Source organism: Armigeres subalbatus, chromosome 3 (genome assembly GCF_024139115.2).
Source record: "Armigeres subalbatus isolate Guangzhou_Male chromosome 3, GZ_Asu_2, whole genome shotgun sequence".
In the NCBI taxonomy this organism is placed as follows: domain Eukaryota; kingdom Metazoa; phylum Arthropoda; class Insecta; order Diptera; family Culicidae; genus Armigeres; species Armigeres subalbatus.
The window spans coordinates 377,126,851-377,198,939 of NC_085141.1; the positions used below are offsets into that span (position 1 = coordinate 377,126,851).

Here is a 72,089-nt window from a genome sequence, read left to right on the forward strand (position 1 = left end):
GTTTGCTGGTTAGCGATTTGTTTTTGATTTTTGTTATTTAAATTTCATAGCCTGTGATTGATTGATTGATTGCTGTTTTGAAAAGTTCTCCAAAAACTGCATCCTTCGCCGCCATGTGGACGGGTTTTCGGATGTCGTATCCGCCTCATTATGCACCGGCTGAGTCCTTTGAGGAAACACACCAAAATTTCACTCAACCGGATCCATTTGACGCCTGCTCATTGGCGCCAGCAAAGTCAAGTCACCAGACTGATTACTGGTATGGAATCTGTTCTGTTACGTAGAGGCTATAGGATCTCTTGAAAAACGAACAGGTGAGCCATATATAACAGCCTGACGAACTGAAGTGATGTCCTCATTTGTTAATCAGAGTTTTTTTTCTCTCGAGCTTCTAAAATCTAGTAAAATTAACATTATCGTACATCACCGTAAATGCTCAAACAGTTTGAATATATCAGATTCTTAAAACATATGTTCGACAATTGTCCCAACTGATAGATTAGAATAGATCTAAATAAATCACATTCCTTCAATAAAAAAAGCAAAGGAAATGAATGTACATCTTTAAAACTTATATTAAGTTGAACGCAAAAAAGTGGGAAAACTATGCATTCCAAAAATGATTCAATATTCTATTCTAATTTCTTTTAGTTACCGAGAACAAGAAGGTCCCCTTTCGCAGCATCAGACATAAATCTCAACATATGGTGCAAACTACTGCCTGGCAGCAGAAGCAGCGATCGATGACGGTTGGTTGAAATTCTAATTGAAACATAAGAAGGCATTCCGACAATTCGATGTCCCTTCTCGAAAGGGGAGTTTACATGTTAGAATCTAATTATCTGCTCCGTTGACAAAGTCTCAACCCGATGAAGGTAGAGTTGGTACCGGGTTCAACTGTGAGTGATGGTTTAACTAAGTGGATTTAATTTTGACTGTTGGGAATGCACGAACATATTTTAGTCAGAAGCTTGCTGAACAGATGAATCGTACTTGAGAAGTTGATAAACCGTAATTTAAATAGGTTGAGGTTAAGCATGCTTATGTTTCTTGGAATGAAACGTATAGATATTTTTATCTAACGGAAATAATCCAAATTTGAGGCATAACTTGATGGACAAATTCAAATTATATTTTAAAAACTCGTCTGCACATGCGAATATAGAGAAACCGAGAAATATTATACGAATTGAGGGTCTCCAGTTGCCTTGCAAGCAAATCCCAAGATGGCGAGCTAGATTATCAGCCGGTCTAATGCAACGTACACACCAGTCAAGCAGTTTGACGAACATTGACTCCACCCCCAAGAAAACCCTTCGGTTGCTGCTTTGTTTGAACGTGTGTGAAGTTGTTCGAACAACCATTTGACAGTTGGCGGCTCGGTTGGAAAAAATTAAAACGGTTTGATTTTGGTTTGAGTTGTCGGGGGTGGAGTCAAGGTTCGCCGAACATGTTTGAGCATTTGTAGTGAAGTTGCACAAACTCCCATATATTTGTTGATGGTTGGTGCTCAAGTTGGCGCTTCGGTCGTTCGTGTGTGATATTGTTGGTCGAATAAATTGATTGTTCGTGCTGCTGTTGGGAAAACTTCATGGATGTTTGAATAAACGGGAGGTGGAGTCAATGTTGGTCGAACTGCTTGACCGTGTGTACGTTCCATAAGATGTTTTCGGGTTGAAAACACCATTGGCACCATTGTACTTGCCACACAAAATACATACTCATCCATATAAAAGCTTTCAATCAATAAGTGAGGAAATGCCAATGAAATACTGTTGCAGGCCAAGCTCCAGTTGGAATATAGAGCCATTGAAGAAATAAATTATACGAATTGAAATTTAAATTTGAATGAAATGCTAAGCGCTCTTACTGCGTTTTGACAGGACAAGTGAATTTATCAACACTCGCAGCTTAGTGTTCATTAAGGTCACTCCTGACGGAATCCAAGATTAAAAGTGCTCGCGTTTTCGGGGGCACCCCACTCGATTCAGAGGCGGCGCACAACTGTCATTTTTGTTGATTCAGCTTTGCTGCGTCGCAGCATGCGTGAAATAATAAAAATGACAGTTGTGCGTTGCTTCCGTATCGAGTGGTGTGCCCCCGAAAACGTGAGCACTTTGAAATTTGGATTCCGTCAGAAGTGACTTTAAGCACTTCCACAGTTTTTAACTGCAAGGTTTCTAAGCCAAGTTACCATTGTTGCATTCGTATGTCATGACGCTGAAACGATGATACTTTTAATAACAATAAATGAATATTAAAATGAAGATTTTCAAAAACTTCCTTGAATTTGTTAAAAAATGTTTTAATAATTCTCAAAATTTTGGAAATTTTACAGTTGCCCCCACAAATTACTATTTTGGGATAAAAATCCGAAAGAAGAGGTAAGGTACACTGGGGGAAGTGGAAAAAGGGGGTAAGTGTAAAAATCGACTCGAAAAATTGGAATTGTACATACTTTACAGTTTTTACCACATCATAGCATCATGCAATGTTATACTTTGATGCTCACACTAATACTATGTTGAAATTTTTATAACACATACACTAACACGGTTATCGCTTGAGCTGTAATTTTAGGTTTCCCAAAAAATTGATATTTGCATTCATAAAATTAATTCTTATTTGCACCAATTGTTCTTTTTTCAAGTGAATTTATATCACAGGTGACCATTACAATACAATTAAACTAATCCCATTCAATTGGTAGTGGTTTGTACCAAGAAAGCAAATAATTCAAAGATTTTACACTTACCCCAGGTATCAAACACTGCGGGGGAAGTGGATAATGTTCTAATTACGCAATTTTTTCTTCCCTCCAGGGTTTATTTCGATAGCTGTGAATTTTAATATGTTCCTTCTTTGTTATCATTGTGATTCCAGTGGTGATTGGACTCATATAAATGAGAAAATGCTTGAATAATCCACCTATCGGTACTGATGCCTTTCACATGTTTTACATATGAAAAAAAATATATAAGAAAGTAAAAAATAGCACTGATAGGTAAATATATTGTATAATTCACATTAATTTTTATTCCTAACAAGTTTCGCCGTTGAATGCATTTTTTTTTGCGAACAAATCGGTTAAGGACAAGTGCTTAAGAATAGCTGATAATTTTGTACGTGTTTTGCGCACACACATACATACAAATACGCACATACAGACATCATCTCAATTCGTTAAACTAAGTTGATTAGTTTATAACCCTGTAAGTCCCATTTTTCCTTTAAAATATTCATCTTTGGGGCGAACATATAGACTTTACGTACACTTAGTGTCCGAGAAGGCAAAACCAGCCCTCCCCTAGCTATTACGAGAATTCCTTGAGGATCTATTCCGTTAAGGTAATGAAATTATTCCACAAAAGATATTCAGAGCAATTATCGTATTGATTTTAGTTATATGTAACTACTCATCACTATTGAAGGTCAAGGCAACATGGGTTTTCCACTTACCCCATCCCACTAGGGTAAGTGGAAAAACAACTCCTAATTTTAAAATCTATTTCCATAAATTTCAAGCGACCAAAATGGTATGAATTACCGCACAGTTGGTGCAAAATTGACTGTTTTTGATAGCCCATTTTGATTGAACGCATTTAAATCATTTAAACTGGTTTTACACTAATTCAAACATGCACTATCGGTTTTTCCTTTTCCACTTCCCCCAGTGTACCTTATAGTTTTTTTTTATTATTTGTGTCGGCTTGCAATAATTTCGTGCCTAATAGTATTCATATTTTGGTTCACCATTGAAAAAAAATAATAAATTCGATACTTATTGATATCACTTTTATTTTTATAGTTCGATTCTTAATTTATTGATCCATCTTCCAACTCCCCTGAGAATGTAATTCAAACCTATTCAAACATAATCAGATTCCCATAAGAATAAAAAAATATTCCTATGTTTCCAATTGGAATTCTGATGCCAAGGTTCGCGTTCGAGCTACAAACACACAAGCCATGACAACAACCTGCAGTGAAAACATTGCGACGCAAACCGTTTGTTCGGATCGTTTTTCGCATCACGAGGTTTTGGTCTCGGCAAATTCGCCTGATGCCTTCAAACGCATCGAAAACGCTTGAGCTTGGTCAGAGCGACGAGCGATGCGATTAAGCAAAACAACAGCTGTGAGAACTGTCAAAAAACTTTGGAGAACGATTTAGCGTGTTTCGTTTTTGTTTACCGTCATTTAAGTTTGTGTTCAGCAGTAATAATTCATAACATGTACAGATTTGTCTTGCTGCAAATTACTTATTTCTAACTTAATATTTTAGAAAATGTCCAGCTTCGTGAAACGCCGCGGAGCGGTATCCATCAAAGGAACGCGTGCCTCGCTGCACAGTGGACAAGCGATTCTATCCTCTGGCAATCCATCGTTGGATCACGTTTTTGGAGGAGGCTTTCCAATTGGGTCGGTGATTGCCATTGGTGAGTACCGGGAATTTTTGTTTGTTTAATCATTGCTTAGGGCAGTTAAAAGTATCAAAAGGATATCAACCTGAGTTATCAAAATTAGGCGATTTCACAACAGCAAAATTAGTTATCGATTTGCTCTCAAGCTTTGCTCGGGTACACTGTTAGGTTTTTATTTTTACGGAGTGGTTCTAAAACTGCAACTAAAAATTAGCTATGCAGTTTTCGAGCACGTTTTGAAACTGAACTACAACGTTTGTTTTAATTAGAACCTGATTGAAATCCCTCGTTTCCATCACAAAAAATAGTATTGGAAAACTGACGGATTTATTTCTTAGTTCTGTGTTTAGCAACCAGATTTATTATTTTTCATTTTCTCAAATGTCACCTGGGGTCTTTCAAAACGCGTGTTTTGCTATAAGAACATCGTTTGTATCTTTTTCCGTTGTCGAGTTATATGTGTGTAGTGTGTATATGTGTCAAGTAGTACTACGAATAATTTGATCATATCTCATGCTCCGTGATGTTATTGTTACGAAGACTAGTACTAAAAAAGGATTCACTCCTGAAGCCAAAAATTTTTCTTCAGGAAGTGTATAGGGTACGGGATGTACTAGTTGTTCATAACAGGTACAGCAAAACTTCACAAGGACGCCCTTATTCGCACTAACTACTCAGGGAATAGAAGGTCGAGAAGAGCCACCGTTGCTAACTAAAGCGTGAACCGAATACCTGGGACTCCCACAATATTCGCGGCAATAGCAGCAAACGATGCCCTGTACGTATTTAGTGTTCCATTTTCAAGTTTTTAAATTTATAAAGCAATTCAAAAGAAAGGAAAGAATTGGAACGTGCTCACCAGTTGAGTTTATCCACTATCAAAACAGATCCAGTCTGGCCGCAATTCCAACTAGGTCGATTTGGAGATTCTCTTGGTGTTCGTAGTTTAGTAAGTACCGGTAGCTGTTAATTTTGAGGCAGTCGCTATCGCAGCCGCAGTTATGTTTGATCCATCCTAGCAAAAAATCCAGTGCGTTCGTCTTCATCTTGATTCTAGCATTTTTTAGTTACTCCTTGGTAAAATTCCACCATACGAAATAACGTTCTCTATAAGTAAATGAAAATTCTAGCTTAACAGTGATTTTAAAATATATACAAATCAATAAATTTTGTGACGTAACGTTAGTTCGCACTATTCAAATGCAGGTACATTATAAACAGCCGAACATTGTGTAATGATTCAGTTTGTAGAAATCAAACAATAATTCCCATTAGAAACAATAATTGTGATATGGAAATGCTAATATCATCTTCCAAACTTGGACGTACATGTTCATGATAGCATTAGAGGCGAAAGTATAGAATTGATAGTTCCGTTAGGATACGGCAGGCATGAAGAATGTTTTTATAGAGAAGTCGATTTGAAAGCGAGCGGAGGGCAATATTTGTGATGGCATATATCGCACGACCTTCCTTCTGCCAAGCTCCCGTATGAAGGGGGAGGGAAGAATATCAGTGTGGAAGCTGATATATCTCCACTGGCAAAAGGAAGGTGGTTTGACTTGCTCATATGCCATCGCGTGCGGAAGGATTTGCTATCGACGAGTACTGTCTCCAAATTTCTAATATGACATCAGCATTTAGTCGAATAGGATTTTTATTGCACAGTTCATACGGGAGCTTGGCAGAAGGAAGGTCGTGCGATATATGCCATCCAGAGCATTAGTGATTAATCATAGATTTAATCATGATTAATGAATAATGGGCTATTTAATCATTATTCATTAATCATAATCATACAAAAAATAGGATTCAATCATTAATCACTAATAGTTAATCATGGAATTTTACATTTAATCATTATTCATAATTGTTTTGAGTTTATTCATTAATCATCATTTTTTACCATCGCATACATCGCTTTTATTCATTAATCTTTAATCAAAATCATATAATATTAATACCTTTCAATAATTCAATTTGGTAAAAATGTTACTTTATAATTGATCAATATGCAAATCATTCAATTCGATTATTCATAATCATTAATCATTAATCATACCGATCTTTAATCATTAATTATACACATATTGTGTCAGCATTTAATCACGATCGGTAATCGTTAATCATACTCCAAACGTTTTATTCATTAATCATAATCGTTAATCATTGGTAAAAATTAATTTATTCGTTAATCATAATCATTAATCATTGTCAAAAATGATTAAATCATTAATCATAATCTTTAATCATAGAGTTGAATGATGTAATCATAACAAATTTAATCATTCATTGGAAGCTTTATTCATTAACGCTCTGATGCCATCACAAATATTGCCCTCCGCTCGCTTTCAAATCGACTTCTCTATAAAAACATTCTTCATGCCTGCCGTATCCTAACGGAACTATCAATTCTATACTTTCGCCTCTAATGCTATCATGAACATGTACGTCCAAGTTTGGAAGATGATATTAGCATTTCCATATCATTGTAAATCGTTTAACTTCACGTAGAAGTAACACACACGAAATCATTAATTTAGTGAACAATAATTGGCTTTTTCTCTGGAGCCAGATTTTTACTTTTGGAGAATCTCAAATAAAACCCCAAAAGTTTTCATTCACTACCGATTTTTCACAAAAAAATTGGAGGATAGAAAAATTATTTGACAATTTTCGGAAATAAATCCAATACTTAACAAATAGCTTAGCAAGCATAAACCCTTGATAAATTCTGAAATAGAATTGTAGAGAGAGAAAATTGTATGGTCATTGTAAATACCGACACAATCTATATAATTAGGCGAACAGTCCTACTGAATTTAAAATTTAGATGGGTTATTATTCAAGACTAGAATGAATATGATAAATACAAAAAAGATTAACATAGACTCCCCAAAATTCTTGCAAGAAAAGGCTTAGCATCGTCAATTCGGATATGATGAGTTTGTTTTGTTTTGCGGACCAGGATGATAATTTTTGACAATAATAATATGAATATCACGAAAAAGGAGCTTGATGATTAGGTAAAATCTCATTATCTTCCCCCCACCCTTAATAAATCACCACTAATACCTTCTTAAATAAGAATAAAAGTATATCCACAGCTTAAGCTGACTCATCCAAACAAAATTGCTAAGATTGTGCACCAACAACTTGCTGTGAAGCGCAACTTGGTTTATTTCAACTACAAAGATTTGCAGATCAACAAAACAACAAAACAGTATTGTAACTGTGTATTGTGCATGGGTTCAATAAAATAGTATTTAAGGATTCTGTGTGTTTGGATCTCATAATCTTAAAAACGTGTACGTGCCAATCGGACCGTGGACTGCGATGAGAGGATAATACGGGTAGTCCATCACGAAACAAGTTAAAATTTCCGTCATCAAAAATAATGTTAAGAATAAAGTAATACTCACCTGTATTTCCAGAACTTCCAGAACTACTATCGTTCTACCAGTTCAAACTCACCTCACTATTTCTGCATGCGTACCTTCGTGAATCTCCAATGACATATAGTCAATAAAGAGACTACCAGGCCGATATAGACTTCTGAAACTTATCAAACAACATCCCTATTTTCTATGTTCAGTATCCTGTTCACTATCGCCACTATCCAGGTACTTCTTGAGGGTTTTTTGAGGTAATTTCCGGATACACTTTTCAGCATCGTTTCCCAGTGTTATATTTAGGAGTGGTACAAAGGAGGCCGACCGAAAGTATATGTCGTTTGTTTTGAGCTTGAGTACTCGATCTCTTGCTTGATCCACGTATCGGCAGACCAACGATTCATATTTTATTGAAGCTTTTTTCATTTGAATTTTGATTAAATAATAAATTAGATTCTTCAAACTTATTTGTCGTGATCATCTTCGAAGGTTCCATGAGGATTAACTGCTGGTTCATTTTTGAAGCGTTTCTTAGACGAAGCATAGTATTGCGAAGCTTTGGCCAGTTTTCCAATATGGTAAGGTTTGATATTTGCTCTCAGAACTTGATCTATTTTTGAAAGTCACTGATATTTGGAAATTTTGCTTGATTTTCAGTTTATTCGCTCATTTTATTTCAGCGTAAAATCAAAAAAAAAATTTTTGGTGGATTTGAATTATTTTTGGAATGCGAAAAAATCGGGCGTCATGAAAACACGTCTCTTTTTCCATTGTCGAATTATATCAATTTATTTGTTAAAATATGACATATAGTAAAATTGGTAAAACTTTTTTTTGTTGTGATGGTTACAATGGCAGCTGTCCCTTGCTATTAAACTACACTGTACCCCGCCCATATTGGCTTCTATGAGCCTCCCGTTTTTCATCATCACACAGACGTCCCGAAGCGATGTTGCTCATGGGGTCATTGTTGTGGGCCGTGTTGATGAAAACAAGGATTTTTATAACAGCTCACCCCCATCATCATAAGCACTTAGTATTGACATACTACCATCACTAACATCTGTGGTGATAGCGATTAGGTTAAAAAAAAATAAAATAAATTAAAGTCGAACAAGTATTTAAATGAACTGAAAAATCTGAAAAAAAGTACAAGGCACTTATTATAAATTGCATATCACAAATTCTTTAAGGCCCAAATTACCGTAATCCAGTCATTGACAAGAAAACCAGCCACGTGCTTATACCACCCCCAGGAAAAAATCCGCCCACCGAGGAGAAAATGCATTCCCCAGTTGAATCGGGGAAGCATTCTTGTTTTAAAACTACATCAACATATAGTGGTGACTTCAATACATCCGTGGGATGCTTCATTTGGATGAATTTCGTAATATTATTTGAAAAAACTGCCTTTTGCAGAAAATATTGCAAAGTTGAAAAAATATTTTTCCAGGAGGGGAAACCGTCGATTTACTCTCACGCTCTCTTATACTTTGCAGATACTCGAAAATCATCGTTCAGTGTTGCGTGTTGATTTGTTCTATATATTATGCTTGTTTTCTCGAAGATTTACGTAAACATCAAGCAATAATCTATGAAAATGTTGCTTTTCATGCTATATATTGACACTAAATATTGGATGTGAGCTAGAACTGTGAAAACTCAAGCATTCATAAGCAACGCAGGTTATTTATTTTTTCATAATTCAAGTGTTGATAATGCAATGCTGCTAAAACGGCATCACTTTTCATGTACACAGAGAGAAGACCGATCATATGGTCATGTAAACAATCCATTGAATCTTGACGAACATTTGAGAAGGTAGTCAACTGCATCATAATTTTACATTCATGTAAAATGCATGTAGAAAATTGTGTAATTAGGAGAAGGATGCACATCAAATCAATCTCAGATGCATTTTTGAGGTTGTTTATGCGTATCACTATAATCTGTGCGCTGTACAGATATTGAAAAGGACGTTTATATTTTGTGGAAATATATAGAGTTTGATACCTTTTGAAATGTTTGTGTACTTTGAACAAAACCAGATCTGAGCGAATGAGTAGGCTCTCCACAAAAAAAAAAGAAGCGAAAAGCAAGAAAAAGAAGTCGATTTGATGTATGACATTTGAACCTTAACATGTGATGTAAGCAAGCTTTGAAAGCTCAGTGCATATTGCTGGCAATTCGCCAAAAAGTAGGCAATTATATTGCACCTAATGAACGTGAAGGCATTCATGGTAAAATATGGCAACAAGGTATGAATGGCACGAATGGAGTGTTAACCCATCACTACCGGACCATGTCTCATATGTCTATAGATATGAGTAAAATGGTAGAGACAATTTGAATTTTTGGCCGATGTGTTTAGGCGCATCAACGGTGAGACCTGCAGCTGGGCGGAGACTACCGTAGCGTAGTGCCCATTCCTGGACCAGGACCTACAGGAGTAGGTCCGAGCAGCGGTGGACCTATAGGAATAGGTCCGTGTTCCCGGTGGCAGTAGTAGGCAGCGAGTAAGCGGGTGGCACCGCCCCCTGCTGGTCGAAATGCCGCCGGAGGAAGCAGTTCCCGATGACAATCAAGTCAGAGAGCGGGTAGAACTGCTCTCTACTTTGATTGTCGTTCGGAGGTAGCGGCAATTGCTCCGATTAGGAGCGGTGGTTGAATCGGTCACGACAACATCAACATCACTCTTTTCTTCTTCTTTACCTTTAAAAAAATATATAAGTTTTTCCTTTTGAGTACCGCAGTAAATAAATGACTGCTGACAGCTGAGATATCGGCAGAAATTCACGAACCGAGCGCTCGGCTGTGCGGATCTCGGCAAAAGAATAAAAAAATGCCGAACGGAACTGAGTGACTGCCAACACCAGTTAACATCGCTTCATCAATTTTTACATCATTTATGTTTTGCACTTCTCAGTCACCACTCAAAACACTTCAGCATAACTTTCCACCCATTTCCTAAATCACATTTTATGCTATTGTTTTTCAAGCAGATCCTAATATTTGAAAAAAACAATTAAATAATTATTACACCGATTGAACACACTCTTAACAGATGATGATATATACACACACTCACAGAAACATAAATACATTCTCTCACACCTGTGCAATAGAGTGATTCAAATTTTGACTTTTTTGCCCCCCGATGCTTAATCGATTGCATTTGCCATTTTAATAATCCTCCTAAATTTTTAGCTGAATTGGATGTAATTTGAGTGAGCACGCGCAGTTTAAAGTTTGTATGAAAATTACTATGAAAACAGTAACTTTTATGCAAAACCGTTTTCCAACGCTTCCCATCAAGCTTTTAAAACATGAGTACATCGGCAACATAGAATCGAAAATAAAAAATCTATGATGGAAAAACTATTTTTAGGGGGTTGTCGGAGTAAAACGTAACAAATCTTCAAAAGTAATGAAATTAACAACTCGGTGTCTTCGACAAAGTTTTTCAGGAGAACTTTTACTACAACTTTTGTGAAGACATTAACCTTGTCCATTGTAAAGCAGAAAAAACAAAATTTTTATCTCACTTTTAGGGGGATTGATCAGTAAGCTAAATACCTTCAAAGAAGCGCATTTACTTACTGATCAAATGTCTCGAAGAGACCGTTACGCTAAATTGCATAATAAAGGTGATATTTATTAAACGCGCTTAAAACACGGTTTTAGCCACTGTGCAGTGCACACCTTTAACTCCGGGAGGAAATCCTATAGAAACACGAAGAGGAACTCCAGAAGAAATTAGTGAAGGAACTTCATATGAATTCGTGGAGTAACTGAAGCAACTTTAGGAAAAATTCCTGGAGAAACTTCAGGAGGAAATCAAAAAGGATATGCTTGTGGAACTTCAGGAAGGATTCCAGGAGTGGGCATTCCTAAACGGTCTCAAATGCTGTCAATCTAAGATCAAAGAATCAAAGAAGGAATCACTGGAGGGATTCCAGGAAGATGTTCTGAAGGAACTTGTTGAATACGCCCCGTCGGAAAGTAGTGTAGCTTTTACGAATTATACACTCCTACCTTTCACTTCGCACTAAATGTGCTGTAGTCTACTCTGACAAAGCGAACGCAAACAAAGGAGATGATAAATACCCATCGCCATCGATACCCTGTTGATAAAAGATGAAATTCCGCCATCGGGGTAACAATGGGTCTGGGGGTTGAGAATGGGTCATCGCTCTCACCGGCAGCCTGGAGGTCGGATAGCAAAATCGTTCAAAAAGGTCTCGTATATTTTAGTCTTCTTGTCCTCAGATATATTCAATCTATCCTACAAGCATTCTAAGTACTTGAAACAGTGACCCATTCTCACCCCCATTTGACCCATTGCCACCCCCGACGACGGTACACGTTGAATTCAATCATTTCTAAGATAGTTAATAAGCAAAGTAGGGTAAATCACTACTTGGGCCTATAGACCCGGTTCCCGGCTCACTGCACAAAAAACTAATGATATATACTGTTTGGAAGCCGTAGGTTTATGATTGATAATTTTTAAAAAGTCTCCCATTTATTTTTCACAATACTCAATATTTTTCAATCACTTGTTTTACTCCTAATTGATCCAATTGTAGAAAATAAAAATGTAGATTTCAAAATTTCGCTCTCCGATGCCACACCACTGAGCCGGAGTGATTCTTTCCACTTTTACAAAACGGTATCATCATATAAACACCTACCTGAAAATCGTCACAGTTCTTGATACAATCATTGCTTGAAGCTGTTAAACACCACACAATGATTCTAAACTAACGCACTTCGATCCTTCTTATTTGTTTGTTTCACCAGGACTTTTATAAACATATTAGAATACATTTAACCCTTATGCGGCCGACACGGGGTACCCGTGTTCCCAAAAATTGATATTTTCATAACTTTAACAATTTTCTACCGATTCAGATAATTTTGACAGTTTTGGAAACAGGAACTCATATACTTTTTGCCCATTGTCAAGGTTTACAGCTTTTGTCCATGGTTATACAAGAAATCTTTGAAGTAAGGCTTAAGAGTCTACACACGTAACCGAAGGACTATCAGCCAGTTTCAAATATATTACATGCTCATTGCGCTTCTTAGAATAGTCGGTGTTCACAGTATATATTCAGGGTCTCCAAAAACCCCTGGAGTAAAGCCCAAGTCATCCAAAAAATCCCTGGAATAAGATCTTATGGTCTGCTAACGTAACCAAAGGTCTATCGTGTAGAATCAAAAACGGTACATGCTCTTTTTGGTGCTTAGCATATAATGCTTTCACAGTCTATGTTCCGGGTCATCCAATGACCTTTTCTTAAAACATGTTAGCATTCCAAGTAGTTCTTGTTGCTGTCATTGATTCCAGGTAGTCTACGAACTTCATACAGTCAAGGTCTTCGAATCAATCTCCGTAATGGAGGCAGTTATTGAAGAATAAACAAGTTGTGTGACCCCTTCTTGGTATATGTTTGTATTCTAAGTAGTTCTTGTTGTTGTTGTGGCTGTCAGGTAGTCTACGAACTCCACAGAGTCAAGGTCTGCAGATCAACCTCCGTAATGGAGGCAGTTAATGAAGGATAAACAAGTTGTGTGACCCCTTCTTGATATATTTCTGTTTTTCTTGTAGTTCTTGTTGTTGTCGTGAGTCCCAGGTAGTCTAAGAACTCCATACAGTCAAGGTAATCGGATCAATGTCCGTGATGGAGGCAGTTATCGGAGAATAAACAAGTTGCATGACCCCTTCTTGGTATATGTTTGTATTCCAAGTAGTTCTGTTGTTGTCGTAAGTTCCAGGTAGTCTACGAACTCCACACAGTCAAGGTCTTCGAATCAATCTCCGTAACGGAGGCAGTTATCGAAGAATAAACAAGTTGTGTGACCCCTTCTTGGTATATGTTTGTATTCCAAGTAGTTCTTGTTGTCGTGGGCTCCCGGTAGTCTACGAACTCCATAGAGTCAAGGTCGGTGGATCAACCTGCGTAACGGATGCAGTTGTTGATGAATAACTGGGATGGACGGAAGGTAGCGGTTTTCCTCCAATACCTTTTCCGATCTTAATCTATCACATGTTGTGTATCTGCATAATCGAGTTTCAGACATAGTAATTAATTTCAACTCCGGGTGGCTCAATACCCGGAACATAGGCAATTAACTTTGAATGTATTGATCTCGAAAGGCGATCTCTCTTCGCTTATGTGGTCGGGTTGGGATCTGACGACCAACTGGCACAGTCTCACACAACCCTACTTCATCGAGCGCAGTTGGTGATGAAGCAAGTGTGTAGGAGCCAGATAATACTAAATACTTATCCTATGTGATTGGCATTGTACAAAAACATATATGAGAGAGTTAGTTCTGAGAATGTTTTGCGAGAGTTCGGCTACACTGTTGCCCGGTGCTGTGAATTTGGTTTCATCAGTACCCGCTAAGCTGCGGAAGACGACGGAGGTCCTTCGTAGCTTAGTAGGGAAAACACCTGTCTAGCGTACTGGTTTCGTGGGATCAAACCCCACCGAAGTTCTGTAGATCAATCTCCGTAATGGAGACAGTTATCGAAGAATAAAACAAGTTTTATGACCCCGTCTTGGTGTATGTTTGTATTCCAAGTAGTTCTTGTTGTTGTCTTGAGCTCCAGGTAGTCTATGAAATAAAGTCAAGGTCGATGGATCAACCTCCTTAATGGAGGCAGTTATTTGAAAATAAACAAGTTGTGAGACCCCTTCTTGGTATATGTTTGTATTTTAAGTAGTTATTTTCATTGTCGTGGGCTTCGTAATGAAGGCAAGGCAAAATACGTGAATGGAATCCGTATTTTTTGTCGAAATTGGGTCGAAAACGTGATAAAATCGGGTTAGGCAAAATCAGGGGTAGACAAAATCTGGGAGTGACAAAATCGGGTCAACCTCATCTGAGTGAATGTACGCATTCCTAGTACAGTAGCCGTTCGATAACTGCAAAATGTTTACTTTTCAGTTATCAAATGCCGTTCGATAACTGCAACGCACTCTAGACGTCAAACAGTTGTCAATCGACGCCAGATGCAATAAAAGTGCATCTAAATGTGTAGCGCAATGTAGCTGTCATTGAGTCTGACATCGGTTTGAAGTTTAGCGGTCCGATAACTGTAAAACTGTTGCAACTATCGAATTGCAGTTAAAAAGAATTGCAGTTAAATGACTTGCAGTTATCGAACGTCTGCTGTAGTTTTTGTTTTTGCCTTGGTACTAGGTAGTCTATGAACTCCATATACGAATGATCTGCAGATCAACCCACGAACGGAAGGCTATTGGTATATGTTTGCATTTCAAGTAGTTCAAGTTGTTGACATTAGCTCTGGGCAGTTATTGAAGAATAAACAAGATGTGAAACCTCATCTTGATATATGAGCATTCCAAGTAGCTATTATTGTCTTGTTGTTGTTGGTTCCAGGTAGTATACAAACTTCATTCATATCATTAATATGAAGTTGTCTATTCTTTGGAAATGCAAAATGTAAATAAATTGGAACGATACAACTTCACGCCGAGAACGTGAGGGAAAAAACGGGCTAATATCGCAAAGATCATGTAACATATAAAAATTAGATTAAGGACACTCCTCACGGAATCCAAGTTTCAAAGTGCTCGCGTTTTCGGGGGCACACCAATCGATACGGAGGCGGCGCACAACTGCCATTTTTGTTGATTTAGCTTTGCTGCGTCGCAGCATGCGTGAAATAATAAAAATGACAGTTGTGCGATTCCGTAAGGAGTGACCTTAAAAACCCTCTAGATATTCCTGTAAGCCTAGAAGTCTTACTCCATAAATTTCTAGGATGACCATTAGCATATGCCATGAACGCATTTTATTCATGGACCCCAAAGGCATGTACCAAATTTAAAACAGGCTGATATATCTCTGATGTAGATCCTAATGCCTTACTTCAGGGTTTTCTTGGATGACCATGAACATTTGAAATGAGTGCATTCTATTCTACGTACCATAAAAGGCATGTACAACTATTCAAATGGGTCGAAAGAATTCTGGTTACGCGTGAAGTTCTTGATGATTGTTCAAGTGTTCTCTTGGATACCCCTGAGCATATGCAATGAAAGCGGTATATTCTATGTGCCGCAAAGGGCATATGCCACTTTTGAAATAATCCGAAAGGTATCTTTTTACGTGTGAAGATCCTGAGGCCTATTCTAGCATTTTCTTGAAAGACCATAAACATATGCAATGGACGTATTCTATTCTATGTACCACAAAGGGCATGTACCAGTTTTGAAACCATCTAAAAGATCTCTGGGTACCAGGGTTGTTAACGTTAATTAACGATTAACGCCGTTTCGTTAATTCGTTGAAGTTAATTTTAACGATTAACGACTTTTCCGTTAATGTTTATAACACGTTGATCAACGGCAACGTTAACGTTTTCCGTTAATTTAACGTTAACGGCTGCGTTATTTTTCACGCTAATGATGGGTTATATAAGTTTTCCAGCCAAAGTTTCTTTATATGTTGCTCAGCTTGGTGGAACTAAGGCTTTGATAGATTTAGTTCTATTATTTTAACATTTGTTTGTTGATCAATCTTTGCAAAATGTGGTCAAATTCGGACTGAATTTTAAATTATACATAATAAAAAAAAACACTGACGAAGCCTCTTATCGGATAAAGGTATGTTTGATACAAACACATTTTATAACAAACAAAGCATTTTATAAGGGCTAGATGCAATGAAATTATACTTATTATATGTTACGCATACACACTTTTTTTTAGAAATTGATTTTTTTGCATTTTATGATAAATATTACATTAAAATTGTATTCCTTGAAAAATCATATGTCCTGTGGACGACCATTTTTACTTCCAATGCTGAATATCTAATGAGTAGAACCAACTGATGTACCTTTTTGTGGAACTCAAGACAACTTTAGTTTCTCTAGGACATCAATTTGATTACCCATAGTTGAGAGGAGATTCCGGTAATTTTAACTTACTAGTTTATAAAACTAGTAAGATTTGAAAATTGGTTTTTTTTTGGTAATTGAGTCATGCTTTATAATTTCAATTTTGTTTCAAATATATAGAATTAAAATGGCTTCTGGAAACACCTCTGCAAAACTATGCGAGTTCTAGAGGTCGCAAAAATGCACGAAAACGCTTGTTGCATGAAGGAATACGAAGCATATAGCCTGCAGAATGGAATAAACCAACGAATGGAATGGTCAGTTGACAAAACGGACGCCGTTTGAACACAAGTGGATGTTTTTAATATTTTCACTTATTTGTGATGATTTTAAAAAATCTAAATTTAACCAGGTCAGATGTCCATTCTATGAAAACAATTATAGTTCTTTTTAAGTTGAAATAAAAAACCAAATTTTCAAATGGTTAGAACGCTAGAACATACGTAGTGTGTGCACAGATGTCAGATTCTCCGGGTCAGATTCTAAATCAAATCCCTAACTAGCCAGTTCTAAAAAAGATCCGGAATTTGGGCAAAATTATCGGAACCTCCTTTTAATCTAGTGTGGAAAAAAAATTCTAGCTTTGAGAGCTGGACTTGTATCGCATTTTACGTAATCTTTTGAGTACATATGTTCCATCTAATAAATATAGATGAGCGCATATTGATCGGTCTCTTGAAGATGGCGGCTTGCAGCTCAAAAACTTGACGAATTGGTTTACCATGTTTTCTTTAAACTTGATCTGAGTTGAATGGAAACTGTCAATGGATTTTTGAAGCGGTGAACTATGATTTCATAAAAAAATTTCAATGTTCCATGGAAACCACAATTTGGCTTGGAAACGTGTTGATTAGTCAGGACGAAGACAAATGAACGGGAAAATTAACGATGTCCGTTGACGTTGATTCAATGCATCGCGTTAACGTTAACGTTATAATCCAAGTAACTTAACGCAACGGCGTTGACGGTAACCCAAGTGAAAATCAACGTCAACGGCGTTAATCGTTAATTAACGTTAACAACCCTGCTGGGTACTCATGAAGATTTAAAGGCCTATTCCAGGGTTTTCTTGGATGACCATGAACATATGCAATAAAGGCGCAATCTATTCTATGTACCACAAAGGGCATGTAACACTTTTTAAAAAATCTGAAAGATCTTTGGTTACGCGTGTAGATCTTAAGGCATTTTCCAGGACTTTCTTGGATGACCTTGAACATATGCAATAAAGGCGTTCTATCAACAATCAATATGAAACTGGCGATTTTTTCGTGGTTCCAGTTTCGTAAGCTATGAACGATCTTCGGTACCCAGAAATAAAAGCGTCGCTTCATTACGTAATCTATTGATGCCCCTTTAGAACAAACCTTAGAACTGCTGCCATAGCAACATTTCGAAAGTTATTTTTCCTGCAAACAACAACAAACGTGAATATTGTTCTTGGATTCCTGGTGGTCGTTCGAATCCAACCTATACTACCTTGTAAATTTTAAATTACCGTTCCACCAGAATGGGTCACATGGCATCTGTTTTTTCCCAGCCACGTTCGATGCTTTTAATTCGTTTATTACATCACAAAGTGGGACAATCGTGACATTCTGAAGATTACCCAGCTATCTTTAATGGTACAATCCGCTCTGGCCTGATAGTTGCAAATAATTTTCTTTCCTAGCCCCGTGCAAATCAGTCAAAGCTGACCGTTTACACGTCCCCAGTACATGGCATACCCCTGCGGCCAACCACCACGCCTATTTCTCCAATGCAGCCTTCCCAGGAATAGCAGCGGTCGCAGCGGATTTGATCTATACATCGGACGGTGTAGTACAAGTCTTGCCCGATCCATATCGTGTCATCTGCATTTCCCTATCAAAATATGATTATAATTGAAATGGATTATTAAAACACATATTTCGTTTACTTACTTACTACAGCCTCTAACATTCTAAACCTTTTACAAAAGAAAATACAATCGATAGAAATAAAAACATAAAAAACAAAAGACTTTAAATAGCTTGAGATAGATTCTATAGTTCACATTTCATAAATGTTCAACACATTTATTTCTTCTATCGTTGCTTTCAAGTCCCCACAACATGCCCCCTCGGGTCGTGTCCTACCTTCATAGTAAAAATCACGAACCAGATAAATCTTTCTAAGTGTCTAAATAGTGTCGCCGTGACCAGTTAATATTCTGTCATCCGCTTCGTCCCTTAAAACATGGGTCCCAAAGAGTCAGGCTCGCAGCAGGTCTTACCAGCAGGACCAGCCGGCAGTGTTGTGGCATTGTGACGCGCTGTAGAAAAGTCTTACACCAACTTGTGTAGTTGATTATCAGTCATTCACGAATGCCAACCCACGTGTAGCAGTTAAACGAAAAAAAAGATTGGGAGAATATCTACGATTTTATTAGAGATTTTCACCGACCGTAACACCAATCTCGCATAAGGTTCCATGGCTTGAACGCACAATAAGTGCACAGATTGGAGGATGCATTTCCGTGGAAAGATGGTGGGACTGAAGTATTACTATAATAGCTGTTGGGTACCATAGAGTGGTCAACGTTTGCGGTTTGCGGGCAAGTTCTCTAGAATGAGAAATTATTATTCTTGGTGAATATATGAGACAGGTTGAACTCCATGACGATACCACATTTTTCAGACCATGGACGTTACGCTTTTGAGATTGGAGATCAAATATAAGACCTTTGTAATTAATATGTTTCTTGGAGGTTCTATAGTTGTTTGATGCTCAGCGGTGATCTGAAAAATAATCTATTATATTATCTATTATTGATAAATGGAGAATTGCCAACGAATTACTGTATTTCATGAACATACTCTAACCACAGAAAAACAATCAATAAACAGCCAAGATGATAACCATGGCTACAGTGAAAAATTAGAACAATTCAAATTTATTTTGTAGCGTTGCTTTGTTTTACTGGGTACCGAAGTCTTAGTACGTTGGAACCATAAAATGAGTACTAATTGGCTCTGACCCCAACATCTTGATAATTATATCTATGGTTCTATTCTATGTACCACAAAGGGCATGTACCAGTTTTGAAACAATCTAAAAGATCTCTGGTTACGCGTGTTGATCTTAAGGCCTTTTCCAGAATTTTCTTGGATGACCATCAATATATGCAATGAAAGAGCTCTTTTCTATGTACCAAAAAGGGCATGTATCACTTTTGAAACAATCTAAAAGATCTCTGGTTACGCATGTAGACCTGAAGGCCTTTTCCAGGGTTTTCTTGGATGACCATGAACATATGCGATGAAGGCGCCAGAGGACTTATCCGAGAGATTTCTTAGATTGCGCAGAGCATATGTAGTGATCACATTTGATTTCAAGATGTTAAAAGAGCATGTACCACTTTTGAGAAAAGTCCATAGACCCATGGTTACGAGTGTAGACCTTAAGGCCTTACTCCAGAGATTTCTTGGATGACTCGGAACATATACTGTGAACGCATTCTATGCTAAGTACCACAAAGAGCATGTACCGTATTTGAATTTGCATAATAGGCCTTTGGTTACGCGAGTAGATCTTTAAGCTTTACTCCAGAGATTTCTTGGATGACTAAGACCTTATTCCAGGGATTTTTGCATTACCCGAAGCATATACTGTGAACACCTTCAATTTTAAGAAACGCGAAGAGCTTGTAGCATATTTGAAACTGGTTGAATGGCCTTTGGTTACGCGTGTAGACTCTTAAGCCTTACTTCAAAGATTTCTTGTATAACCATGGGCATAAGCTGTAAACCTTGACAATGGGCAAAAAGTATATGAGTTTCTGTTTCCAAAACTGTCAAAATTATCCAAATCGGTTGAAAATTGTTGAAGTTATGAGAATATCAATTTATGGGAAAACGGGTACCCTGTCGGCCATCCACGTGTGTTTTTTTTTGTTGGCCGCATAAGGGTTAAAAATGTATCCTCAAACCGAACAAAAATTCACCTCGGCTTAAGAACTTCTAGCCGCACCGTGCTGCCAAAAGGTCAGGATTATGAAAATGATCCTTCATCGTTAATAGGAAAACTGTATAATACGTTGACGCTATCATGTTATTTATAATTCTCTCGATTTCAAAAGGTGAAAAAAATATTGTTTTTAAGTATTTGGAAGAAATTTGGATGAGTAAATACAGAGACGATGGTATTATATAGAGACACGCGGAGAGCATAAAAGCAATTCTGGCTTCACGGCCAGCAGACAAAAAAAAATCTGTGGGATCGGCAACATAAAAAATTGTGGTAACTTGAAGTGACTCTGATTGTGAGCAGTTATTTCGTTTGCTCCAACTACATATTTTCTCTAGTTTAGCACCATTTCAACAGTAAATATGATTAAATACCATATATAAATTTGCTATGAGAACTCTGAAAACATCTTCATTCACTGAACTTTTCAAACTTTTTTATAATTTCTATAATGTTGATTACAATACCTATCTTGCATTTAGTACCGATTGGTAATGTTTGTTTACTTTGCTCGTTTGGTACCGCGTTTGACGGTTCGTTTGGTACTTTCGGCTTCACTGTTTGCGGGTCTCTATCTATAAACAACGTCTCTGAGTAAATATATCTTCTCAACCAAATAAAAATGATTAGGAATAATACCATCTGGCATCTTGTTGTCGTGGAACGTGCATATTTTTGTTTACGTCGCATTTTCTATCGTCCCGAGAGAGAATGAGAGTAAAATGTTGAGAGATTGAGTTCAATTTTGCTTAGGCCGGGAATTGGTTTTATGATATGCCGGAATGGCAATCGCTATGACTGATATGAGTGCTGCACCTCGTTGAATTAAATCAAATAAAAGCTTTTTTGAACGATATTTAGTACGAATAGCTATTTTTTAAGCAGAAGTGAACCCCAATACAGTCTTATACTGCCCACAAAATTCAGGAAAAGATGCTTCCTGTCATAAATATCGCTTGAATAATGCAGTCGTACGCATGTTAGGCCGGGAATGGGGTAAGAAACCCTATTTGTTTTTCATCTGAGTTTATTGCAATTGAATTGTACAAACACTACAGTAGAGTCGTTGGTGGATTTAGTGTAAAGTAAAGGTTCGATCGAAGAATGCATCACGTAGGATTAGTTGCACCAGCCATGTTTACTCATGGCTCGTTATAGGAACTCGTCAACAGTACAGAGCTGATAAACCGGTCTCCGCTAATTATTCCCTGCATTGCATCGCACCACTGAGAAGGTTGGAAATATTATATTAAATATGAAATTGAAATAATAATTAAATATTGAAATTTTCAAGTTGTACGTAATACCAAAGTTGCTCTTATTAGGCCTGGAGGCAGGGGTTCCACAATTGTTGTTCAAACCGACTAAAGACTAGTGTGAAAGAATTCGTGAAGCAAGATCACTAACATAAAGAAAAGTAGCATAATCACTAATAAGTAAATACTGTCTTTGCAGGAATTTTTTAATTCATCGAGCACCAGAATAATTTCATCGAATTTGGATTTTGTTTCTTCACTGTCTTCGCAACAGATTTCTTAAAAAATTCTGGGTGGCTTTATTGTTGGAACTCCGGGAGAAATTTCTGGTGGAATTCGAGAAGGAATTCTTGGAGAAATTTCATGACATATTTGTGGATTTGTGTAGGATCTCCAGGAGGAATTGCTATGAATTCCTCAGAGGGAATTCCTTGGTGAACTCCAGGAAGAATTGCTAGAATTTCCGGTTGAACTTCAGAAGATATTCTAGGGTGACCTGCAGAAGGAATTTCTGGAGAAACTTTCTCTGTATAGTTCATGAGGAGATCCAGGAGGAATTCAGGAAATGAGGAATGATTACTGTGGGATTCTCCTGAATGGAACCCTGGAGGAACTCCACGATGGGTTTCTGGATGGATTCAGGTTGAATGCCTAAGCGAGCTTCACTAGAAATTTCTGGAAGGAGGTCTTCAACGAAGCTTCCTAAATTCCCAAGTTCATAAACTCCTCAACTCATAGATTCTTAAATATCTAAATTTCTAAATTCTTAAATCCATATGCAAATTCCTAAATTCCTATGTACATAAATTCATAAATTCCTGAATACGCCAAATTCCGGAATTCTTAAATTAATTGTTTCCTGAATCCCTAATTTCATAAAATGCTAAATTCCTAAATGTCTAAAATCGTTTATTCCCAAATTCCTATATTCTTAAATTCTTAAATCTATAAGTTCCTAAGTTTCTAAATTCTTGAATTCCTAAATTCAGGGATTCCTAAATGCCTGTGTTTCTAAACTACTAAGTTCATAAATGACTAAACATCCAAACTCCTGCAATCCTAAATTCCTAGATTTAAAAGGTTCCTAATTTGAAACAGATTTCTCAATCGTAAATATGACGATTAATTTGTTTATCGGCTATTGCAGGTCTCTTTGGTATGTGTGTGGCCCCAAATGGCCGGAGCGAATTATTATGACAGCAGCTCTCCTTGGGTGCGTGTGCACGACGCGGAGGTCTGACCAGAAGAGGCCGAGTCATGGCTTGCAGCGCACTGATCGACACGCTGAGGTGTTAATGTATATTCGCACGCTGATGGTAACTTACTCAAACCCCACATTTCCCTTCTTCTCTCATTAAAAAAGGCAAAAAAAAACCTCTAGCATAGAACGCAATGATTTAGCTACGTTTGACTTTCCTATATTGGGGTACACTCAACGATTGCAAAAACTCGAGAAACGTCATGAAAATATGATAGACTTTGATCGTTAATATCTTAGCCGTTTCTAGATGGGTTTTCAATTTTTTGGACCATTCGATCAAGGAAGAGTCAACGCTTCATACCCGATGTACACTGAAGTCGTTTTTCACGCGGTTTTTTATACATGAATCGCTTTTTATGCGATTTTATTTCACTCGAATTTCGGAATTTACGCGGTTTATTCAGACATATTTTGAGATTAACGCGGTTTTTTACGTTGTTTTAATTTACGCGTGAAAACCGACTTCATATTTACATGTATAATTATTTACTTATGAAAACTTGCTAGCAGTTTAGTAATCGGTTTCGGTGATTTAGTCAACTTGGCCTATCTATCAACTTAACAATCTATTAGCATTTCTTTAGCTATTAATTGAAAGCTTTCTATGCTTGCCTTTGCATCTTTGCCATCTTCTCGCTTACGTCTCCTGATGCCAGTTCTGGTAAACTTTCTTCGGCTCGTTTTTGGTGATTCCTAGGTGTCTGCCGGAGTAGATCCAACGCAACGAGTCCTACGCAACTCTCTTGAAGGAATCAATTATTATCAATAAACTGTCAAACTTCTTTGTCGCATCGTGTTGCATCGCGTCAACTCTGACTTCCTCCATAGGATGATTTGACCACCAAACGCCGTTGACAGCACAGCTTTTACGATGGGCTTTTCTGTAATGAGGCACCGAGGTTTAAGACTGACTTAGTGGCGGGTGCTTAGTCTCTGTTCCAGTTTGCGTCGGATGCAGCGGTACTCTATCAGCCAGGATTGTGATCAGGGATTGAATCATTCTCATACGATAATTATTGGAATACAAATTTCATAAGTTCTCAGGTGTGAAAAGTAGGCGATGTCAACAATGAAGTTCAATCGTATGTTTGGCATTGTGTTTTGGTGTTATGTAGGAAAATAAGTTCAAAACGTAGCATTTACCAATGCTTCGAATCGAGATACAATTATCGAACAAATCTTACTCTCTAACGAGTTTTTATCAATTGATAATTTGGATATGTGATCGCTTGAGAGTGTTGTTCATCCTCGATAATTTGAAAATGTGTTCCCAAGCTGCAGGCCGCGACTCTCAGGGAGGTCATGGGCTGATCAATGATGGGTTGCAAAAGACGAATTTTGATTCATACTTTTGTCCCTATTTTGTCCCACAAATTAAGTCCCAGCAATTAAGTTTGGATCTATGTAGTAAATGGAGAATAAAAAATTTAGAGATTTTGTCAAATACAATGAAATCCAAACAATTCAAATTCAATCCAATTCCAATAAAAATCCAAGCTACATTCAATCCAATTCCAATGGACATCCAATCCTAATCCAATTCAAATCCAATCCAAATCCAAATGGAATCCAAATCCAATCCAAATCCAATCCAAATCCAATCCAATCCAAATACAATCCTAAATCCAATTGAAACTACTCTCTCTTTTACGTCAATAAGATTTCACATTAATTCAGGGTCGTATTTCCAATTAGAATGTAATCCCTTCCCAATACTCACTCTGAGGAACTCACTGATCCGCAGGAATTCAACGGAAAACGAAACGCGTACCCGTGTTGAAAACCCGGGTAAAAGAAACTATGAATTAAAGCTTTTCCTAATAGGGGTCTCAAAAGCCGTCTGAAGAAAAATAATTTCTGACCGATCTAAGAAGGAAGAGGCCTGGTGGCTTCTTCTTTTCGAGCCCGGGGAACGGAAACAATACAGGTGAAAAGTTTAACACTTAATGGATGCGCTCGTATAAATAATTTTGCCTACCACAGTTTTACAAATGAACATAATATTGGTTTTATTAACCTATCGGGCCCTAAGGACGTCACTATTACTAGGGTATACTTGCGGTGGCGATATCGTGGTGGTGGTGGCGGCGGTCTTGTTGATGGCGGCGACCTTGTAGTGAAGGTGGCGGCGTTCGTGTTGATGGCGGCGACCTTGTAGTGAAGGCGGCGGCGACCTTGTAGTAAAGGCGATGGAGTTCGTGGCGGCTACCTTGTACGGAAGGCGACGGCGTTCTGGGATGGTGGCGGCGTTCGTATTGGTGACGACGATCGTGTTGGTGACGGCTACCTTGCACTGAAGGTGACGGCTGCCTTGCACTGAAGGCGGCGTTCGTGGCTGTTGGCGGCGTTCGTGTTGGTATCGGCTACCTTGCACTGAAGGCGGCGGCGTTCGGGGCGGATGGCGGCGTTCCAGTGCCGAAGGCGACGTTCTAGTGCCGAGGCGGCGTTCGTAGCTGAAGGCGGCGTTCGGCGTTATTTGGTGTGTCCGGCGGATTGTCGCCAGGGAGAACGATGAACTTTCTCCCAAAATCCCCGATTTACGATGGCGGATGATCGAAGGCGACCCCGGATGGATTAATACCAAGCAAAATGGCGTCAGATATTCTCCTCCACCCTCGAGGAAGCTTGATGATTCTGTCGTCTTGCCTTTTCTGTCGACCCTAGACGAGGTTTAGGATTATGCAGGTGCGCGTCTTCCGGACGACTAACTATCCCTCGAGCTTCCTGTGGGGGGAAACGGAATGGTTCCCGAAAGAACCCCAAAAGAAGAAAAAAGGCCCGATGTCGGACCTGCCACATCGATTAATTACCCTGTTGTGACGTCCTTTTATTCTTTCTTTACACGTTTTTTTTCTATTTGTTCGATTTACCTTTTTCTTTGGGTATATCTAGTTATTTAACGATTTTTGTCGGTTTTTCGTTGGCACACACTGTTGTACGTACTAATTGGAGAACAATAGGAACACATTTTTATTTCTAACAAAAGAGCTATTATAATAATTTTTGTACACTAACCGGACTAACTTTTCGTAGTTAGCACTGACCGTACTATTAGTTATAGTTACTTTTATAGCTTTCGAATATTATCTATAACGAGACACAAATTAATTATTAAAATTTTCACTAAATTGGCTATTCGATTTCTAACCAAAAATTTTAAATTATTAGACACGTCGCGCACTGCTTCCTTGAAAGGTCGAACAGAAAAGAATTTTCTCCTTCTTCGGCTGAGATATATATATATTTTTTTAAGGAAAAGATCGAGGGCAGACATCTTGAAAACCGATGTTTGACATTTACAACTTACCTCCTATACCTTAATTCATATTCTCTTGAATGTATGCTCGGTAGCGTTACATGGGTATCACAAAATTGTGATAGGGGCAAGCGTTTGTTTTTGTTGTAGTTCAAACCGCTGACAACAAATATCCAATGCGAATGGATTGAGAAAGAGAACGTGAGAGCCTCACAGAACCGTGAGAGCCGCCGCTCACTTTAAAATCTAATTGGTACATGCATAAAAAATACTATTTATGTTTTATGGTGGAGCCAACAAAAGGAATGATTGTAACGATCGGGTACACAATCCAAATCCAATCCAAATCCAATCCAAATCCAATCCAAATCCAATCCAAATCCAATCCAAATCCAATCCAAATCCAATCCAAATCCAATCCAAATCCAATCCAAATCCAATCCAAATCCAATCCAAATCCAATCCAAATCCAATCCAAATCCAATCCAAATCCAATCCAAATCCAATCCATATCCAATCCAAATCCAATCCAAATCCAATCCAATCAAAATCTAATCCAAATCCGATCCAAATCCTATCTAAATCCGTTCCAAATCCAAATCCAATCAAATGCAATCCTAATCCAAATCTAATTCAAATCCAATCCAAATCCAGTCCAAATCCAATCCAAATCCAACCAAAATCTAATCCAAATCCGTTTCAAATCCATTCCAAATCCAATCCAAATCCAATTCAAATCCATTCCAATCAAGTCCAAATCCAACCAAAATCTAATCCACATCCTATCTAAATCCGTTCGAATTCCAAATTCTTAAAGCCAATGTGGGAGGGTCGCAAGCAATATGCGATTCTGCTAGATGGGTCGCATGTACAAGTAGTTAGGGAACATCTGACCTGGGATATGATATTTAGGGTTTCTCACCCCATTCCCGGCCTAACATGCGCACGACTGCATTATTTAAATGATATTTATGACTAGGGGCAACTTTTCTGAATTTTGTGGGCCGTGTAATATTGCGATGGGGTTCATCTCTGCTTCAAAAGTAGTTATTCTTGCTAAACACCGCTTGAAAAAGCTTTTATTTGATTTAAATTAACATGGAGCAGCACTCATTTCAGTCATAGGCGATTGCTTATCCGGCATACCCCAAATCTCCTCGGCATACGCAATATTTTACTCAATCTCTCAACATCTTACTCTCATTCTCTCTCTCGGGACGGTAGAAAATGCGACGTAAACAAAAATATGCACGTTCCACGACAACAAGATGCCAGATGGTATTATTCATAATCATTTTTAATTGGTTGAGAAGATATATTTACTCATACAAATTTCTTCCAAACACTTAAAAACAATATCTTTTCCACCTTTTGAAATCGAGAGAATTATAAATAACATGATAGCGTCAACGTATTAGACAGTTTTCCTATTAACAATGAAGGATTATCTTCATACTAAAATAAGACTTATGGCCTTATGGCAGCACTGTACAGCTAGAAGTTCTTGGGCCGAGGTGATTTTTTGTTCGGTTTGAGGATACATTTTTAAATGTATTCCAATATGTTTATATAAAATCTAGAGATACGAACGATTACAAAAGATTGAAGCTCGTGAGTTTAGAATTATTGTGTGGTGATAAACAGCTTAAAGCAATGGTTGTATCGAGCACTGTGACGATTTTCAGATAGGTGTTTATTTGATGATACCGTTTTGTAAAAGTGGAAAGAATCACTCCGGCTCAGTGGTGTTGCAACGAAGAGCAAAAGTTTGAAATCTACATTTTTATTTTCTATAATTGGATGGATTAGGAGTGAAATAAATGGTTGAAAAATATTGAGTATTGTGCGAGATAAATAGGAAACTTTTTTAAAATGATCAATCATAAACCTACGGCTACTAAGCAGTATAAATCATTAGCTTTCTGTGCAGTGAGCCGGGAATGGGGTCCATAGGCCCAAGTAGTGATTTACCCTATCTAAAGTTTCGTGATTATGTGATTTTCCAACCACAATCCATTTTGCAGCAGTCTTCCAGACGCGCTTTGTAGCAATGCAAACCCATTGCCTTGTGTTTTTTAATCATAAAATGTTTTAACACATTAACACATTAACAAATTGCATTCAACTCACCTTTTGAAATAAGAGTCCAACAAATCTGGCAGGATCCAAGGATCCAACAAATAACCTGGCAGGATCGCCATAATGTGTGGCCCCAAATGGCCGGAGCGAATTGTTATGACAGCAGCTCTCCGTGGGTGCGTGTGCACGCCACGGAGGTCTGACCAGAAGAGGCCGAGTCATGGCTTGCTGCGCACTGATCGGCACGCTGAGGTGTTAATGTATAATCGCACGCTGATGGTAACTTACTCAAACCCCACAGTATGGTGGTTTCCTTACCACTAACCTAGTCGCCCAAACCATGACGTTAGAAAGAAGATTAAAGATTCGATTGTGTGCTATTCAATAGATGGTCTCTATGCCTCAATCTATTGATTTTCAAATATTATTTTCGTTAATCGTTTATCCCTCATACTTTGAGTAGGACTGACCGATAAAGCCGATAAATAATTGAACCCCAAACTCCTACTCTCTAGATAGGCGTGATAACCCCTACACAACAAGACCACATAAAGTCCACTAGTGTCCAATTACAAAGAATACTATAACAATACTATGCTATGTTAGGCTGCAAATTTTAATCTGAATTGAGACGATTAATATTTTGCATTTCTCTTGAAATATTCTCATTGATTTTTTTTTCATTTAATGGTCGACGATTATTATTTATCTTTTCCGCAGAGGAAGACAAATACGCAAACTACTCCCGAGTACTGACCAAGTATTTCCTGGCCGAGGGGATAGTCAACAATCATTCCTTACTTGTTGCTTCTTTGGAGGAGGATCCTGTGCAACTGGTGGGATTTATCAATTACTATATTCATAGCTTTTTATAATCACCTTTCGAAACCGTATTTCTAGATGAAGAAACTACCCACCCCCGTTGAAGACATCGAACCAGAGAGAACCGCACAAAATCAAGCCCCCGAAGAGATGCGTATCGCATTCCGCTACAACAAACTATCCGTAGTGGATCTCGAGCAAAAGTCCAGTACTCAACTGGGCCACTTTTTCGATTTGTCAAAACAAATTGAAGAATCTGAACTATCCAAGCACGACATCACCTATTGGGACGGAGCGCAGTGTTCGCCTGATTCTTCCAAAACTGCAATCAGTGCCACTTTTCAATCCCTGCTAGACGCTATCCACCTGAAATCCAAACAACCCCAGTTTGATCAGTCCAACACCGAAGTAAAAGAGAAAAACCTGCTACGAATCTGTCTGAATTCCATTGGTTCTCCTCTGTGGTACGACCGAAGCTTCCCATCACATCTCGTAAAATTCCTCACGATCCTCAAATCCTTCGTCCGCAACACGCTGTCCTGCTGTCTGATCACCCTCCCGACGCACCTGTTCCACCATCTGGACAGCGACTATCACCACCTGCACGAGCGTCTACTAGGTCAGGTTGACTATTGCATCGCGCTGGAATCGTTTGCCGGATCGGACAAGGAAACGAATCCGGTGTTCAAGGAGTACCACGGGCTGTTGGACATTGTTAAACTTTCGGCGCTGAATACACTGGCAGCGTTCGTGCCGGAGACGCGGGATCTGGCCTTTAAGCTGCGCCGGAGGAAGTTTGTGATCGAGAAACTGCACCTGCCACCGGAGCTGGGTGAGGAAAAGGATGAGCGCGGACAGAAGAAGATAGCGACTGGGATGAGTTGTGCTGGGGGTGGCGGTGGGAGTAAGTTGGATTTCTGAGGCAGCTTGTTGATAATAAATGGATTATTTTATAATTTGATAAGAGATATTGTCATCCGAAAAAAATTGACCTGCCTTTTTTACTGATATTATTTAACCTCTATTTAGCATTACATTTAAAGAAATCTGACTTCACATATCCCACCATTCTACACCAGGTAGCTCTTGGAGATCTGATAGTAGTGCGATCCGGTGTTGAATGGAATCTCGTGCCTGGCTTTGGTATATTCTTTGGGTTGCAGATACGTCTCGCGGATCGTCGGACCCGGGAGCGGCGTTGGAAGGTCCCGTTCGTAGATGTTGTCCCGAACTCCGAGCCGTCCAGGCCGAACAAGTGCAGCCGTTTGGGGTAGTCGTTCCGGTGTCATGCTGGCTGACTTTCGGGGTAGCTTCGTACAGCTGAGGATGATGCTGAGCAGCACGCAGAACTCGACTACGGCTACGATGAGGCCCGCGCACAGAAACAGGAAGTACTGCTCCCGGTACCAGATCTCGATTTTGTGGAGACAACCCTACAATTCGGAGCTTGTGAGAATAAAACAATTTAAAAATTTAGAGTACTAACGTCCAAATGTCGATTGCCTTCGTAGTCGTGTGGTTGCAGCGCCTGGCAGAGGGTTAAGTTCCTCGGCATCGGATCCAGATATGCGGAAAATTCGTAACGGTTCTGCAGCCGGCAGCAAGTGAGCGGTACGGTCAGCTCCTTCTTGCCCAAGCTTTGCAACTTCCACAGTGAGGTGTCGTAGTTGATGGCCGTATTGATGGCACAGCATTCAAAAATGGTTTGCGCCAGATCCATGGCGGCGGTGAACTGCTCGTGGCCTGGGACGCCGTAGCTACCCTGCAGCGCTTTGACCATAGCCGTTTCGTCCAGGTTTAGGCCGAGACACTGTGGCCACGCGGTGATCATCAGACACACGCCGAACTCCGCGATTAGGAGCGAAAGAATTATGAGGAAATACTGAAAGTGTATGACAATATTATTGCTAAAGTAATAATAAATAACCAAATGGAAGAACTTACGATGGTAAGTACACAGTACGTATTCATGCAGGATGCCCAGCATCCCAGAAGCGCGGCAGTTATGGCTACCAGGCCTGCCACGGTAAGACCCAAAGCTACATAGTAGAACAGGGGCTGCTCCAGTTCTGAAAGCGCAGTTTTGTAGTGTTCGGTTGCGGAGATCAACAATCGGGAGAGTAATATCCGAGGAGCGTCGGTGAACATGTAGAACCCTGTAGCAAGCAGTGTAACGCCACATAACTGTAAAATAGCAATAAAGCAAAACGTATTAATAACTAATGTTGCTATTTGGAAACTAGTTTGCACACCGTTCTATCGTGTGTGGTTGGCAAATTCGGCTGGGTCACGGCAATGTGCACCACTACAGCGCGCTGCCGTCAATATGTTTATATCGGCTCGGACCACAGCTCATCAAAATCTGTCACGCCACTGATCTATAGCTTCTCACGATATTACAAATTGTAGGTTTTTTTAAAACTTACAATAACTGCACTAACAGTAAAACCAGAAGTGAATCAAATGGCTTCGGGAGGATTGTTGTGAATGTTAAGAAAATTATTTTGAGCTTTTTAGTGGAATGTCTTCGCTTGTCATAAGACGAGTTTGTACCATCCCATTTAATTCCACCACATACCTTGACAGATACGTATTTCGACCTCAACAGTAAGGTCGTCTTCAGTGTCTCGTACTTGACTCGAGTCGAGGTCTCAAGAGTAACTTGAGGTCGAAATACGTATCTGTCAAGGTACAATTAAGTGGTGGAATTAAATGGGATTGTACAAACTCGTCTTATGACAAGTTGTTGTGAATGTTAAACACACATTTGCGTCAGATTCATCTTTCTAAGAGATAAGTTCTATTTCATATATAATTCTTAATATAATAAAGGTGCAGCCCAATCGGGTTGTACGTGAAGGTGACGTAGGAATACGCAGCTATTCGAAATTGATGGGATATTCCATGATAATTTGAGTCTGTTAACATCGAGCAAACTGCTCGAAGAACATCTGAATCAAAAAGTCGAATAGTTGCTACCAGTTCAATGGACTTTGAGTCTCCAACCGTGGAATTAACATGACCCATCGGCCTCATCGCCGATGATGCCACTCGACTGGCATTGGAGGACATTACAATCCTAGAAGACACCATCCTCTAAAATGTCCTGAATAAAGAAGAAATAAGCAACATCAAAATAGGCGTGAAACCAAACGCAAACGTTTGGTTTTCGCCCGCGATGGAAGCGTACGTGGCAAAGTGAGGAGAACTTCAAGAATTAATTACACACAGTCTTAGATGATTTTTCGCTAAGCCTCCAGCATTTGCAATAGATTCTCACCATTGCCACTGCTACCCACGCCTTCGTGCTGCTGTGTCCGCTCCGCTGCATCAAATTTTGTCGACCAGCTCTTTGCAAACTCCCGACCAAAAAGCCTCGCGCACGCGGGAAAGCAGCTTTCTTGTATTCAATAAACTAAGCCCGTTGCCACCGCCCCTTTGTGATCTGATATAGGTGTAAATATAAAGTGCACTCATAACGATTAATGGAATTAATTCATTAGATATATGAAAGCTGCTTTCCGGCGCAAACAACTCAAAAAAATCAAAACAAGGCACGTTAAAATTTTTTTGGAAGAGTCCTAGCTGGAAAACGCATTATAAGTGCACTTTTTTCCACGCAATTTCGTCAAAATTCTAAAAACATAATATACAAGAGAAGCAAAGCATTTTTCACGCTAATCACGCCATAATCTAATACATGAGATTCAAAATAATTATTGCCAATGGGAAAAAGTATATCTTTGTCATTTTTTAAACGATTTATAACTAAAAATCCTTCTTCTTCCTTCTTCTTCGAAACTTACGATCTGTTCGTAAAAAAACCGTTATCAAATTGACATTTTAATTTTTTATGACGTAAATTCATCTGGGGGGTTACTAGGTAGCGAATATAACCACTACATGGGAAATAAAAAGTAGAGCTCTCGTTAATAAACAGAAAAACATATAATTTGTTGGTGGCAATATAGTTGCCACTGCCTTATAAAAGATTAAACCGCTCTTTGCGGAATCCCGATCAAAATGGGTCGCGCGCCGGAAAGCAGCTTTTTTGTATTCAATAAATTAGGCCTGTAAATTTGAATTGATGGAATCACTAACAGAAACCAAGCTTACACGCCAAACGCCGATGCCACCGAAACGGTCTATTTTCGCAAATAAACTTTCTTTTCAGAAAGTGCCATTCCTGAAAAGAACCAATTTTCCCCAATGCGCCTTTCCAACAACTAACTAACATCACAATTTGTAATAAATGTAATGTAATAAAAGCATCGTCACTGGCGGCACGGGATCGCAACAGTGCTATTTTTACAGTCAACCCATTCTTTACATAAAATACTGATTCGTTGATGTTGAATGATCTGCATTAACACACCGAGGGACCACCATTAATACGATGGATTTCAGTTGAAAATGTTACCAGCGCCTCCGTGTCCGCTCCGCTGCGATCGCTTTGATGCGTCTGCTCTGCGTGAAATGTTGATCAAACTGAGGGTTAGATTCAAACCCGCAAGTGATTGATTTTTGATGTCTGTTCTAGTGATGCATGTACGTGATTGGTTGGTTTACCTATTCTGAACTTTTTATCAATTATCGATAATAAATAGTTAAAAATCAGTCTTTTAAAATAAATACAAAGAAGCGTTGGCTCTTCCTTGATCGGATGGTCCAAAAAACCCTGATTAATCCACCTGGCGGTGTTGATGCCTTTCTCGTGCAAAAAAAACTGAAAAATATGAGTGAGTGTTTTTCAGCGTGTTTTGCACATAGAAAATAGTATTTTGGCCATAATTTCTGATCCCATAGTCCAATATGGCCAATTTTCAATAGCAAACAATGGGACAGGATTCTCAGTCGAATGAAACTTGTTGCGAGTAATTCGGCCAATGCTAAAGCCTGTCCACGTTAAATCTCGGACACCCATCTTCCAATGCGATTTTTAAAAATAATTACAAATCACTGAGACGATCAATTTACATGGCAGCTGAATCTCTTCGCTTTATGTGACATTTCCAGCATATTTTAGTTGTCGTCTAAATTGATAAAATGGCAATAAATCATTTGGACATTATCTAAGTGTCCGAAATATAACGTGGACAGGCTTTAAGTTACAAAAAGTGTGTCTACAAAATTTTGTACACATACACACACATACATATATACACACAAGCAGACATCATCTCAATTCGTCGAGCTGAGTCGATTGGTATATAACACTATGAGTCTCCGAGCCTTCTATCAAAAGCTTGATTTTGGAGTGATCATATAGCCTTTACGTATACTTAGTATACGAGAAAGGCAAACATTAAAATCCATCAAAAAACGGCTGAGATATTAAAGTTCAAATTGTATCATATTTTCGTGACGGCTTCCGATTTTCGCAATCGTAAAGTGTATCCCAATATAGAAACGGCAGGCGTAGTCCTACGTCAAAAAACATACAAAATTTCAAATTTTGCTCCTACCTCTCACCGGATGACAAACAGTTCATCGAATTCAAATTTTTCAAACATACTTACCTACTCGGTAAAAATCGTTTCCTCATTAATGGGTATTTTTTCTCTGCTATCTCTTTCACTCTGCTGAAAATTTTACCCATTTTGGGAGAATAAGTGGATTTACTCATTTAAAAGGGTAGATCCACTTATTCTCCCAAAATGGGTAAATTTCAAAAGTATCCATTAATGAGTAAAGATATTTTTCCGTGTATGCAAGTGTCTCTGCAGGCAGGCAAAATTTCATTTCTGAAAATTTACCGACGATGAATGATTTCCAAACCCATTCTTCAACTGAAAACGTTCGTTCGGACGACACAGGTAGCATGTCTGCATCCGATTTTGGTTTTACAACTGAACAGTTGCAGCACATGATTGATACAATTTTCAAAGCAAATACACAGGATTTTATTTTTACACGATTTTTTTAGCTCGTATTTTTGATCGTGTGACTTCAATTTACCACCAAACTCTTCGCAACATGTTTCAAAAAATCCAGAATAAATCAAAGAAAAATCACATGATAATTAATTTACGTTTAACACTTAGGATGAGTGGAAAATTGAGAAAATGTAAATCGTGTAAAAAAAGAATCCAGTGTACCAAAACTGAAGCTGTTCAAGTTGGTATCAAATTTGTATGTATGTTCTGAATGCGGTTCCACTTATCAGTAAGGTCAAATTTCAATTTGTTAAATATTTTGGCTGTATTATTCAAAAACAAACAATTGGTGCGCAAATTGTTTTATTTCTCATTTTTGTGATTTTTTTCAGCAGTGAGGTTTACAACAAAACACGACACAAAGTGAGCCTATATTGCTTGTTTTGCAAATGTTCTTGATATAGGAGCATGTTATTAAAATGGAACAGATTACAGATGCGCAAAACGGATCACTTTGATAAACGGATCAGATCTGGATCATTCATTCTAAGGATCCGGATATTTCGTTCGGATCGGATCCCTAGAACAAAATGCAAGGAGAATGCGAATAATGAAGCGTTAGTCATTCAGGCTCACATTTTTAAACCGTATTAAAAATATCTTTACCCTTTCTTGTTTACAAGCGTATGGAGTACAAACAATGAACTTTTCATTTTGTCATTTACTTGCAAATGGTCAAATAATTTGCTAAATTGGTGATTTTGTTTATTTATTTATTCAGACCAAGGCCGAAGTGGCCTGTGCAGTATATAAGAGTCTTCTCCATTCGGCTCGGTCCATGGCTACACGTCGCCAACCACGCAGTCTACGGAGGGTCCGCAAGTCATCTTCCACCTGATGGATCCACCTTGCCCGCTGCGCACCTCGTCTTGTTGTACCCGTCGGATCGTTGTCGAGAACCATTTTCACCGGGTTATTGTCCGACATTCTGGCTACGTGCCCGGCCCACCGCAGTCGTCCAATTTTCGCGGTGTGAACGATGGATGGTTCTCCCAACAGCTGATGCAACTCGTGGTTCATTCGCCTCCTCCACGTACCGTTCGCCATCTGCACCCCACCATAGATGGTACGCAGCACTTTCCTTTCGAAAACTCCGAGTGCGCGTTGGTCCTCCACGAGCATCGTTCAGGTCACGTGTCCGTAGAGGACTACCGGTCTAATGAGCGTTTTGTAGATTGTCAGTTTGGTACGGCGGCGAACTCTATTCGATGTACCTCTTCCTATCATGTACTTCGTCTTCGACGTGTTGATGACTAGTCCGATCCGCTTGGCTTCCCTCTTCAGTCTGATGTAGGCTTCCTCCATCTTCTCAAAGTTACGTGCCATAATATCTATGTCGTCGGCGAAGCCAAATAGCTGGACGGACTTATTGAAAATTACCACTCGTGTTAATCCTTGCTCTTCGTATTACCCCTTCCAAAGCGATGTTGAATAGCAGAAACGAAAGACCATCACCTTGCCGTAACCCTCTACGCGTTTCGAAGGGACTCGAAAATGCCCCTGAAACTCGAACTACGCACATCACCAGATCCATCGTCGTCTTGATCAACCGTATCAGTTTATCTGGAAATCCGTTTTCGTGCATTAGCTGCCATAGCTGGTCCCGATCGATTGTATCATATGCGGCTTTGAAGTCGATAAATAGATGATGTGTGGGCACGTTGTATACGCGGCATTTCTGCAATACCTGACGTATGGCGAACACCTGGTCTGTGGTAGAGCGTTCACCCAAAAAAAAACCTGCCTGGTACTGCCTCACGAACTCCCTTGCAATTGGTGCTAGTCGACGGCATACAATTTGGGAGAGTATCTTGAAGGCGGCGTTCAGCAATGTGATTCCGCGGTAGTTGCTACAATCCAGCTTATCGCCCTTTTTGTAGATGGGACACAAGACACCTTCCACTCCTGCGGCAGAACCTCATCCTCCCAAACCTTGGTAATCACCCAGTGCAGCGCTCTAGCCAGTGCCTCACCACCGTGTTTAAACAGCTCTCCTGGTAGTTGGTCAACTCCAGGGGCTTTGTTGTTTTTCAGCCGGCCGATCTCCTCCTGGATATCCTGGAGATTCGGAGCCGAAAGTCGCATGTCCTGCGCGCGTGCTTTTAGGTTCATTACCATACCACCACCGTTGTCTGCCATATCGCCATTCAGGTGCTCTTCGTAGTGCTGCCGCCACCTTTGGATCACCTCACGCTCGTTTGTAAGAAGGTTCCCGTTTATGTCCTTACACGTATCGGGCTGTGGCACGTGGCCCTTACGTGAACGGTTAAACTTCTCATAGAACTTTCGCGCGTTATTAGCGCGGTTCAGTTCCTCCGTCTCTTCACGGTCTCGATCTTCCTGCTGGCGCTTTTTCCTCCGGAAAATCGAGTTTTGTCTGTTCCGCGCCCGTTTGTATCGTGCCTCGTTGGCCCTCGTGCGGTGTTGCAGCAATCTCGCCCATGCTGCATTCTTCTCCTCAACTAACTGCTCACATTCGCCATCATACCAGTCGTTTCTCTGATCCGGGGGCACCGTGCCAAGTGCAGCGGTTGCGGTGCTACCAATGGCGGATCGAATATCTCTCCAGCCATCTTCAAGAGACGCTGCGTCTAGATGCTCCTGGCTGCTTTTCCGTTGGGAGTGCCACTTCCAGCTGCTGCGCGTATTCTTGGGCTAGTCTACCGTATTGTAGCCGCCCAATGTTAAGCCGCGGCGTCCGACTTCGACGCGTGTTGTACAACGTCGAGAGTTTTGAGCGCAGGCATACTGCAACGAGGTAGTGGTCGGATTCAATATTCGCACTGCGGTAAGTGCGGACGTTCGTGATGTCGGAGAAGAATTTACCGTTGATTAGAACGTGGTCGATTTGGTTTTCCGTTTCTTGGTTAGGTGATCTCCATGTGGTCTTGTGGATATTTTTGCGGGGAAAGAAGGTGCTTCGGACTACCATTCCGCGGCAGGCTGCGACGTTTATGCATCGTTGGACGTTGTCATTCGATACGGTGTGCAGACTATAAGGTCCGATGACCGGTCTATATATTTCCTCCCTTCCTACCTGCGCGTTCATGTCACCGATGACGATTTTGACGTCCCACAGTGGGCATCCATCGTATGTCTGCTCCAGCTGCGCATAGAACGCTTCTTTCTCGTCGTCGGATCTCTCTTCGTATGAGCACTGCACGTTGATGATGCTATAGTTGTAGAAACGGCCTTTTATCCTCAGCTTGCACATCCTTGCGTTGATTGGCTGCCACCCAATCACGCGTTGGCGCATCTTTCCCAGCACTATGAAGCCGGTTCCCAGCTCGTTGGTGGTGCCACAGCTTTGGTAGAAGGTAGCCGATCGATGCCCGCTTTTCCACACTTTCTGTCCTGTCCAGCAGATTTCCTGCAGCGCTACGACATCGAAGTTGCGGGGATGTAGTTCATCGTAGATTATCCTGTCGCAGCCTGCGAAGCCTAGCGACTTGCAGTTCCATGTTCCAAGCTTCCAATCGTGATCCTTTATTCGTCGCCTAGGTCGTTGCCGATTGTATCGAGTCGTATTATCTTCTATGTCGTTCGTAATAGTTGTTTTTCCAGGCGGCTTATTGGGCCTGCGCAAACCTCCTGTCTCGTCGGAGGGCCGTCGTGTCAGGGCTGTTTAGCGTCCCACCTAACACCAGGACTTGGGCTTGTGCGCTTTGAGCGGCGCACGGTCGCTTTGGCGGAGCCTACTTGCGGATACATGCAGCTTTTTATAGAGGTTTAACAGGGCCCACTGTCAAACCCCACCACATCCTAGGCAAGCCCCACAACTCGCAGATGGCCTGGGGAGGGATCGTCAAGCCCTTGGACATAGTCCCTGCTGCCCGCAAAAGTAAAACACATGGTGGTGCTATTTTTGTTTTGCTCAGTGTAAGAAACAAAGGGATAGAATTTTCGCTTAATTTAAAAAAAAAAACCTAAGTAACGTTTCATTCATGAATATTTTGAATATTGTAATCATCAGACCAATATGAAAGCTTTTGTTTGCAGTACTCAAATTAATTCATAAAAATTCAACTTAGTTCCTTTTGAAAAATTAAGCGAGAATTCACCGTCCATAACAACTTGTTGCAAGCCAATTGGTTGAAAGTAAGTGGCTTAAAAGTGGGGAAACCTTTCGCCATAGTTTTGCCGGTTGCTCAGCGGGGAGCCTTCCTGAAACTCCCTGACATCAATACACTTCAGGGTCGGCATGCTTAAAGGAATATTTTGAGACGCAAGGAATGACCGCACTGAAGCACAGATAAACTCACATTCTTTGGTTTCGTTCGTTACATTTATTCGGACTTTTCCGACACTCTTCCACTTTCTTAGCCTACGCTAACCTGACTTCGTCTATTCGGTAGGGGTCCATCCTTCGCTGCTTTACCGCCAATCAGCGGCTGGCTTTCCTCCACGCTACATCTTGGTGTGACTACGGTGCAATGAGGGGGGGGGGGGGCTTTCTTCCCGCCAATTAGCGGTTGACACTTCTTCCCTTAACGACTTGGTGATGGGATGCAATGGCGTCCTCTGCAGACTCATACACCATCCTGGAGCCTCTCCGAGTATGTTGACGGACTCGGTCGTGGGCCTGTATCTCCGGAACTGTCCCCAATGGAAAGGAGGGGGGGTTCACCAACTTGGTTTTGTACTCCCGAACGGCGGCGCACTCTACAGTCCCGGACTTCACTCGAACGCTTCGTAGGTATCAAAAACGATCATCTACCTTTCGCCATCACCGTGTTACTTCTCTTTTTTCCTATCTTTTCCTCTTTCAAGGATCGATACAGGATGCATTTATTGGGGGGTGTTCTGACTTGTCAATATCCCCAACTCATCCATCTTGGATTTTTGTATGGAATTCATGCTCGTTTGTTTACGTTTTGCACTGAAAATGTATGTTTCCCCCCCGCGCTGGTTATTCACATCTACTGACGAAGTCGGATAACCTATAGATAACAAAATCTTGGATCGATAATCATGACGTCCTCTTTGCTACCAAGCTGAAGTCGGGAGCGAACTCTGATGGTGGGGTTTTTAAACCCTTCAGGTGACGTTGGCTGCGTACTGCACAGTGGGGGTACAAAACACCAAAATATGGAGAAAACTGGATTACATATGCGGACACTACTTGTTCTGTTAAACATTTCACGACTTTAAGTTCACAAAGTATCCAAAACACTCAACACTGAACTACGAACACTTACAGCTTTTTGTCCACAATTTAAATTCCCATGGTCCGATCTGACCAATTTCAATAGGACACAATGGGCAAGGATGCTGGATGGAATGCAACTTGTTGCGAGCAAGCTCCAAAGCGATATTTGCTACTCAAAGAAGCAATGGATATTTAGAACAATTGTACTTAAATTGTTCAAAATATCCATTGCTTCTTTGAATAAGTGGATCTACATATCATTGAAGTAAAGAGAACATCATCAATCCACACACCTGTTTCACCATATAAATGCACTTCCATGCGACAAACGCCATGTGCCATTCATTATACGATATCTAGGTATCGCGGTGCATGAATATGGAAGTGACAATACATACGCGACATGTGCGATGAACATCCAATTGAAGACGCAATACTCAAACGTGTGCACAGATAAGCGTGTAGGAGGTGGAGCCATCATATTCTTCAATAGACCATTTTCGACGCAAAACCAAATGACACCCGGGTAATGTAGGGGGCGATGGTAGAAAATGTGTAACCCATTGCTTCCATCTGTTGTCATAATGACAGTAGACTTGCCAATTGATATGTCTGTTGGAATAAATTAAAATGTTAATCTCACTATCCATGAAACGTGTTGACCAGCTTCGATCCAAATAATTCCTATGAACCTAGTGGAAAATTGTCTGTGTTCGCATCCATATTTCATACGTGTGAACAAAAGTGTAACATTAAATTGTGTGTGACCGTGTTGTTTATTTGGCTGCCTCTGTGAGCGATGGGAATGCTCCAAAAAAGGCTAATTACGATCATATGTGGGCATTCAATTTTCGGTTGTGTAACACCGGCGATTGAATATAAATGGGCGGTTTCGATTTCATCTTTTGTTTTAAGCCAAGCCGAACTTGAGCGAGGAGAAATAACACGTGAGGAAGATGTCGATCAGCGAAAAATGATGATCCAATTTTATTTTGCGATCAATTTACAACTATGATTGATCATTTCTTTTCTACATGTCAAGATGACTCAATCAGGGTTTTAGCACTGTAGAATTTTCTAAGCTATCCTTCAATTTTTCACAACTTTCTAGACTGCAAGGCCATCAATCAATAAATATAAACTAGCCCTGAAACACACTCAAGTACTTTTGATGTTGTTTATTTTCACTTCATAAGCCATTTATAATTGGAATTGACATATGTGTATGAAACACATTTCAAAGACAAAAATCAAACTTATTCCACCTAGTAGTTATAATAGGTATATAGAAAGCACTTTGGTTTAGCATTTTGACAGAATGTCCAGAATGACATCAGCAAATTTCCTTCCGTATTAACCTTCACCGCAACCAAGGAGATGAAGGATCTGATGATGTGGTTATACTTTATGAAAGTAACAGACTTAGTGATACCCTTATACGAACCAAAGGAAGTATTGGTTTTCGAAGTTCTCAAAATCTTCTTTAATAGCAGCTGTGGATTGATAATTACATACTGACAAAAATCAAAAATATCAGCAGAATATCTCCAAATAAGATTTCAACCTCGGTAACAGAAAAATAGTTCATGAAACAGTAAACAAGCAAACCGATTAATCAACCCGCCCGTCCCATCGCAACACCGCCGCCGGCTGTGAAAAGTGCTCCAATTGCATAAATTACCGTCGAAAAATACCACTCAAATCCGGTGCGCAGCACCGGCCTCTCCCTGTAGCAAAACCGAAATGAAAGGGAAATTTTAATTGAAGGTGCATGGCGATATAGCATTGATTCTTTGTGCTTGTGTTTCATTTCATTGTTTTTCATCTCATTCCGAAATTGCTAAAATTGTCGTCGGGCCGTTCAATGCGTTCGGATGCGATAGACATCAATCCGCACACTGTGACTGCATGGCCTTGCCACTATTATTTTCTGCAGCCTCTGCCGTCGTGGACAATTTGGCGTTTACAGGTGTTTCTGTGATGAATGGCACTCCACTCCAATTAGTGCTTCGGTATGCTATGGCTTGTGCGCAGGAGGCTACCGGCAAGTAACCTATCGGCTGCTGAAATTCGCCACGGTAACTCGATCGAGAAATTCCACCGAAAGGGAAATTCACGTTTTTTCTCCGGTCGGCCACTTGTGCGATGAGCGATCGGTATTTGAAATATTTTTAGAGCTTAACAAATTTGTTTAACATACTTTTTATTATCTATATTATCTATATTATCTATTTATTATCTCTATACATAAAAAGGAATTTCTGTCTGTCTGAACCTCGGAAACTACTGAACAGATCGGCGTGAAAATTTGTATGCAGAGGTTATTGGGGCCGGGAAAGGTTCTTAAGATGGTTCGAGTCCTCCTTGTTTTGGAAAGGAGGGCTACCATACAAATGAAACACAAATTTCTTCATAACTCGAGAAATTATCAAGCAAATGGAACGAAATCTGACATGTTGAGGTTTTGGAAGGGAAGATATGTTTCTGTGGTGGTTCGAAACCCCTCCCATTTATGGAAAAGTTGCCTCCCATACCAATGAAACAGAAGTTTATGCATAATTCGAGAACTAATCAGAGAATAAATCATTTTTAGGCGAAACAAAGTTCGTCGGATCTGCTAGTTCTACATAAACTTATGTTTCCATAAGAGAATTGAAACTGTACTTTGAAAATAAAATAGGGGAAAATACCAATTTTTGGCATCCAAAGCCTATTCAGATCTTATTATTTATTACAATAATTTTCGTGTTAAATATGAAAAAGAAAATTGTATTAATGGCATCAAGTTTCTCTTTATCATGAAATTTATTATCATAAATAACGTAATCTGAATCGGCTATTACACCAAATTGAAAGTGGAAAATAATGAATAATTACCCTAAAACACATACCCAATGTGTCAACTGGTATACATTTGGGTGTCCTTCCTTGATGATTGATGTTTAATAAATATAACAGCTATTACCACATACTCAGTAATTTTAATATTAAAGTAACAGGTCCACCTTTCTTTTATTGGAATTGCAATTTCTATTATTACCGTCGTCAGGGGTGACTGTAGAATAGATTTAATGTATCTGATGACAAGAAAATTAAACTATATAAGAGACATTTTGAACGATTTTGTTATCCGACCTCCAGGCTGTCGCTGACAGCGATGACCAGTACTGGAAGCTGATCGTGGGTTCAAGCGACCAAATAAAAGAATCGTGGGTTTCGCATCGAAAGGTAGTCATAAAAGCATGTTATGCTTTATTTTAAAATTAATATTTCTAACTTACTTTAATAGATATGTATATGCGAAGAATAGTAAATAGTCAATAATCGTATTCTATTTAATGATTTTGTGTGTGTTACTTCTACGTGAAGTTAAAAGTTTTACAATGATATGGAAATGCTAATATCATCTTCCAAACTTAGACGTACATGTTCATGATAGAATTAGAGGCGAAAGTATAGAATTGATAGTTCCGTTAGGATACGGCAGGCATGAAGAATGTTTTTATAGAAGTCGATTTGAAAGCGAGCGGAGGGCAATATTTGTGATGGCACATATCACACGACCTTCCTTCTGCCAAGCTCACGTGTGAAGGAGGAGGGCAAAAGGAAGGTGGTTTGATTTGCTCATATGCCATCGCGTGCGGAAGGATTTTCTATCGACGAGTACTGTCTCCAAATTTCTAATATGACATCAGCATTTAGTCGATAAATCGACTTTTAGAATATTCGGGGAAAATTGATCCCTCTTCAAGAACTTGCTTTGATAAAATTAGAAAGGTGCTTTCAGAATTTTTAAATATTTTTCCTTCAAACAACGCGGATTTTTCGAATTATTGTGCGTATACATGAACGATTTTTGTTAATGAATTCGACAGCACATGCAATTTTCAAATTTGGGAGACTTGATCCCCTTTCTATGATATCTACGCAATAAATATGTTTTCCTGCCAACCCTTCATCAAATCTGCCAAATTTACAAAAAAATGGAAGCCTGAGAAACAGTTTTTATTTTTTTTTTGAATTTTTTCGTCAAATTTTTGTATGGGTGACTAATAGGGGATCAATTGTCCCCATATTGAGGTAATAACTTCAAATTGAAATATCCTAAAACTTTGATGGAATGTTGACATTTCAACAATACAGATCATTATGCATATTTATGGCTTTATGCTGTGGAAAAAACGAAAGCATTTGGTCATTGTTATGAAAAATTGATCAAATTTTGCGTTGCCAATATAAGAATCTTCAGGAAGGTCAAAACATACAAACCGCCCTGCAAAACAAATAAAGTTGTCAATCCAAAAAATAGCTCACCACATAAAGGTCATTTATCTAGAGGATCTATACCAAAAAATACGCTAGAACAAAGCTGCTTTAGTTCTCGATAAAACAGGGGGTGATCAAGTCTCCCCACCTTTCCCTATGGCGGTACCCAGGAATTCGTTCCATTTGGCAACCAGACATGGATGTAGAAAACTGGGGGGAAGGGTCGTTTAGCCGAAACTCATTCGGCCAAAAGCCATCTGGCCGAAAGGGTCATTTGGCCGGCAGGGTCATTTGGCCGAATATGACATTTGACAGAATAGATCATTTTAAAAGTGAGAAATGAGGAGTGAGAAGAGAGACGTCCCACAACTCACTCCTCATTTCTCACTTCTTAATGTAAAAAGTGAGCTTCTAACTTTTCAGTAGGGAGTAGAGAGACGTGTAACCAGTGGCGTGTCTGTCGTTTCGAGATGTGTGAGATTTTCGCGTTTTTATTCCGTGTAATAAATATATGTTAAACAAAACCAAGAAGAAATTTGAATATGCGCTAAGCATCACAACCACCCATCACCCACCGGAAAGGATGCAGCCACACCACACATAGTTCCGCTATTCACCACCAGTTGCAGGATCACGGAAAACTGGACGGCCATTGGGGGGTGGCGTAGAAGGCGCCATGATAAGCAAAAGGCTTGGAGGGGAAGTTTGCTTGGTCGAGGGTTCTGAAAGGATATGCGCCATTGCTTGGAATCATTTCCAAAGCGATATCCAAACACGACAGACGTCTGAAAAAACAACCAGTTTTAATAAACAAGTAGAAGGAAGTGAAGTGAAGCCTTGTGAGACAGTGGAAGCTGTGAAGCTAAAGAAATCATCCAGGTAAAAACCCTCGACCAGAACTCCAATCCCCTCCAAAACTAAGACGCTACTTACTTTCCCCCAATGTGCTCGCAGGACCCCTCTTTCTATGTGGGTTTAACGTCGGAGCTGCCCGTGATTGTTCCGGTTGAACCAGTCCAGATAACGTGTAGTGACCAGTTGCCGTCTCTGTATTTAAGTGTTTTCTTGGTCGCGAAGAGTAAAGCGCGTATGCCGACTCTGAGGTTTTGAGGAGGGAGTCTCATGTGTGCCGAAGTTAGGGCTGCCCCATTAGTTACAGACGTCTCACTTTTCAATTCTCACTACTCACTTTTTACAGTGAGAAGCGCGAAGTAAGTAGTGAGTCGTCTTACTACTCACTTCGCTCTTCTCTTTTTTACAGTGAGAAGTGATAAATGAGGAGTGAGAAGTAATTCGACCCACTTCTCATTCCTCATTTTTCACTCCGCACCGTGAAAAGTTAGTAGTGCGAAGTGGGTAGAGAGTTAAGTAAGAAATGAGGAGTGAGAAGTGAGACGTCTCACTTCTCACCCCTAATTTCTCACTCCTCACAGTGAAAAATGGGAAGTGAGAAGTGAGTAGTGAGACGTCTCACTTCTCACTTCGCACTACTCACTTTTTACTGTGAGAAGAGGAAAATAAGTAGTGAGAAGTAAGACATCTCACTTTTCAAATAACCCTTTCGGCCAAACGACCATTTCGGCTAAATGACAATGTCGGCTAAATGACCCTTTTGGCCAAATGACATTTCCAGCCAAATGACCCTTTTGGCCATGAGACAATAATGAACGGAATGACAAAGGATTGGGTATGAATTGGAATATCGGAAAAGATATAGGAGAAGGGAAAAGGGGCCTTAGTCGTGCGGTCAGATGCGTGGCTACAAAGCAAGACCATGTTCCATTGTCGGATTGGAAATTGTCTCAACTTCCCTGGGCATAAAAGTATCATCGTGTTAGCCTCATGATAGACAAATGCAGAAATGGTAACTTGGCCTCAGAAACCACGCAGTTAAAAACTGTGGAAGTGCTCGATGAACACTGAGGCGGCGATGTCCCAGTGGGGGATGTAATGCCAATGAAGAGGAAGAAGAAAAATAAGAAAATAGGCAAAAAGGAAGCAGCCGAGATTGTATGAGGAAAGGAGGGGTCTCGGGGGTCTTAGCCACTTGGTAAGAAGATCATTCTTATAGTGCATCTTACAAGAACGCAGCTTAATTTTCGCTGCTTTTACATTGGTAGAAACCACATCCAGTTTATTTGGATCTATTAAGAGCATTCAGATTGCTCAATAGGTTGGAGTCAGGTACGGAAAGAAGACAAAACCCAGTAGCATAGCCGCTTTCCTGAATGCCCTGTCCAACCTTCTATTATACTTGTGACACATATATGATACCAATATCACTGTACAGCATAAAATCATATGTCTGTCACCCAGAACCACGCTGGTATCACGATAGCACGATGATTTCCGTACCCTGGCCTAAGACTGTTGTATTGTACGAAACAGAACATAACTTGTTGTTCTGAAATGTCAAATACGCCGTTTGACATATGAAATAAAAACAAACATTTGCAAGCTGACTGAGTAAAATTCGTTTTTCTGCAATTCCGGATGATATTTTTCCAACATTGGCAACAAAATTATTCGTAAGCCCATTATTTGCTACAATTACGCTCTGAAGATGAGTGTTATAAAACCAGAATGTTACTAGGGTTGGGTTATAATTGGAATGAGATCTAGGGATTGGGAAGGATGCGGGATCTTGGATTTGCCATTAGTCAGCATCTACTTTTTAGATGGGAAGAATGTTTTGTACCGTTGTTTTGGACAAATTCAAATCCATAGTATTTGGAGGGGGAGGGAGAAGAGGAAAGGAGGATCTCGTGGAGGTAAAATAGAGTGCAGAAATAAACGGTAGTTAGCGCGAAGTAAATAAGTGTTTTAAAAACCCGGAGTTCCGTGTCCGAATAAACCCGTTACAGGATCTATGACACAATTGAACTGAACTGGCTTTATCCTTCAAAATGTCCAAATGAATTAAACGATCAGTGCCGTTTGCACTGAAATCACCCCAAACCATAGAATAGAATGATCAACGTCCGCAGAAATAATTGCCCTGCGCAATATTTGCAAGAACTCGCATATTTCTGCTAAAATACCTATACGAAGAATTGGAAAACTATCACGTTTTCATATCGATGAATGAACTGCTGACGCGAATTCACAATTTGTTTTAAAAAATGTGGGTAAATATTGTGTAATACTCATAAAAACTATAGTAACTATGATTTTTATACATTTTGATGAAAAATATAGTTTTGGAAAGCGTTAGAATCAGTTTCAAAAAAAGCTGTCAAATAGATACAACGGTGGAAAGAAAAGATGTGTGTCATCTTGTCACTGTACGCGTACAGCGTGATACGAAAATCATTGTGCGGAAATCATATGTCTGTCGATAGTATTACACACCCATCAGTGCTTGGCGCAGAGGTGTGATCCTTCCACTAGCGCCGGATTTGGCCCCGTACGGCCAATCACTTCCCAAGTAACATTTTAAGTTTTATTCCGCTCTAAGAATGGTTTTCAAGATCAATTTATAAGATCTAAAAATAAAACCGAGTAATACACGGCAACCTTCTGATGACCAATATAAGAGTAAGATATTGCCAAGTGGCCCTATCCAGATAACCACTATAAACCTATTATAAGAGCATTTAGAAACCCCTTTTAAACCACCCGCAAAAAAGGGAATTTGGCTGCGGCAGCTGTCAAAATGTTAAAAAAGAGAAACAAATCTTTGCAGAAAAATAATAACAAAATGGATTGATGATGAAAATTATGATGATGACAACAAAATAATATTTTATTTCAGGTTGTTTTTTCGATTCAGTACCATTGAAAAGAAGTGCGCTTCCGATTTTATGGTCAAATGTTGTGAAAAAAATAAGGTTGAACACCACGCGCCGGCCATATAACGTAGTTTAGGGAAATAAATTGAAAATATTGATTGCCACAACATCTAGGATGTCCACTAAATCGATTAGTATTTTTGCCCAAACTATTAATTTATAAAATTATTTATCGGAAAAAGTATGACAAGCGGTTAAAATTTCGTTAAATCATGCATTTCAGTGATATATTTCACTGACTGCGAAATGCTTTTCCGTTTTCAATATGGCCATCATGGAATTTGATCAGAAAAAAATTGCTTTTATAAAACACCGTCATAAACTCTTCGCAATACAAACATTCTTATGGGGGTAATTCATTTGACCACATTATGACCAAAAATTGTAGCTTTATTCGAGCGTTGAAAATTGGATTTATTACGCTCTTCATCACTACTATAGATCTGTTCATATGGTCATTAGGCATTTGACGTTTTTAGGTTTTTTCAGCAGATTTATGGGAGGTTTATTGATAGCAATAAGAGCGCCAATAAAACTGAGCAATCAGCTTGGTGATTGCTGTCATAAGTCCGCAATAAGAATTAGATAAATCCAAGAAGCATGGAAATTGTTACTTCCCGAGCAAAGCTTGAGAGCAAATCGATAACTAATTTTGTTGTTGTGAAATCGCCTAATTTTGATAACTCAGGTTGATATCCTTTTGGTCGTTTTAACGGTTAAAAGATCAAAATCTACAGCAGAAAAATCTTACTGTGACATCAAATCGAAAACTATTCCTGCTATCGATGAGAGCAAATCGAAAACTAATTTTGATATTGGTTCCGATAACAAAATAAGTACACAGTTTGATGTCAGATCATACAATTTAGAAATCAACAGCAAAATGAGATCAAAATATGTAATCAGTCATGATGATTCATATTTGAAAACAAATTATGATTTCGATTTGATATCAATATCAAAATATGTTTTCTATATGCTCTCATTATGTTTTCAGACTTTGCTCGGGTTGGGTTGCTTGTGTGCTGCCTTCCTAACTCATTCTACCTCGAGCATCCCGTCATCGCTGGCCAGGCCTACATACAATACACGAGACACGCCACATAGTAAGTGGTAAGTGACAATAAAAATAATGATCATATACCTACCTCGTGAAATCGCGGTGTATTGTTTCTTTGTTCCTAGAGATCCTATATGAAAGATATACGAAAGCGGCGCAGCGTCTCTTGAAGATGGCTGGAGAGATATTCGATCCGCCATTATTGGTAGCACCGCAACCGCTGCACTTGGCACGGTGCCCCCGGATCAGAGAAACGACTGGTATGACGGCAAATGTGAGCAGTTAGTAGAAGAGAAGAATGCAGCATGGGCGAGATTGCTGCAACACCGCACGAGGGCGAACGAGGCACGATATAAACAGGCGCGGAACAGACAAAACTCGATTTTTCGGAGGAAAAAGCGTCAGCAGGAAGATCGAGACCGTGAAGAGACGGAGCAACTGTACCGCGCTAATAACACACGAAAGTTCTATGAGAAGTTAAACCGTTCACGTAAGGGCCACGTGCCACTGCCTGATATGTGTAAGGACATAAATGGAAACCTTCTTACGAACGAGCGTGAGGTGATCCAAAGGTGGCGGCAGCACTACGAAGAGCACCTGAATGGCGAAGTGGCAGACGAAGATGGCGGTATGGTGATGGACCTAGGGGAACGCGCGCAGGACATAATTCTACCGGCTCCGGATCTCCAGGAAATCCAGGAGGAGATTGGCCGGCTGAAGAACAACAAAGCCCCTGGGGTTGATAAACTACCAGGAGAACTATTCAAACACGGTGATGAGGCACTGGCTAGAGCGCTGCAATGACCAAGGTTTGGGAGGAGGAAGTTTTGCCGTGGATGGAAGGTGTCGTGTGTCCCATCTACAAAAAGGGCGATAAGCTGGATTGTAGCAACTACCGCGCAATCACATTGCTGAACGCCGCCTACAAGGTACTCTCCCAAATTTTATGCCGTCGACTAGCACCAACAGCAAGGGAGTTCGTGGGGCAGTACCAGGCGGGTTTTATGGGCGCACGCTCCACCACGGACCAGGTGTTCGCCATTCGCCAAGTACTGCCGAAATGCCGCGAATACAACGTGCCCACACATCATCTATTCATCGACTTCAAAGCCGCATATGATACAATCGATCGGGACCAGCTATGGCAGCTAATGCACGAAAACGGATTTCCGGATTAACTGATACGGTTAATCAAAGCGACGATGGATCGGGTGATGTGCGTAGTTCGAGTTTCAGGGGCATTCTCGAGTCCCTTCGAAACCCGCAGAGGGTTACGGCAAGGTGATGGTCAACATCTGCTATTCAACATCGCTTTGGAAAGGGTAATACGAAGAGCAGGGATTAACACGAGTGGTACAATTTTCATTAAGTCCGTCCAGCTATTTGGCTTCGCCGATGACATAGATATTATGGCACGTAACTTTGAGAAGATGGAGGAAGCCTACATCAGACTGAAGAGGGAAGCTAAGCGGATCGGACTAGTCATCAACACGTCGAAGACGAAGTACATGATAGGAAGAGGTTCAAGAGAAGACAATGTGAGCCACCCACCACGATTTTGCATCGGTGGTGACGAAATCGAGGTGGTAGAGAAATTTGTGTACTTGGGCTCACTGGTGACGGCCGAAAATGATACCAGCAGAGAAATTCGGAGACGCATAGTGGCTGGAAATCGTACATACTTTGGACTCCACAAGACTCTCCGATCGAATAGAGTTCGCCGCCGTACCAAACTGACAATCTACAAAACGCTCATTAGACCGGTAGTCCTCTACGGACACGAGACCTGGACGATGCTCGTGGAGGACCAACGCGCTCTTGGAGTTTTCGAAAGGCGAATGAACCACGAGTTGCATCAGCTGTTGGGAGAACCATCCATCGTTCACACCGCGAAAATCGGACGACTGCGGTGGGCCGGGCACGTAGCCAGAATGTCGAACAGTAACCCGGTGAAAATGGTTCTCGACAACGATCCGACGGGCACAAGAAGGCAAGGTGCGCAGCGGGCAAGGTGGATCGATCAGGTGGAAGATGACTTGCGGACCCTCCGTAGACTGCGTGGTTGGCGACGTGTAGCCATGGACCGAGCCGAATGGAGAAGACTCTTATATACCGCACAGGCCACTTCGGCCTTAGTCTGAATAAATGAAATGAATGTTAATTATTGAAAATGGCTGCTAGGGTGGGCCTGGTCAACTGGAACACTTGCTCGCTCAAGAGCAAAAGCATCGAACTGACTGATTTCCTCGAGGAGAAGGAGATCGACGTGGCGTTCATAACTGAAACGCACCTGAAACCGGAGGTGAGCATCTACATCCCGAACTTCCGCATCGTGCGACTCGACCGGCCGTCCAGGGGAGGTGGTGTGGCCAACGCACTCTGATACAACATCAACTGTCGTCTGCTGCCAAGCTTCCAGCTGACTATGATCGAGGCCATCGGTGTCGAAGTGACCACTTCCGTCGGCGTACTGTCCAACGCAAGCCAAAGCCGGTGAAGGATCATCGGCTGCCCTTCGGAGGGACATCGTCAAGCTTACGCGGAGGCAAGGCCAGTATATTATTGCCGGCGACCTGAATGCCAAACATCAAGCCTGGGGCAACAGTCGCGGCAATCGAAACGGCATAATCTGGAGCAACGACATGGAGGAAGGCCACTACACGATCTTGAGCACGGATTCTTCCACTCGGCTGAGTCGAACCGGTGTCCACGCAACCCTCGGCCTATACATAACCAATATGAACGACCACGTCTCGCAGCCGGTCGTCTACCAGGAGCTCAGTTTGGATCACTATCCGGTGGTGGCGGAAGTGGGCTCCTCGGTTAATCGGCATCAGCAGTTCCGTCGAAACTACCACCGAGTCGACTGGGCCGGTTCCAAAGGTGCGTGACAACAAGCGATTTCGGTGGCCCGGGAGCAACATGCACCGACGGCTAGGCAGGTAAGCAACTCCCTAAACATCGATACACTCACCAAAGATTTTATTCGATTGCGGAATGTCACTCGCAGGCATTTTTAGCGTACTGGACTGTCTGAGCTTAAGGCACGCTACAATCGAATCAAAAAAAATATCAATGCCAGAATGGTGGATTTCTCGAATAGGATCCGCACTCTTCCAGATTATGCAAAGCCGTTCTGTAAAATTACCGAAATACTAAGATCCAAGCCTCTGTCCATTCCACCTTTGATCCCACTAGACAATAATGGCTCTAAGGATCGCTTGATAACTCCTGCAGAGAAGGTCGCTGAAATAGGTTGTCACTTCATCAGCTCGCACATTCTTGGACAGAACATCGTCAGTTCACACGAAACAGCCGTCAACGAGTATGCGAACAACATCCATCTGATTCCCAACGACTTCTCGGAGGAGATGGAGATCTCAGTTGGTGAATTGACGGCCTATACCAAATCATCGAAAAACATGAAGGCCCCAGGCTTCGACAGCATCCTGAATCTCGAGCTCAAACACATGAGCGCTCCGTTCTTCGAGCACCTTTCGCTGATCTTTAATCAGTGTCTCCGGCTCAGCTACTTCCCATTCCCTTCCCAGCATTTGACAATGTATGACATAATGGCCTGGTGTACAAACTACAACGCCACACTTCCCAGCTACCTGGTGAAAATCATCAACAATTACCTGTCGACAGAAACATTCCGGGTCTCAATCAGCGGAGCGAGTTCCAATGCGCACAACATCGTCGCAGGCGTCCCCCAGGGCAGTATCTTCGGGCCACTGCTTTTCAATCTGTTCAGTGTTCACCTCCGACATACCAGAACCTGCAGAAGGCGGCATTCTGTCTCTGTTCGCAGATGACACCTCCATCGTCTATCAAGGTGATCGGAGCGCTAGTGGCAAAACTCTAACGAGGCATGGTTTTCCTGACAGAGTAACACATCAGCTGGAAGATCTGTATCAACGCGGCAAAGACCCAGGTCCAGGCTTGGAATTTACTCACACAATGAGCTCAATGAGCAGAAAAAAGTTCACCAAAAATGAGCAACAAAACATCACGGACATGATCAAAACATAGAAAAAAGATGCTCTTCGTTGTGGGAAAAATGAGGAGCGGCTCTCTTTGAGAGAAACCGTTTGTCTCAATGTGTCTCTTTGAGGAGCATCATTTTTGTTGTTCTTTCCAACTGAACGTACAGAGGAATGAAAGCACACTTCGGTCATACCATCGCTACCAGCACAACAGCCTCGCACATTTGTACCTTTATGAGACCAGCATGAGAATAGGAACCGTGTATAGCATCCATGAACGGGTAGAAAAGAACACCTTTCTATGTTTACAATAATTATTTACTGCTTCTAAGCAACAGGCAGCTTGATGTAGCCAATTCTACATTTATCTGGTTAGCAATTACAATTTGAAAAGCAAAGAGATTATTGACGAAATTATCTTATTACCTACTAGGCGAACCTGCCCGATTTCGCTCGGGTTTTATTTGTGATATGTCAATCATTTAGTTGATTGAGGCGTCGCACTCTAGATCGATTTCAGTTCGAGCTTGATGGCTTTCTTATGAAACCGTTGCATTTAGACAACATCTCAACTTTCCCCGACAAATTGAACAACTATTAACATCCCAAGACGATTCGATTAGTGAGAAAATCTTGCAAATCAGTCCATCCGTTCGTGAGTTATATTGCCTCAAAGGAAATGCAAACTCATTTTAATATAAAGACTAGTCGAACCTGCCCGATCTTGCTCGGGTTGTTTTTATTTCAACCTAACTGTCAATCGATTAGTTGATTGAGGCGTCGCCCTCTAGATCGATTTCCGATCAAGCTGATAGATTTCTTCAGAACTCACAATAACGTACTATTTTTACATTTGTTCAACTTTGCCAGCAAAATGCTCTATCTTTTCATACATATAAACACAGCTGACCTCAAAACGTATCGATTAGTAAGGAAATCTTGCAAATCGGTCCATCCGTTCATGAGTTGCCTCAAAGGAAATACAAACTCATTTTTATATAGATAGATGAAGATGATGATTAAAGAGATGAAAAGGTAAGGGTCAGGGAGCGATCCCTTGATCTTAGTGGCATAAAGGCATCAAGACCTTTAAAATATTGTGTAAACGCGTTAAAACGCGTGAGACCCAAAATCCGCATAAAGAGAAAGCCCATATCAAACCGCATGAAAAGCGACTCCAGTGTATACCGTTTTGACCAATTAATACAAGATTTGTTCGACTGCTTCAATTTTGAATGAAAATTATTAAGTTCTTTTAATGTCTTCAAAGTGTAAAAACTAAATCAAACAGTCCTAAACACGCATTATGACAGTGATTGAATTGTTTACTAAGCAAACGCGATAAATACAATAACTTACTGGCTACCGTTAGATTGTCCAAATAATTATCATAAATTTATTCGCCACCACCAATTCCATCCGTCGGAAAGAGGCTCAAAGATACTCAATGAGCAACTTTTTCCTCACCTCATTGAGTCAAACCATTTAGTTATCATTGAGAAATGAATATATTTCGGAGCTACCCGAAAAAGAGAGAAACGCAAAAGTACAAAAGAGAAGGGCAAAGATTCGCACGCTTAAAATCAATAACACAGAGATGTGTTTGTATCACACAAAACGGACCTAATGCGGAACATCCCCTAGATGAGCGATAGTTACACAGCCACAAAAATAGCTCGTGTGGTTTTATTGCAGCTAGGATTTCAATATTTTCAACAATATTTGCTTCCTCATGAAACAAGGAATCTGTACAAACGTTTACATGTTGAAAAGGACCGTTATCACGACCGTACGAGGCATTTTTGTGCCTGTGTAACTGTCGCTCATCTTGGGGATGATCCACATTAGGTCCGTTTTGTGTGATGCAAACACATCTCTGTGTTATTGATTTTAAGCGTGCGTGTGTCGAGAGCAGTGAGCATTTTTTTTTCTTCTCCTGATTCGCTCTGAGGAGCATTCCATCCCTGCCCAGGTCATCATTTGCCCCCACTCCAAATCCACTAAACTTGTTCCGCCTGGGGACTGTAAAATCATCCTCATTGGCGCGACTGTGGAATGGGCCAAAGAGGCTAACTACCACGCCTTGACCCTAGACGTATCTTTCGGCAAAAGGTTGACAAGATGGCGACAAAGTGTAACGTCTTGTTGAAATTATTGTACCCTACGATCAAACGCCGATCGTCATTCTCCCTTAAAAATAAGCTTGCCATCGAATACGGCATGCTGGTCTGGAAGAGCTGCGTAAAAATCCATCACCTTAAACTTAGGCGAGTCCAAAACAAATCCCTAAGGATGATCCTCAACACCCCTCCCAGGACAAGAACATCCGAGGTCCACCGTCTGGCTGGGATAAAAAAATTACATAAACGCTTTGGTGAGTGTAAAGATCGCAACGGGCCGCTTGCAATCGGACCAGCTAGCGGTTAGGTCGCTAGTTCTAAACTAGGGTATCAATTTTTTGTAGTGTAAATAGAGTAGTTAAGTTATCAAATTGTAGTTTAAGTTTTAAACCATACTGATGCTTTTAAGGCTAAAATTTAGGATTATTTTTTACATGGTTGATTGAATTACTAGATTAAAAATAATCATATTAAAACTTAATTAAGTTGAAGGACTCTGAGGTCAACCACTTTAAATGATTAAAAAAATATCAAACAAAAATATTGAAATAAAATTAATTTAACAACAAAACAAAGATTCGGCATTATATTTGAGCGTCGCGAGACGCAACACCCGTCAGAATTATTGTTGAATAACATTTACAACCAATATATCACAGATGATGACACATTGAAATTGATCCAAAAAAGCATTTCAGAATTTATTACTACTACAACGCCAGCAACCTAAGCATTCATTTGGTGATTTTAAATGATGAACTTTGTACTTAACTTAAAAATCACTCTAATAAAGCAAAAAAAAAGAATAGCATAAAACCGCAACTCAGTGAAACGCAACTCAATCAAATGCAATCGAAATCATTGTAGCGAAAACATTATCGCCCATTGTTGAATACACTGACGTCAAACACAATCAAACCCGATGAAAGCGGCACTGGTTCCCAATCTACGAACGAGTAAAATTTAGGCAAATTGCTTCAAATTCTGAGAGACTTGGATGTGTAGTGCAGAACAGTGCATAACGCACCCACGGGACAAAATGGCCTCATTTATAAAATCACTCATTTTATCACTCAAATCACAATTCAATATGATTTATTAATTATTGAACCGCCAAGGAAAAAATAGCAAAATCCCTCCATTTTATACCACCAATCGTGCATTTTGCCCCAGAGGCCATTAGAAAATCATGAAAACTTTGATGTTTTGAATAGTAGACCATTGTGAAATGTAGCTCGTTTTTTAAATATTTCATATAAACGTTGAAATGGTTAGGTATTCTTGTTTATATCGGTGAAAACATCTAAAAAGCTTAAGGTCACTCCTGACAGAATCCAAGTTTCAAAGTGCTCGCGCTTTCGGGGGCACACCACTCGATACAGATGCAACGCACAACTGTCATTTTTATTTTTTTACGCATGCTGCGACGCAGCAAAGCTGAATCAACAAACATGACAGTTGTCCGCCGCCTCCGTATCGAGTGGTGTGCCCCCGAAAACGCGAGCACTTTGAAACTTGGATTCTGTCAGGAGTGACCTTAAGGGGTGCATTTTGGGCTGATCTCCCCTATTTGTGTATTTCAACTTGTTATGAAGAGCAGCACGAAAAAAAAATCTAATCCTCAATGATGGAAAAATAAGAACGCGGCCGTCTTCTGTTACTAAACTGTTATCGGTCGCAAAACAATCATTCGATTTCAAATAAAATTGTATACACAACAATTCAGTAAAAATACCACGAGAAATATGAAAATCTCGTTTTGTTTCATAAAAATTCAAAGCAAATCGATTTTGTTTAAATTTATTTGAATTTTCAATTCAAATTGATTTCGTGTCATTCCGAAGTGTCAGAAGTCTCGAAGTCTTTCGTACGGCCGTTTGCCGAATAATATGCAATATGTCCCAGAAGTATTTCGTTTGGTTTCGTTCCGAACCAACATTGAATTTTAAAAATTTCGTTACTTTTCGTACCGATAGGAAAAAGTGAGTTTTTGCACACCGTTATACGCAGCACATGTCGGGTCTGAAGTATTTCTAGTGGAAATTCTGAAGAAATCCCAATTGAAGATAAAAAAAATAATCCATTTGATGTTCCGATAAAATTCCAGACAAAGTTTCAAAGAGTTTCATGAATTGAATTTTTGAAAAAAAAAAGTTTGTGGCAATTCAGAACCTTCCGAATCCCGAAGTTTTTTTTTTCGTAAAATCTCCGTAGAACTGCTGCATAAATTCTGAATTGCTGTGGGATTTTCGAAAAATTACACAAACAAAATCCGAGGAATTTTTCAAAGGATTTCTTTAAGAATTTCCTATGGAAATTTGGTCATTCGAAAATTTCATAAAAGTTTTTGTGAAAATTGCAAAGAGCTTGTCGTAGATATTTCAAATATTTTTTCCATGAAAATTCAAAAATAAATTGTTTTAAAGATTTTGTTGTTGAACTTTCTAACGAAACCTCAAATCCGGACGCAAGAATGTAGCACGGCATCTCCAACGACCTAAAATATGCACAACGGAACATTGTTTTATGAGGTAGGCATTCTCCATCAACAAGTAAGAGGATGTTTGTGAATATTAGGCTTGTGGGACCAATTATTTCACACTAGAAATTTTGATAACTTCCATAGCTTTATGATTTATTTTTTTAATCATTCATAATTTGAAAACATAATACTGTGACGTTCGTACTACCTAGTTACAATAAATCGCGAATTCAATCACAATGACATCTACTCCGTTCCGCGTGTCACATTGTCATTCTCTGAAGTCACACGAAATGGAACAACACAATACAATACACAGTCCCAGCCCCAGGTATCTGTCAGCTCCGGAATTGAGCATTACTTCCATGTGGCCATACTGGCTTCAGTACGAAGTCCAATGCATATTCAAAACGCTCCAGTACTAGAACTGGAATACTACTCGGTAGGTACCTCCATTGAATGAATACAAACGCAATTATCACGAAGAACGGTTGAGTTGATTTCTACACATTGGAAAAAAAAATCGCGATTTTCCATTTCAGGATAAATACTGTTAAAGCACACTTATTTTCAACAACTTTCGCTAATTGCTTGTAACTGACAACAATTCGATTAGTTCAGAGAAAATATTGATTAGGCATGATGACGATGAAGTTTAAAACAAAATGCACAATTACCATGAATATGAGATTGCAACTGCCGAGCACAAACTTGTGATTGAAGATCTTGCCCAGCTTCATGATGGAAGCGAATGAAAAATCGACCAACTGTTTTCCACACTACTAAGCCACAGCACGTGTCGTTGAAGATCGCTGCACGTTTTCTTTGCCGTTGATGATGTTTTCACATTTGATTTATCAATACATCCGATATGTTTTTAAAACATTCATACACATTTTTTTCAAATCCACTTATTATCACACATCGCACATTGACAATATGTCACGAACTCATTCGGTTGTTAAGTAACCGATTGAAGCACATCACAACCGTCATTTTGCCCAATTCCATTCAAGTTCGCGTCCAGCTCGTGCTTCCAGCATGCACTGAATTCTGAAAAAAATTGATCTACTAGTACATGTTTTCAAGTTTTCCAGACATCTAACGAATCGAGGGAGGAGCGCGCCGCGATGGAACCGATCGTCGTTACCGACGCAAAGCCGACAATGGACTGAACCAACGCAAACACCGCACACACCTGTTGGGTATCGGGTTAATGGCTGCTGAGTGGCTCTCCTCCGGCTGACTGATTCACTGACCATCACAGTCCCGAGCAGTGAGGAATGATTTGAATGTCACCAAAAATGATTATATTAAATATTTTAACGATTTTTTAACGATCTAACGATTTTTTAATTTATTCTCAGATTAAGGCCTGAGTGGCGTGTGCAGTAAATAAAAGTCTTAGCCATTCAACTCGGTCCATGACTGCACGTCGCCAACATCCCAGTCCGCGGATCGTCTTCCACCTGATATATCCACCATGCTCGCTGCGCACCTCGCTTCTTGTTCGCGTCGGATCTTTGACAAGAACCATCTTCACCGGATTGCTGTCTACCGGTCTAATGAGCGTTTTGTAGATAGTTTGATACGGCGGCAAACTCTATTCGATCAGAGCGCCTTGCGGAGTCCAAAGTATGTATGGTTTCCAGCCACGACGCGTCTCCGAATTTTTTTGCTTGTATCACTATCTTGTAAAATGTCATTTATTCACAGCTTTTTTTTTCAGAAGCCATATTTACTTCATAATTTTAGATGTACTAATAAAACGCTTAAGTAGTGCTATATTTTTGTCCAAGGGAACATTGCTCTAAATATATCATCTGAGGCTGGAGAGTGAAATCTTTCCAAATGTCACGTGTCATTTGACATAATGTCATTTGAATTACATTTTGCCTTCCACGCTCTAGATTACAAAATTATAGCAATGTCTTGTTAGACAAAGTTGTAGGTACATTAAGGCGCTATAAGTTTGTCATACCTCAATAATCGATAGCCAACTTCTGAAAAACGTTCTGGGAATTCTTCAACCCCCTCGATTTTGTCACCACCGAACCGATACAAACTCGAAGTGGGTGGCTCATGCTGTCTTCTCGACTTTTCACAGTAAGAAGTGGTAAGTGAGAAATGAGGAGTAAGAAGTTAGAAGTGAGATGTCTTGACTTGTTCGGCCAAATGACCTATTCGGACAGATGACCTATTCGGTCAAATGACCTGTTCGCCCAAATGTCCTGTACGGCCAAATGACCTAGTAGTAGAGTAGAGCGAAGTGAAAAAAGAGTCTCACTACTACCTTTGCACTTCTTACTTTTCACAGTGAGAAGTGAGAAATGAGACGTCTCTTTTCTCGCTTTGATCTATTCTTTTCTCACTCTTCACTGTGAAAAGTGAGAAGTGCGAAATGAGAAGTGAGACGTCTGACTGCTCACTTCGCCATACTCACTTTTAACAGTGAGAAGTGAGAATTGAGAAAACTCATTTTTACTTTTTACTGCTTATTTCTCACTTCTTACTGTGAACAGTGAGAACCGCGAAGTGAGTAGTAGTAGTGAGTAGTTGGACGTCTCACTTCTTACAACGCACTACTCACTTTTAACAGTAGAAAGTGAGAATTAACGTCTCACTTCTTGCTACGCACTACTCACTTTTCAAAGTGGGAAGTGAGAATTGATTATTGAGAAATGTGACGTCTCATTCTCACTAATCATTTGTCACTTCTCACTTCCCACTGTAAAAATTGAGTGGTGCGAAGTAAGAAGTGAGGCATCTCGCTACTCACTTCTCACCAAAGATTTTTCGAATCGTAATTCTCACTGTGAAAAGTAAGAAGTGCGAAGTGAGTAGTGAGACGTCTTACTTCTCATTTCTCATTGCTCACTTTTCACAGTGAGAATCGAGAAGTGAACAAAGAATAGTGAGAAAAGAGAAGTGAAATGTCTCACTTCTCACTTCTCATTACTAACTTATCACTTCTCACTGTGAAAAGTAGGAAGAGCGAAGTGGAGACGCCTCTCTTCTCATTCATCATTTCTAACTTCTCATTTCTCACTTTTCGCAGTGCGAAGTGAGAAATGATGTTTGAGAAGTGAGTAGTGAGACATCAAAAGACTGATTCGACTAAATGACATATTCAGCCGAACGACCTATTCAGTCGAATGACTTGTTCGGCCTAATGACATAATCGGACATATGACCAATTCGGTCAAATGACCTGTTTGGCAATATGACCGATTCTGCCGTACGACCCGTTTGGTCAAATGACTTTCGGTCAGATAGGTTTCCGCCTAATGCTTTGTTCAGCCTTGTGGCATTCGGCCAAATGGCTTTTGGTCGAATAAGAATTGTGGCAGTGCTGTTTTACCTTCTTCATTTTCATGACGTGATGATTTTTTGTGTCTTTATTAGAGAGGCTTGCAGCCCTTGGCTGTCTCGCCTCTGCTGATGAGTTAATATTTTATTATTTATGAAAATCTTCAAAAATTTCAAAAAGCTTCCAGTTCGGAATTTATTTCAAGAAATATTTTTTTAGGAATTTTTCGTCCTAGAAAGTAGAAATATGTCAAAGTCAATGCAGTGAAAAACATGGATCTCAAAATATTCTACGTAAAAGTTGAGACAATTTCCAACCCGAAAATTTCCTAGACCGGACCGGGAATCGAACCTAGCCAGCCTCAGCATGGTCTTGCTTTGTAGCCGCGCATCTTACCGCACGGCTAAGGAAGGCCCCATCAAACTGTCTACACACTGTAAATGAAATATCGTCATGGAAGAATTATTTTAGTATTTCTAATTAAGTGTCATTATGTTCAACTGTTACTCTTCCATTGTTTCCAATCATCCAGGCATCCAAACATCCACATCCAAAGGAGTTAATTCTAAATGAATTTCTATGGAAGTTCCATCCAGAATGAATGCTTAATCCATCGGAGGTTGGAGATGATCGAGGAATGAGAAAACGTTTTTCAAATTCAATAACAACATTTTTTTTGTTGACCGGAAGCTTTGGATGAACAAGAGAGAAAAGAGAGTGAGAATGAATGAGAGGAGAGTGAGAAAGAGTGAGAGAAGAGTGAGAAAGAGTGAGAGGAGAGTGAGAAAGATTGAGAGAAAAGTGAGAGCAGTGTGAGGAAGAGTGAGAGGAGAGTGATAATGAGTGAGAGGAGAGTGAGAAAGAGTGAAAGGTAAATGAGAAAGAATGAGAGGAGATTGAAGGGAGAGAAACAAAGAACAAAGAAAAGGTTAGAAGAGTGTGTGAAAGAGTGAGAAAAGAGTGAGAAAGAGTGAAAGGAGGGTGAGAAAGAGTGAGAAAGAGTGGGTGGAGAGTGAGAAAGAGTAAGAGAATACTGAAAAAAAGTTAGAGAAGAGTGAGAAAGAGTAAGATGTAAATGAGAAAGAGTGATAAAGAAGGATAGCAAAGTGAGAAAGAGTGAGAGAATAGTTAGGAAGAGAAAGAGGAGAAAGAGAAAGTGGGAGGTTAGTGAGAAAGAGATAGAGAATGTCTTGAAGGATTGCGCAAAAATGAAAATTGCCAGCATTACAACATGAACATAACTATTAGAGTGGGGCGTCAGGTTCATTTTTTCAAATCAATGGTTTTTCGAAGCCATTCTGGGTCCTGAATAACTGTGCAGAATTTGGGACCGATTGGTTGCTTCCTCGCTTTCCGCATCGCGTTTGAAGTTTGTATGTAAATTAGTATGGGAGAACGTATATTTTTGCATTTCTACTACTAGAGGTTTCAGTTCATCGTAAACCAAGTGGCACATTGCGTTAAAGTATAACCCAAAGGATGCCGAAAAACTTTGCTGAAGAAGGCACGTTGCTGGAACGTCCACGAAAAAAGTTTTAACGCTTCGAACATTAAGTGTTCAAACCATATGCAAAAAATCGTTTATCCTGCCAGCACTGCCGTATTACGTAGACCAATAATTTAACTGAGTGTTATTTCAAAATAATTGATCTTATAGGGATTTAGAGCTAATGGGAGCTATCCGGAATTATTTCACAAATAAAAAAAATCCGACGAGAAGGAAGATGGGTTTTGCCCTTCGATAACCATAGGTTGGCCGGTAGTGCTGGCAGAAACATTGATTTCTTGCATATGGTTTGAATCTATTTTCGAAACGTAATAACATTTTTTGTAGACCTTCCAGCTACGTACCTTCTTCGGCAAAGTCTTTCGGCATCTTCCAGACTATATGCTAACGTATTGAGTCAAGTGATTGATGATAAATTGAAGCCGCTAAGAGCAAAAATGTAAAAAAGTACATTTTCCCATACTAATCTCCAAGTAAATTTAAAACGCGATGCGGCATGCGAGGTTGCAACCAATCGAGCCCATATTTTGCACAGTTGATTGGGGTCCCAAAACGATTCAGAAAAACCTTGATCTCACTTAAGGACATAGTTGGAAGAGTATTAAGATGGCAGCCAATATGGCACCGGACCTTCCACGGGCCAACCCGCACTCCTCTCCCACCAACATTCGAATGCATCGAACAGCATCGAACAAAAGTTAATTCTTCAAATTACTAACCTGTTCACAGCATATTTCCTTACTTCCCGTGATAATGAACATGTTTCTTCAATGAATCCTATGTATTCCGGCTCGAATTGTAGCATAAATTAGCAGTTTCGTGCCAATTTAATAGCCGTCCGCGATTTGTTGGGTTCATCACTGCACTTCACTTCTTCTCAAAGGGCATTGGAAAAATCAAGTTTTTACTCACTTCTCCGCACATGAGCAGCCCGAAATGTTGATAGAATGCAAATTAAACACCACTTTTTGAAATCAGTCACTTATTTGAACCGAAAACTTAGTATAAACTGCTAGATTTGCCCGAAAAAACGATTAAAAACTGATCGCGGAGCGAATGTAAACACCGCGGTGCACCGGCACCGGCAGCAGCAAACTAATAAGTAGGGTGGCTCAAAAAATAATTTTGCTTCGCCACGCTCAGTTGATTATGATTTATAATTTGGGTGTCATCCAATGGTTTGGGCTGGTTTGAATAGGCTTACCGTGCGCAGGTTTGTATGACAGTTGATATGGCGAGGTTGAATTTAACATTATTCTGATTCTGGCACTCCGTCATTGGGCGATGGCGAGGGGGGAGACCATATGACGGGATGAAATATTTAAGAGCTTCAACTCCATAGACAATCCATATTGAATGGTCGTTCCAATAGTTGGGAGTCGATTTTAATCGAGTTTGCGATTCTTTCGCATGATAATTAGGCTTCTCAGAAGGCATCAGTGAAACGTACAATTCAACAAAATATCCAGAATTTGTCTTTGATATCTATCGCATCAGGGGCAGATACTTCTATAGTCTAGTCTAGTCTACACTATCGCACCAGGGCAGATACTTCATACAAAAAGTGTGACATAAGGGTGAGTATAAAATGCTATATTTGCGTTACGTAATCAATGGATCTTTCCTGCGGTGCGGTTTTCGTTCACTGAAGTCTCTGATATGTTGCTTTCAGCAATGTGGGTTCTCTTTTCGCCAGCGTTTGGAGGGAAAGCGCTGTAATCAGTGTAATAAAAGGTTTAGTTTCCCATTCTAGTTTTCATACAAACTTGAACCGGCTTGCGCTCAACCAGTTTTTGTTCAAATCGGTTTTTTTTAGGACACTCGGAGCATGGGACGGAATCGAGTGAGCGTGATGGTGCTGGGTCGTTTTTTGAACCACCCTACTAATATTCTTTGTTTTTTATAAATACGACACCAATACTACTACAGTATATGAAAGTTTTTACTGTACCAATACTATCAAAGCTTTGTTTTGGTACTCAACCCACCTTCACCTTAATCGGACGAAGTTTGCGTTTTTCCATACAACTGCGTCCCACTCTAATAATTATACTCTCTAACTAACTTTTAATAACATTGAAATCGATTATGGTCGGGTTTGATGTCGCTCCTATATGTCGTGGAAACGGTTTGTTGTCAGTAACGCAACCACTAACCATAAAAAAGGATGGGGAACTTATTATTGGTGGTACGCTCCGAGACATTCTTTTCCACCTTGAAATTTGTGGAATTTCTGAAAAGAAACAAAAGAACCTCTCGGAACACGAGTGTACGACATGGCAACGCAATGCAGCTCAACTTAGGTTCCTTTACTCTGGCGGTTGATTTGCCGCACACTTGGTTTAAACGGACATCACCCTAACGACTCCATTGCTGTCTGTATACATTGAGCCCGAAGAAAATGTTCGTACTTCAGGACCATAAGTTCGCCAACAATTTTCTGGTGGTTTTAAAAACTGTCATCGGCTTTGCAGTAACGATAAGCGCACCTTTCTCCACACAGAAAAAAAAATCCGTGGTGAAAACTTGTGCCTTGTTTTTAAAACTACTTAAAATATTCTGTTACATTAACCCCATGGTCCGAAAAAATCCCCACTGATACCCACTGATGTAACAACAATCCGCAAGAGGCCACAATTGATTATTATTGCACGCATCGTAACATTAAACGGGTTTGTTATCTGCTGAAAATCGTCAGTGCATATTCTTAAAATAACCCACGGAATGATTTCCACTGCTTGTCTTTTTACGTGACGTTTACTTTCATCGTGTTTTATGCTTTCTCCAAAACTAGAGCTAACATGCCGAACAATGGTGGCTGTAGATCGGCAATCCATCAAAACTAAGCAGAGATATGGCCATTTCCGTAAAAACGGTTCTGGGAACATTATGAAATGATAACAGATCGGAATGATGCAAATATGAGTTGCTAACTTCATGGCTTTGCGAGGCGATGATTTCAGAAATATTTTCAGAAATATAGTGTCCACTGCAACCTCTATAGCAGGTTCCAAGAGCCTTCCAGGAGGGGCTGGTTTTGGCAGCATCTTGAACCATGGATATATGGGTGTCAAAATTTATGTTTTCCCAAGACGATGAATATAGTATATTTAGTAAATACACATTTTGAGGACCGTAAGGCTCTCTGGTCAATTTGTAACAGGATCCGGGTGTTCTGCGAAAGTGACATTTGCTCAGGGTGTATGGCCAATCCCGTACCATTTTCACGAAAATGGGAATATCTCTGCGTATATCTAAAAGATTTTTGATCTGCAGCCAGCATTAGTCAGCATATTAGTTCTAGTTTCTAGGAAAAGCATAGAACATGATGGCAGTAAACGTCACATAAAATGATAAGCAGTAGAAAAAATGCATTTTTCAAATTCCCGGAACATCTCCTGTGGCCAAGTGACAATCTAAGGATTTGCATCACACTAGAAAAGTTTCCGCGTCCAATGGTCCCGGTTTTATGAGAATCGGACCATTCTACGCAAAGTTATGCTGATATGAACTTCGACAAAATTTTGCCTATCTCAACCTTTTTGTCTAACCTCTGTACATCATGTAGGTACTCTTTGTTGAATTACTTGAAATATTCCAATTAAAAAAATGGCCAGCAGTGAGCGGTAGCGGTTCAAAGCTATTTTGATCGTGTGTCACTCCCGTGACGGTTGCGTCCCGCGTCCTCGCTCCGGATATATGCACAGGTTCCAAACTTTGGTACTATTCGATTCCCATTTTCTATACGAAAATTGACTCTTGGACAGCATCGTATCGTGTTGGGTCCTGAGCTCCACAGCTTCATCTTCGGGGTTCGTATCAGTTAGGACGTCGTCCAGAACAATTTTATGGCCAGATAAAGCGCTGACTCATGCTATTGGGTGTCGAATTTCGAATTTGTCCGCCACAAGATGGTTTCGAAAGGAATGTCGTCTTGGAAGATACGGACTTAGGGGAACAAAAAGACTCATTCAATTGTCATAAGTCGAGGCAAGTACGAGACACTGAAGACCACCTTTCTGTTGAGGTCGAAATACGTATCTGTCAAGGTACAATCACGTCGTGGAATTAAATGAGGTAGTACAAACTCGTCTTATGACAAGTAAAGACATTTCACTTAAAATCTTAATATAATTTTCTTAACTCATTTAATACTGAGAACCCATTTTTCAGCGATGCTATAAATAGCGAAAACCAAATGGGTTTACCAGTCCTTTATCTTCGAATATTTTCAAATCTGCACGTCGGACATTCATAGTTGGCAGATTTGACGTAAAAATTGCAAAAACTCCATTCTCTATGAAAACTTGATTTTGGATTCCGCGCGACGTTGTACATTCATATCCGACTGCGACTCTCCACAATGACGATGTTTGAACGCATTCGATTAACCTTCAATCTCTGACAGAACCAGAGTTGAATTCCATTTCGATCCTGAACAAAAGCCAAAAAATGAAAATACACAGGATTCTGTTTTTAACGATTTTTTTCGTTCGTATTTTTGATCGTGTGACTTCAATTCACCACCAAAATCTTTGCAACATGTTTCAAAAAATCCTGAATAAATCAAAGAAAAATCATATGATAATTAATATGCGTTAAACATTCAGGATGAGTGCAAATTTGAAAAAAAATGGAAATCGTTTAAAAACAGAACCCAGTGTACATTTTAATGAAAAAAAAAAAAATCTTGTGTGGGTTGAGGCACGGTTAAAAAATTCTTAAAAATTTCTTACGTAATAAGTATATGGCCCCTTGTCACCGTTTTTCAGCTACTTGCTTTGTTCGCAAGCTAGAGTGGGTGTACCAATTGTCGCCATACTTAAGAACAACTATTTTTTAGAAAATAAGTAAAAGGCATGTGGGTGGTTTTTATATATCAATCGAAAGGTTTTACTTTCTGCTCCATAGAACAGCTGTGAGCTGCAGCTCCATAGAACCACAATGAAATTTGTTATAATCCTCAAAAATCATTAATCCATAATAGGAACACATGCACCAGTTTTGGCACTATTCTTAATTTTGGTTCCTTATTTGGCAAATCCCATTGTTTTCTTATGGGATTGGCCAAATAGGGACCACGAGTGCGATAACTGGTGCAAAGGACGTCAAAAATTAAGCAAAATCAATTTTTACAATTAGGTTTCGCTTGTTTTGGAGGAGATCGAAGGTGTTATCGTATCATATGAATATGCTTTATCGATATGAACTTGGTTTGCGATGATTTGATTGGCCATTTGACATATAAAGCACTAGTGCGACAACTGGTGCTATAGTCACAACTGGTACATCTAGCCTATATGTCAGAGAAATTAACGAAAAGTAGGCAGAAACTTGTTAGCGAGCACCAATTAAAGCAGCTAGTTTTCGTGGTTACTTCGGACAAATAGATTCAGTTTTATTTCTAAAAGATTTAGTATCGAAAAATAAATGTCTTCTTACTCTAACACCTGATTATCAAATTGATATCCCCCATTGGTCGGGACATCAGCCCAACTGTCGGTGGCGTTGGCACGCCAATTTTCAGCTCTACATTGTTTGGTGGCCCCACAGCGCTCATCACGCGACACGCCGCGACCGTTTGTTTTTGTTTGATGTTAAACTAAATTACTATTTCATTGCTCGGTGGAAACCGTCTCACACAGCTTCTACCCAGGGGATCGACCCGGTTCGAATGAAACGCCTTCCTACTAGGGAGGTGAAGCTGTGCGCCAGTGATCCGTTCCGTTGGCATATCTGAAACTGAAATGTGCACCTGACTGCGAAATATGCATGATCATGAAAGAGAACTGAACTCGGGTGCATGTTTCGCACACTGTTTACAATAAGGGGAGAACACACATATCTCAAATCACTAGCTGCCGCGCTGTTGGATCATACCTTGGGTGGGTGGGCATGGGCATGTGATTTACTGATAAAAGTTTTTACTTCGTCCAACTTACATTTTTTTCGTATCATATTTTCGTATGACTGTACCAGAATCGAAAACATTGCCGCCGCGCCGGATGGATGGGAGGCAAAAAGGAAATGCGTGCAGCGGAGCATGGCCCCCCTTTTGGTGCGAGCTTTTGTCGAATTAATGGTGGAGTGACGACCCAGCATGAGCTCCACCACGGCGCCGTCCGCCGTCCATCGCCGGGTGCGATGGTTACTGCGCTGGGCGGCAATTTAGCCGCTCACGCAGTAGGCCGCGGTCGGGTTGGCACTTTTGTTGACCGGCGCATAGCTTGCTATGCTTTATGAATGTGAAAGGTGGACAAAGGGAGTAGAAGTGTATGGACGATATGCTGTATGTAATTAAAATCTGTGATGAGTCAGTCAGTATGCTACATTCTGCGCATAGTTTCTGACTCGATTATATGAATCTGTTTTGTTTTTGTTCCTTTCAACTCGCATAGCATTAGGGTTGCAGCTTCACTGTTTGTCTGTTTTAATCTTTATAGTTCCAATTTCTCTTACAGCCTTACTTCGGAGATAAACGCGCTTCAATTTTTAGTTTTTTCATGCTTCAGAAAATTAGTTTGGAACAAAGTAGATAATGTGGTCAGTTACCTTACATTTTTTATTGAGGCCACACTTCATGGCGATGATAATTCTGCTATAATTCCAGAATCAACTTTCGAAAGCAGTGCGTGTAACTAATGCATTCATGTGCAAGTTGTATACGACGACCATATCATAACTGGTCATAACTGACTCATAACTTTCTATTCAAAGTTGGCGATTCGTTGGTTAGATTTTTTGTTCAATAAATTTCGGTGTGATAAAAACAGTGGCTAATTTTCGTGATATTTTCAAGGGGTAGAGATATAATTAAAAATGTATTCATGTGAGATTGCAGAATTTGTATAACGGGTTTTAATGGGGTTTAATTTAAATAACAATATGATTCATCGTTGGTGGAGAGATTTTTTTGGTTGGAATATACTCGACCATGCAAAGCAATATACAAATTCAAGCATTGCTATCAACTAATAACGGTAAAAAGCGAATGCAGTGTATGCACTATGCTGTAATAGCATATATATAGTAATAGATTGTGATACTGCATTCGCACTATACCTACTCCGGATCCTCCAAAGATTCCAAAAATTATTATGGATCGATACAAGGAGGTCTCGTGGCGTAGTTGGTCACACGTTCCCTAAATAAGCGAATGGTCATGGGTTCGAATCCCAACCCCCCACCACAACATTTCGTCATGCCGCTGGAAGCACTGTGGACGATACTTAGGGGTTCGCTCGTTCATCATGATCATCTAACGGTGACACTGACATTTGTATTTGTCTGAGGCATGCCTCTATGAGGCGGCTCTTCACAAGTAGGTGGCCGAGAATATTTTCACGACATTTCTGCAATATTTTTCACTTATTTCAAAGATTAATGCCTAAATTTTAAAATGTAACATCGGCCATTCCAGAAGCGAGGGGATTGCTTGAGATCATAAATGGATTTTCTTAACAAGCAAACCTCGTTCCCGTTTCGAGTAATCGATATGTTGTTAATCAACACGCGCGAATTACCCGCACTTTCTTTCTGCTTTAACATCTCAATACTCCCTATAAAAAGGTCGTCTGGCAATCACGTGATTTCAATTAGTCAAATAGTGAAGTTCTAGATAGAATAGCAGAAAACCATCGCTAAAAAGCAAAAAACAAAATTGTGCATTTTTCACGACGGAGACCTGCCTCGAGCTAAACCACTAACACAGACGTGGTGACGATAGTTCTATAGACCACAATGTCCCTAGCAGTAATCGATATCACGCAAAGGTAGAAATTGGCTCCATTTTTTGGAATAATAAATCGTAAAATAAGAAAATTATTTTGAGCTTTTTAATGGAATGTTTTCACCTGTCATAAGACGAGTTTAAACAATCCCATTGAATTCCACCACTTAATTGTATCTTGACAGATACGTATTTCGACCTCAACAGTAAGGCCGTCTTCAGTGTCTCGTACTTGACTCGACTTGAAGAAAATGATCGCAGCTTACACTATTTATACTATGCGTAGGTATAATAATTTATCTAGGTACTTATCTTACTACGGTGCTTATTTCTACTCGCTTGATGCGCTTAAATAAACTTGAAGAGCCAGGAGCTACCATTTCCTTGATCTTTATTCAACAACTGCGTTTGCACCTGTCGGTAGATTTCCAAGCTCTCAGCAACATCCATTTTTCCACGGAGAAGAGACATTTCTTAAAATTTTAATGTTTGATGTCGTAATTGAATGATTTTCCTGATATACATGTTCAGCTACCTTAGACCTAAACTCATAATTTAATCCCTTATCAGTTTCCCTCTTAGCCTTACTTACTTCTGCAATATGTTCTTTGAACCTTACGTCTAACGATCTTTTTGTTTGACCTACATATACTTTATCACACTGTGAACAATTAACTACACCTCAAGCTGGCAAAAGAGAACCAAGATTCTTTCGACATATTCCTAAAGAAGGTACAGCGGGCCGAAGAGTGTGAAGCGGACAGGAAGAGGAGACTGCACAAGAAGAAATTGACCATTTTACGAGGGAAATCAGCGACGGAAGGTAGAACGACTAACCCCACAGTACAAATGATCGAGGGATTCGTTGTTAACCGTTCGACACAGCAGTTTACGGAGGAACAATTAGCACATCTCAACAAGGGGTTAGGGTATGCGACAACCCAGAAAGCGGATCTAGAGCAGATAATCGTGGATACTGAGACAGCGATTTCACGAAATGTTGATCAACGGGACCAGAACAGTGTGAGAAACATCGTAGCAGACGCCATCAAAGCAAGACATCATGGGACATCGAACAAAGACGAGAGGAGGATTTTAAAGGAGTTAAAGGAGAAACCAGTTTACTACATGAAGGCGGACAAAGGAAACGCAGTGATGATAATGGACAAAGAGCAGAAGCAATCAACTGCAGACACTGTTGGGCTCCACAAAGGATAGAGTAGAAATGTTAAATAAGGCCGGGGTGTATCAAATTAATTGTTCACAGTGTGATAAAGTATATGTAGGTCAAACAAAAAGATCGTTAGATGTAAGGTTCAAGGAACATATTGCAGAA

General features: G+C 40.0%; 2 protein-coding genes and 1 long non-coding RNA gene across 4 annotated transcripts; 1 reads left to right on the forward strand and 2 right to left on the reverse strand.

Moving 5' to 3' along the window:
- The first annotated feature begins 4,138 nt into the window (after positions 1-4,138).
- On the forward strand, positions 4,139-30,373 carry LOC134223701 (elongator complex protein 4). Of its 2 annotated transcripts, none has more exons than XM_062702891.1 (4): positions 4,139-4,217; positions 4,285-4,438; positions 29,316-29,431; positions 29,496-30,373. In XM_062702891.1, the coding sequence occupies exons 2-4, from the start codon at positions 4,288-4,290 to the stop codon at positions 30,336-30,338; spliced, it is 1,110 nt and encodes a 369-aa protein (XP_062558875.1). In that variant the 5' UTR covers positions 4,139-4,217; positions 4,285-4,287; the 3' UTR covers positions 30,339-30,373. The 2 variants fall into 2 exon arrangements, with proteins under 2 accessions (XP_062558875.1, XP_062558873.1); XM_062702889.1 differs by having other exon boundaries at positions 4,157-4,220.
- LOC134223700 (uncharacterized) lies at positions 26,171-26,486 on the reverse strand. Its single transcript, XR_009982677.1, has 3 exons — positions 26,409-26,486; positions 26,276-26,347; positions 26,171-26,202 (listed from the first exon to the last, which is right to left on the reverse strand). It is a non-coding gene; the product is annotated as an uncharacterized LOC134223700 (long non-coding RNA).
- A 47-nt stretch (positions 30,374-30,420) lies between the features above and the next one.
- On the reverse strand, positions 30,421-59,398 carry LOC134223702 (CD151 antigen). Its single transcript, XM_062702892.1, has 4 exons — positions 58,885-59,398; positions 31,362-31,601; positions 30,904-31,299; positions 30,421-30,850 (listed from the first exon to the last, which is right to left on the reverse strand). Exons 1-4 carry the CDS (start codon positions 58,945-58,947, stop codon positions 30,488-30,490), a joined length of 1,062 nt encoding a protein of 353 aa, XP_062558876.1. The 5' UTR covers positions 58,948-59,398; the 3' UTR covers positions 30,421-30,487.
- Positions 59,399-72,089: the final 12,691 nt, after the last annotated feature.

Coding starts and splice junctions, on each gene's coding strand:
- LOC134223701 (XM_062702891.1), top strand. CDS start 4,288: ATGTCCAGCTTCGTGAAACGCCGCGGAGCGGTATCCATCAAAGGAACG. Junction 4,439..29,315: donor TGGGTCGGTGATTGCCATTG/GTGAGTACCGGG, acceptor TCTTTTCCGCAG/AGGAAGACAAATACGCAAAC. Junction 29,432..29,495: donor AGGAGGATCCTGTGCAACTG/GTGGGATTTATC, acceptor CCGTATTTCTAG/ATGAAGAAACTACCCACCCC.
- LOC134223702 (XM_062702892.1), bottom strand. CDS start 58,947: ATGAAGCTGGGCAAGATCTTCAATCACAAGTTTGTGCTCGGCAGTTGC. Junction 31,602..58,884: donor GTTGCAATCTCATATTCATG/GTAATTGTGCAT, acceptor GCTATTTTACAG/TTATGTGGCGTTACACTGCT. Junction 31,300..31,361: donor CGTACTGTGTACTTACCATC/GTAAGTTCTTCC, acceptor ATACACTTTCAG/TATTTCCTCATAATTCTTTC.